At 38.7% G+C, this 63,443-nt stretch overlaps 1 protein-coding gene and 1 long non-coding RNA gene across 8 annotated transcripts; both read right to left on the bottom strand.

Moving 5' to 3' along the window:
* Nucleotides 1-11,837: 11,837 nt before the first annotated feature.
* On the bottom strand, nucleotides 11,838-52,507 carry THUMPD2 (THUMP domain containing 2). 7 transcript variants are annotated; one of them, XM_077959688.1, is made up of 11 exons: nucleotides 52,375-52,507; nucleotides 44,825-44,957; nucleotides 43,033-43,445; nucleotides 41,747-41,827; nucleotides 39,708-39,760; nucleotides 34,959-35,046; nucleotides 28,804-28,875; nucleotides 28,206-28,320; nucleotides 23,829-23,920; nucleotides 17,106-17,214; nucleotides 11,838-12,591 (listed from the first exon to the last, which is right to left on the bottom strand). In XM_077959688.1, exons 1-10 carry the CDS (start codon nucleotides 52,498-52,500, stop codon nucleotides 17,143-17,145), a joined length of 1,245 nt encoding a protein of 414 aa, XP_077815814.1. In that variant the 5' UTR covers nucleotides 52,501-52,507; the 3' UTR covers nucleotides 11,838-12,591; nucleotides 17,106-17,142. The 7 variants fall into 7 exon arrangements, with proteins under 7 accessions (XP_077815814.1, XP_028687563.2, XP_077815816.1 ...); XM_028831730.2 differs by having other exon boundaries at nucleotides 41,750-41,827; XM_077959690.1 differs by having other exon boundaries at nucleotides 41,750-41,827; nucleotides 44,835-44,957.
* On the bottom strand, nucleotides 25,553-26,610 carry LOC144333788 (uncharacterized). The gene is made up of 2 exons (XR_013402842.1): nucleotides 26,483-26,610; nucleotides 25,553-25,740 (listed from the first exon to the last, which is right to left on the bottom strand). It is a non-coding gene; the product is annotated as an uncharacterized LOC144333788 (long non-coding RNA).
* Nucleotides 52,508-63,443: the final 10,936 nt, after the last annotated feature.

Here is a 63,443-nt window from a genome sequence, read left to right as displayed (position 1 = left end):
CAAAACAAGGAAACCTTCCAAGTTTTTTATTATATCTCAAGGAAAGTACAGTACTTCATTTCGTATTTTCCCTTTGAGACACTGGTCACCGTGCAGTGACTCAGAAAACACCCCATAACCAAACCAAAACAAACCTCAAGACAGCCTTGGAGGCATATGGAAACTATGATGGTCATCCCTCTTTGACAGCAGAGGAACGGAGACTCGGAGCACTAACCCGAGATCTCTCAGCCAGTCTCTGGCAGAAAGTTCACCTCCCCAGCAAAAAAGTCAGGTAGATTTTGAGGTCAGCCTGTCCAAGTAAGTATCTGTATTTCTACAAACACGTCGAGGAGCCTCTACTTTACAGGCCTCTGTGGTGACGACGGTAAATCGCTATTATGCCAACATGTCTCTCAAATAAAATGGACTTGGGAATTGAAACTGAACCAACTGTGAAAGGTAATCTGGGGGAGATAATGCATGTGATTAGTGCAGTATTGACTCAAGGGATGAACCAGTTCTTAAAGAATTCTCCAAATAAAGTAACGGTTTAAAGAGTGTTCACAGGAGTAAGGGAATGGTTTTCAAGAGAAGTGAAATGAAGATGAGGAAAGACCGAGGGTGAGCTAGAGGGAGAGCCTTGCTGGAGCCATGCGGGGTGGGATGGGTGAGTGGCCCTCAGAACCCTATCCAACCCCCCCGCCCCGCCAAAACCAGTTCCTTTGAGGAGCCAGATGAGTAAGAATACAATGAGTTAAGAGGAAATTCAGTACAATTTCATTATTTTTTAAAGCAATCAGCCTGTGGGTCTGTAGGCCCTGTGATACGCCTACATAATCAAGAAAGGTGTCAGAAAATGTCAATCTTTTACCTAGTAACGATTGAGGAGCTGCTTCTGTGTTGCACGATTCCATACATTTCCATATCACACAGGAAAAAGAAAATCTTCCCTCAGGGAAAGACAATTTGTTCTTGTTTCCTTTGTGACACTGGAATGCATGGATTTGGCCAATGCGAGGGAAACTTGGTTCAGCATTCTGAACCTTTCTGGCTCTGTTCACTTGGTTGGCAGATGACCACGAAAAGTAACTTGTTTGGGATGTCAGTGGGTGTGGAGGAAATGCCAGTAAATGTGTGCTGAAGGAATGAGGGAATAAATGAATGACACATCACCAAGACGGTGATCCCTGGTCCGTGAAGCCGACTTGCTGCCTCACAGCCTCTATTTCTCAATGTCACTTTTCTTTTGTTGTTCTCAGGCTTTGCTTACTATTGTAGACTCAAACGCTTTGTGGTCTCTTTAGGAGCAGGTCCACAGTGGCAAAATGGTTCTGGGGCCTCAGCGAAAACAGGGACATCTCAATACTGTGGAACAAAGACACATGTGGTCAAATGAATGACCAGTTGTGTTCACTTGCTCATTCACATGTTCTTTCATTTGTCACATCTCTATAGAGGCCCAGTATGTGCCAGACTGATTCAAGGGCAGGGAATACATAGTGAATAAATCAAAGCTGCTGCCTTCAAGAAGCTGCCATTGTAAGGTGACAAAGGAATAAAGAAAAAAACTTCCTTCCAGGAAAGACCGTTTGTTCTTTTTTCCTTTGTGTCTGTCTCAGAGAGACAGACAGTAATAAAACATGGCTTGCGCAGTAGGTGGTGGTGATAGGTGCTATGAATGAAAAATGAGGTGGCTAGGAGAATAGAGTGCTAAGGGTGAGGGGATGGCCAGTTTAGGGAAGCCAGCGTTGGCTTCTCTGATAAGAAAATACTTGTGCAGAGAGCCTGAGCAATGCAGGTGACTTGAGGAATGTCCAGGAAGAGTAGACAGCAGGTACAGAGGCCTGGGATGGGAACAAGCTTTGCATGTGGCAGGGTCAGTGAAAGGTAGAATGAAAGGGAGAGTTGAGATGAAGTAAGAGGGAGACAAGGCTACCCGGCACCCTTTGAACACCTTTCCAATAAAACCCAAGACTTCGGGTTTCATTCTGAGTAAAATGAAAAGTCATTGGAGGATTCCAAACATAAGAGTGGTATAATCTGACGTACAGAAAAACAGGCAAAAAACCTTTGGCCCAGTGAACAAATTGTCCCATGTTAATTGGTTTGCATGTTAATACCCAGAGGCCAGTACTGGGCATTTTGGTCTCTCTGGCAAAATACACGGTTAATGTGTCCACTCGTCCAAGGTGAAGTCAATCTTACATAGTGTAGAGATACCAAGGGCAAGAGTCACAAAAAGGCAGCTAGCAGGGTGACCAAAAAATGGTAGAAATAATGTGTAAGGGTTGGGGGTGGGTACGGAAGGGCCCTGGAGTAATTGCTGTCATTTGTTTCATCTTGAGCAGGCAGTAACTCACTGAAGAAACTTAATGAAAACTGACAATATTAAATGATTGTGGCATTCAGATGGCAAAATTACACTTCAAATCTCCTCTCTGGAACGTAATAAATTCATGGAATTTAAGATAAAAAGCTGAGCTCTTCAAGCACGTTTTAAGTTGTTTCTTTACATTTCCAACAATCCATAAATTTCTCTCAAATGTTTTCCTGGACTCAGCTCATTTTTCTCTCTCTGCGGAGGTGTTCCAGAGAGGGGCTTCATCCCTCCATTTCCAAAGGTCAAGGATATTCCTGTATCTCATAAGCCTGGACTTCCGGCTGGCATCCTCTCGCTCCTGCTCACATCCCTTTCAGGGAGCTGTCACAGCAGCCATTCAGGCAGGGCCAGTTTACCAAGGAGCATTTCTAGAACCTGACATGTAGCGAGTACTCACTGCCTGGTAGCTAAGTAAAGAAAGAAGCAAATGAATAAATGAATAAATAAAAGATTTGAGAAGGCTACAAACACTATGGGAAAATATGAGCATGCATTAAAAAAAACTCACCTGGATTTCTTAATTAACAAGATTTTGCTAAGACTGCATCTCACTAATTTTAGTCCAAGGGCTTTCTTGCATAGCTCTCTGAACAGACATATTTACTTAATATCTAAGTGAGCATTTCTTCTCAAACCTCAGTATATTTTGAATCCCTAATGAGACTTAGCTTTTTGATTTTTTAATGATACTTTAAGTTCCAGAGTACATGTGTACAACGTGCAGGTTTGATACATAGGTATACATGTGCCATGTTGGTGTGCTGCACCCATCAACTCATCATTTACATTAGGTATTTCTCCTAATGCTACCCCTCCCCCAGCCCCCTACCCCTCGACAGGCCCCGGTGTGTGATGTTCCCCGCCCTGTGTCCAAGTGATCTAATTGTTCATTTCCCACCTATGAGTGAGAACATGCGGTGTTTGGTTTTCTGGCCTTGTGATAGTTTGCTGAGAAAGATGGTTTTCAGCTTCCTCCATGTCCCTGCAAAGGACATTAACTCATCCTTTTTTATAGCTGCATAGTATTCCATGGTATATATATGCCACATTTTCTTAATCTAGTCTATCATTGATGGACATGTGGGTTGGTTCTAAGTATTTGCTATTGTGAACAGTGCCGCAATAAACATACATGTGCATGTGCTTTCATACTAGCGTGATTTGTAATCTTTGGGTATACACCCAGTAATGGAATTGCTGGGTAAAATCGTAATTCTAGTTCTAGATCTTCGAGGAATCGCCACACTGTCTTCCACAGTGGTTGAACCAATTTACACTCCCACCAACAGTGTAAAAGCATTCCTATTTCTCCACATCTTCTCCAGCATCTGTCGTTTCCTGACTTTAATGATCGCCATTCTAACTGGCGTGAGATGGTATCTCATTGTGGTTTTGATTTGCATTTCTCTGAGACTTAGCTTTCTAGGTTATATAGGAAGTTGGTGTCTCCCTGGAGAGCTGTCTGCCTCTTGGATGTTTTCCAAGTGTTCCTTTGATTCACTGTTCTCAGATCTACAGGCATTTATTTATTTCCTCCTACCAGGAGCTAGTTCAATTTAGTTCAAAAAATATTAATTGTTCTTGTCTGGGCCACACCCTGTACCCTATTCTGGAGGAGGAAAAAATGCTATAAAATAGTACTGCATTTATTTGATTTCCTCAAATTTTCATAAATTTTCAAAAAGCTTTATAGTTGTGTGCATTTATTAAAGATATTTTAGCAGAAACTAAAATCATGATTTAATTCTGCAGAGTACACCGAGATCATTAATACCACTACCCCTTATGATCTACATCACTGTCACTCCAAATCAAGAAATGAATTTTTTTTAATCCATCATTTGTTGCATTTCAGTCACACAGTCCACGCCTACATGTTTCTTCTTTTCTCCTAAAGATGTATGTAAGGCTTAGGCAGACGATGACAAAGACTGTATTATTCAAAATCTTTGGGAGGCCAAAACATTAAAAATGATTTTGGGGAGGGAGTGCCAAATACTGATAAAATAGACACCTAGAAAATACGGCAAAAGAAAAAATGCAAAACATTTGGAGGGACTCCACTGAGAATGAGATGTGCAGAGCCTGCAGGGCAGGAGAGTGCTTCAGTAACCTTGGTGTGTGGCACAGGGCCCCCAGTTGCAATCAACAGAATAACTCTAGGTTGTTCAGCAGAAAAGGAATTCATTAAAAAAAAAATTAGAATGCTCAAGGGGGCCAGAAAATTAATCTAGGGGACTACACAACCAGGAACACCATCCAAACCATACAACAAGATGGTAGTTTCAAAGATCCACTGCCACCCCTGCCGGGGAGCCACACGATAGCTTGCACCATGGATACTGAACCCTGAATGCTGTCCTCTACCCCAGCTAGCCCCCGAGGCCAGATGCTTCTGCTGTCTGTCCCCCAGAAAGTGGACTCCATGGTGCCTGGTTCCTCTGCATAGCTCACATCTGAATCCAATGATCATATGTCAGTGTCTGGCCTCCATTCTACCTATAACATAGGTTGGAAAAGCTGTTCTGGTTCCTGCCCTGGAGAGGTGGGACTCAAACATTGGAAAATATGATAATTTATCACTTTGATGCACCCTTTGGATGCCCAACATCAATATCTGTTCTTAATTTGATATTTAAACTTCCTCCAAATAACGAATATTTGCATGTAAAATATGCAGTTATACTTGACACAAAAATCTGCTCATCTTCTCGCCTTCTGACAAGGGTAACACATCCATGTCAAGAACATGATTTCTGGGTGGCTTCCATTCCTCCTCTAGTTCCATCTGACATTCTGTAAGTTAGGGTTTACGCTGTGGGATGGAACTCTTAAATTGGGAGGGAGTTGAAAGTCATCTTACTCTTGACCAGTGGGAGACAGGGGCTGGTGGATATTCTCTCCTTTTGCTCCTTAAGCAGACGATTCTGGGTTGCATCCTACGCAGCTCTTCAGAGGGGTCCTACAGGATCAGATCCCAGCTTCTCACAGTGGTGATCTGCTCAACAGTGCATCCTTGGATTACCTTTTTCCTTATTTCTCTTTTACTCCTTCCAGTCGCCAGCTCCCAGAATAAATTATCTCCAAGAAAACCTTTGTCTCATCTCCGGTCTTGGTAAGAACCTAGGTTAACATTGGGCTCTAGACATACCTCTCTCTGATTACTAGGAGCAAACACTTCAGCCCACATAGTTCAACCTGTTTGTGTGTTTCTGTCCAGTGGAATCAATAACCCAAAATAATTGGGTGGCAGTCTTACCTCTTAATTCAATGGCTTCTTGTTGTGTTTGCTGACAGAAGAAATCCTCTCTTGGGAACGATTTTGAAAGGAGTAGGGTTTCCACGAATGACCCTGGGTGCTCAGAGTGGATTAAATGGACAACGAGCAGCTGGGAATTTGGGGGCACCTCTTTTCTCAGAAAAAGGGGCTGACTACATTCAAGCTCAGATTCCCATACAACTGGTGGTTTTCCCCTCACCTCTCCCTGGCAGGGAGATTATAACATCTCATGTGTCCCTAAGATCACTAGGTCCTTCAAGTTTCCCAGGTGCAGGGCAGCTGTCTTTCTAGACAATTCCTGTAAAGAGCTGATAGATCAAATCCAGACTGCCTGGCATCAAGCAGCTGATGCATTCCCCTAGTGAAAGCTCCTTTCTCATGGTTGCCCTGTAAGAAAGGAGACCCACAGGCTGGTGGCAGTAGCGGTGGTGGTGGTGTGGTCATTTGTTCTAATGTAACTGATCTTTCCAAGAGATGGAGAGACCAGTGGATGGTATGGAGTATGTCTTGACTTTTCATGCAATAGGAGACAGCACTGAAGGTTCCCACCTGGAACAAGAGGCATTGAGACCTCTAAGCCAGGGAGCCGAGATGCTCTAGTGATAAGATGCAAACATTTTAATAGGGTAATTAGGAGTGATATAGTAACAGGTAGCACTCTCACTTCCAGCTCTTGGGCTCTTTATTCTGACTACGGGAGAAATAGCACCATCTATTGGCTGTTGGTTCATAGCACACAGAGTATCCTGTATGGAGGCACCTCAGCTTCTTAAGGAGTTATCTTCCTGCTGGCACAATAACTGGGTGTTCAGTAAGCCATTCCATCATGCCATAAGGCCTTGTGCTTCAGGTTATGGAACACATGGTAAGACAAGAAATCCCATGTGCCTCAGTCTCTTGTCTCACTGTCATCCCTGTAAAATGAGCTCTTTAGTGAGAAGCACTGTTACATGGAAATGAATGATAGTGAATAAGGTAATTTGTTAAGTTCATGGGAGGTGTTGTTGGTATTCAAATACAGAGTAAATAGTTATTCCAGTGAGGACTAATTATTGCCCTCTTCACAAGGGGAGGGTCTTCAATATAATTCCCCTCCTGTCTGTAGTTGTTTTAGTTCATTTAGTGTTGCTATAATAGAATACTTGAGACTGAGTAGCTGATAAAGAAAAGTTGTTTATTGAGCCCATGATTCTGCAGGCTGAAAAATTCAAAAGCATAGTGCCACATCTGGTCAGTTTCTGGTGAGGGCCATGTGCTGGCTCAAAATATGGCAGAGAAGCAGAAAAGTCAGTGGGTAGGTGCAAAGAGAGCAAGAGAATGTCTAGGAAGCAGAACTTGCTTTTAACAACAGTCAATCTCTGGTAACTAATCTAGTCCTGGGAGAGTGAGAATGAACTAGCTCCTTCAAGAGGGCATTGATCCATTTGTGAGGGAATCTATCGACATGACCCAAATACCCCTACTAGGTCCAACCTCCCAAAACCATCATGTTGGGGATCAAATTTCAATGTGAGCTTCCAGGAGGACAAACTCAAACCACAGCAGTAGTGTTACATTAAGTCTCAGGGCTGGTCACTGCTGCTGGAAATTAATCAGCAGTGGCAGTAGCCACATCTTGGCGAGAAGTCCTTGTTGGGCCAGTGCATTGTTTCTGTCTGTCTCTGCAACCATTGTCTATGGGGCCACTGAGCAAGCACCAGGATGGCTGCGGAAAAGGTAGGGCACTGGGCAGGCAATCTTCCACCTACATACTTAGAACCTCCTACACATTATGGCCTCTTGAGACCATTCCAATAGGACACATATATTCACCTATATTGGGGTTTAGTATAAGATGTCCATCCACATTCCTCTTCCCAAGACCTTCTTTCATGTCCCTGACCATCCATCTAAACTGACACTCATGAGGATGACATGGTGAGGATCTGCCTCTGAGGCCATCTCTCCTTCCAGGAAAAGTACATAATGTGGACCACTCCAAGTCCTGCTCCCTGGGAGGATCTCCTTTCCCCACTGTCTTTCACTGAGTGGGGCTGCAATTAAATTCCCACAGGTGCCAGCAAAACTTGCAGAGTCATCTGTAAGCCATATTTGACTTTTTTCTCCTTGGTGAACTGCGCACTGGAGATTCCCCATGAGACCATGGCTATGAGGGAAGGGTGAGTGGGGCAGGAGGCACACTGAGAGGAAAAAGCAGTGATTGCCCCTGCAGCTCATGAGTGTAGTCAGCCATGTGGAACTCAGTGCTGATATATACCACTCCCATCTGATGAGGATGTGCTGCTGGGTAGGGTCCATGCGACTTTTGGCTTGGTGTGTCATTACTTCAAGATGGGCAGCTTAGGTCACATGGTCACCTAGTGTCCCATGGTCAAGCCCTCAGAAGCAAGTCCCAATAGCAAGTCAAGAGTTATTTCCAAAAGGAGAATAATTACTTGCATAAAAGAGCTTGGCTTTGCTCCAAAAGCTAAGAGGCTGCAGCTGTGCTTCCTCTACTGGGATTTGCTGCAGGCTCCACACACCCTCCAGGTCGGCCCCAGTTGCTCTGAGCACCATCAGATCTCCTGGGTCTCTAAGGGCATTAGGGAGCTGCTTACAGTAGGGCTGGACCAACTGGAGAGCCGTCTCTTGCCCGCGCCACAATTAATAGTAAAAGAGTCAGAGCAGCAAATCCAAAGCTTATGTAGGCTGCCTTCAGATGCCAGAGAGTTCCATCAACATCTGTGCCTTTCTCAGTGGTGGCACTAACATCTGCAGCTCCTACAAATATATGGTATTGCCTTTGCCTATTTTGGTTGGAAGGGGAACCTAAGGAGTGTGAAGCAGCCCTTCCAAAAATCTATACCCTTACTCCATGGCTCAGAAAGCCATTATGGGTATTCCGCAACTGCTGAGGGTAGCTATTCCAGCTACAGACTCAGACACTGGGTAAGTTACTGGATGGTTTTTCACTGAGAAAGTTGAAGTAGTTGAAAGAGAACTTCCACAGTCTACCACCACCACATCCGCCCACCTTCCAGCATCTGCTCCCACTTATAATCTGTTCTCTTACAACACGTGTTTCTGTAATGGGCATTAAATCGAATATTGCTAAGTAAGGAGATGATGTCACTCTGATGTGGAAACTGGGTTGGTTCATATATGATTTTTTCTCTTTAGCATGTTAAAGCTTTGTGGCACCAGACAGGAGCAGTTGAATGCGAAGGATGCCAATGGAATCAGTTGAACGAACACGGTGCGGAATAAGGCACTTGTTCTGGTTCACAGGCTTTTTCTGGTTCATCTTGGCCGCAGGTTCTGCCTTGGCCAGGCAGACAGTGCCGGTTGTGTAACTCAGCATCTCCTTACCCTTCTTTATGCCTAAGTCTATCAAGGTGACACTGCCCTTTTCTTGAAAAGGTGAAGTTCTTATTTACTTACATATTTCTTAGAAATAAAACGTCTTAACTGTGCCAATATTTTTACTAAGATTGATGTTTCTGTTAGTGTTCAGGTTGCAAAACTGGATGTTTGCAGTGGTTTGCCCTAACCAGAATTTATGTTTTCTTCATAAATTCTGTTATTTTTAGTGCATAAATTTGAGAATGAAAAAATTTTTAGGAGCATATTTATACTATAGCTGAAATGTCTGCATGCTGTCTTCCTACCTGTAATCGTGAACAAATTATCATGTTCCTGTCTAAAGTTAATTCCTCCAATTGTGGTCTGCATTTTATCCTCTTATTCAAGAACACTGCTCTAGCACTTATCCCTTTTTTCCTATTTCATCATCTTTCCATCTTTCCTGGAATTCTCTGTAACATAAAAAAAAGGTACTTCTCCCAACAAATCTTTCTCTTGCTTCCACAATCCTTACCAATCTACTACTCCTATTTCTTTGCTTACCTGTTCTACAAAACTAGTTGTAAGAACTGTCTATGCTCGCTATCTACAGCTCTTTTCCTATTTTCTCTTAGTATAAGATGTCCATCCACATTCCTCTTCCCAAGACGTTCTTTCATGTCCCTGACCATCCAACTAAACTGACACTCATGAGGATGACATGGTGAGGACCTGCCTGGTTTTGCAGTCTGGTTTTGCTCCCCTTCCATTCCACTGAAAGCCCCATAGTCAAGGTCATGAAGGACCCCCTCACTGCTAAAGCCAACGGTCAATTTTCAGTTATCTTACTTGGTCAGTCAGCAGCATTTATAGGGTTAAATACTCCTCCTCTATACCCTTTGTTCATGTTTTCCAGGCAACCACACTAGGTTTTCTATTTCACTGGTTGTTCCATCTCAGTTTTCTTTGGAGATTCCTCTTCTCCTCCCAACCTCTCAGTATTGGAGGAATTCAGGGCTCAGCCCTGGTCTTTTTCTCCTATTTCCAATCCTTTGGTGATCCCATCCAGTTTCATGCCACCTAAATACTGGAAATTCCCATAATGTATCTCCAGAGCAGACCTTTTTTCTTAAACTGCAGACTCACATATTCAATTGCCTAATCAACATCTCTACTTTGTTTAATGCATATTTCAAAATTAGCAAGTCTAAAACTGTCTAGCAAGCAAGTCTAAACAAGATCTGCTAGTTTAGACTGTCTAGACTAGTCTAAATTAGGCTGTCTAGCCTAACAAGTCCAAAACAGAACTCTGATATTTCTCACCAAACCTGCACCCTCTGCAGCCTTTCCTCTCTTAGCCGATGAAAACGCTATTGTTCCAAGTTCTTGGCCAAAAGTCTTCTGTCATTCCTGTCTCCTCTCCACTTATCATACCTCACATCTAACACATCAGCAGATCCTTCTGGTTCTACTTTCAAAATACATCCAGAATCCATGTGCCTCCTACCAACACTACTGTTACCATCCTGGGGCAAGCTACCATTTTCTTTTGCCTGAATTATTGCAAAAAACTCCCAACTGATCTCTTTACTTTCACCCTTCTCTTCCTACAATCAATTTGTAATATGGCAGCTACAGTATCATTTAAACATAGTTAGGTGACATCACCTATTCAAAACTCTTTCAGTGGTTTTGAGTAAAAGCTAAAGCCCTTAAAATAGTCTTCAAGGCCCCATCTGATCTAATACACCACTTCTACTTGCCATCCATTACCTTGTTAACCTAATCTCTCATCCTCTATCTGCTGTATCCACTAGATGCCAGGAGTATCTCTCTTCTCTCTCAAGTTGTGGTAATCAAAAATGTCTGCAGACGTTACAGTATGTGACCAAAAGTCGCCCCTGACTGAGACCCTTGCTTTAACCCAAGGAGTAAGGACTGCAGGAATCTTGCTTTTTCTTTGAGTTGTGAAGTTCTACCAAAAGCAGACAGCCCGCCCCATAGTGCTTGTATTCCTCAGGTTTTTGATGTTTCCCAGAGCGTCAGGTAAGCACAGGCATTATGAACTGTTTCACCATCACATGCCATTCACTTTCTGTAACACTAGCTGTATCCTCACTGCCTTTAACCCAACCAAGCCAGATAACGATAACGAATTCACATTATTGGGGGCCTCTTGCTTGAAACCCCTCAGAGTATCAGTCGCCATTATCAGAATCCCAGCTGTTAACAACACAACCAAATTTACTTAGTTTGAGCACAAATGAAATGCATTCAAGATTAGTAGGTGGCTCTCAGTACTTCCTAGGAAGGCAAGAGAGAGAAGCTGAGTGGTGGCTACCTAGCCAAGGGCAGTGCTGAAACCTCAGGAGAGGAATGTCCTGGTGAAGACCGCTTTGTGCTGCCACTGGGTACAAATGCCATAGCTTGTACATGGGCGCACCTGATACCAGGGGCCCAGGTTGCCACACCCTAGCTGGAAAATGGCTTTTATGACTTCTGCTTTGGAGAGGTGACTCACGGGGTGGAAAATTTCCCAAACATAGGAGAGTTGTTCATATACCACTAAAGCTGCCTATAAGCAGAACAATTGTATCAGACTATTGAAAAAAATTAAACCAGAGCATATATTCTCCTCAACTTACTGTTTCCTTTTCTCAGGTAGTGAACATAAGAAACAAACTGAATTTCTACAAATAAGGGTGAGGTGACAATCTATGAATGCTTTTAGAAAAAAAGCAAATTTCATTTTCCATCATGTTTTGAAGGATACTGGCTTAATTCAGTTATTATTCTCACTGTTGGTTTACAGAATAAACATATAAAATGTATTGCAAATACAAATTATTTTCATTCCAATGGAGAAGAAAATTACAGGCTCAAAAATCAAGTTTAATATCAAAAGAAGTTACATATAAAGGTTTTTACATTTCCGAAAATCTGATAGTTAAATATCCCCAGTCTGGTATTGATTGTGATACACTTAGGTGAACCCCTGAAAACTTTTATTTTGAAATTGAAGTTTTTGCTCAGAAACTGGGCAGAACTTTTCACATTCTGACAGAATATAAAACTTAAGTCTAAAAAATATTCGGTAACTTTTTTTGTCAAAAACATTAGGCACTTTAGAATATAAAGCAGAAACTCTTACCAAGCACGTGTACCCAACAGCCACACCTCCCGTCTTTGGGGGAATTTGGTTACCTGGAGCTCTGTGGGTACTATATGAATCCTAGAGACAGCAAACTTCTGCTGTACAGCTAACTTACAAGGGCCTGAACCCGGCTGATGGCAGCAAGCCTGCTATAGTCCAGAAGAGTGCGACTTCTCATATTTACATATGAACGCATCTGTCTTTCCAAGGCTAACTTTGTAGCATTCCACTGGTACCAAGGAGCCAAATGGTGACATTCTGTCTAAGAACTCGTGGTTCCTGGCTTCGAATGAAGTTGACACTATCTTGGATGCACCAGTTTTTTCTTCAGGATTCAAGCACTTTTTAATTCCAGGTTCATCTGTGTGACTGTCCTTGGAATTCAAAGGGATGCTGCTCTTTTTACAATCTGTAAGGCGCCTGTGGTGATCTTCACTAAGCAACAATACAATGGTTCCGCCAACATGAAGCACTCTGACAAAAAAAAAATGGTAATTGCTATCTTTCTCCCTTTCTAGACAACAAACAATCCCACTGCATTTAAAATATTTCGTGTTTTTAATTTGAAATTTAATTTTATCCATTTAAATACAAGGATTTTTGATAATTAGGTAGTATCTTCTATAATGTATATTCATTATAGTAATTATGAAATCCCTAGTACAAATCTGCTTTAATTATCTATTTTTACTCCACTTAAAAGGCAAGCCTCAAAGTAATTTGTAGTCACAGTCTAATAAATGATTGTACAAAGGAAAAGGCGAATGACAGAATCCTAAAGACTGCATGTATTAAAAGCAGTAGGCTGACAGCAGAAGAAAGTTAACAGGAAAGAGTTAGGACACGAACAAAGAAATGGCAATGCAAAAATCAGAAAAAGAAGGGCAGATCTTGAAATGTCAGCTTTTTGAGGAGAATGCATTTACTCAATTATCAAAGTCTGTGTAGCACTAATGTGGAAAAAGTGATGACAACACTTGCCTGTGTCCCGCACACAGCCCTGGAAGTTGCTAAGAGATCACTGAACATCTCTTTGGAAGAGAGAGGCAAGTAAAGGGAGTGAAATGCTACAATCAAGGCAGGCATGAGGGGCTTGGGAACATGAGGTGGGTCCCAAACCCAGGCATGGGAGAAAGGGGAGCATTTCCCAGAGGAAGATACCTGTGCTGTGAGTTAAAAGATAAGCAGGAATGAGCCAGGCAAAGCGACGGCAAGCGGCTGCAGCAAGGGAGGATGCTGGAAGCAGAAAAAGCAGCAAAGATGGGAGGAAGTAGAGGGGAGGCGGCTCTGAAAGCAGCTCAGTGGGTGGGTGAGTCAGAGCGGGTGGGAGGTGGAGGGAGGAGGGGAGTAAGGAGTTCAGCTTGGAATTTGCTGATGTACCTAAGGAACACGTAAGTGTGGATTCCACCAGACTGCTGGATACACAGCCTGGAGTAATGGAAAAGACCAGGCCTTGAGGTAAAGATATAGTAAATGGTAGCTAAAGCCATAATGGTGGATGGGATCATCTGGGGTGGCAGCACAGGTTGAGAAGAGAAAATGGGACAAGGAGCCAGAGATTTCACGTTTTAAAAGTGACAGAGGAGAAGACCCATGAAATAGACATCCTCAGAGAAAATCTGGACAACAGTGATGTCAAGGAAGCCAAAGAAGTACAGTTTCAAGAAAGAAACAGTTTCAACAGTGTTAAATGCTATAGGGCCAGCATGGTGGCTCATGCCTGTAATCCCAACATTTTGGGAGGCTGAGGCAGGAGGATCACTTGAGCCCAGGAGTTTGAGACCAGTCTGGGCAACATGGCAAAACATGTCTCTACTTAAAAAACACAAAAATCAGCCAGGTGTGGCAGCGTGTGCCTGTAGTCCCAGCTACTTGGGAGGCTGGGATGGGAGGACTGCTTGAGCCCAGGGGGCAGAGGTTGCAGTGAGCTGAGATTGCACCAGTGCACTCTAGTCTGGGCAACAGAGAGAAACTCTGTCTTTAAAATAAAATAAAAAATATATAAATACAATAAAATAACAAATGCTATAGGACTAATAGGTGATCAGGATTATGAGAAATCATCAGTGACCCCAGGGACAGCAATCCTAGCTGAAGGCAGGAGCAGATGCTCGTCTGCCAGGGTGGAGTGGGACTGGAAAGTGAGGAAGCAAAGGTGTCAAGTGTAGACTATTATTTCAAGAAGTTCAGCTGTACAGGCGAAGAAACAGAGTGGCAGCTAAAGGACCAAGAGTTAAGTGGAATCTGCCTCATGCCCAGCAAAAATCTAAGAAGCTTAGGTAGCATTCCCTAGTCTAATCCATCAGCAAAGCTACACAATTCTGTCTCTAAATTGTATCACATATTTGTCTACTTCATTCATAGTTTGCCGGGACCACAGCAACAATCTGGTAGACAGGTCTTGTTTCCATTCTTGTCACCCCTCCCACTCTGTCTTCCATTTCCACACAGAAGACAAATGTAAATTCTCTGCTAACTCCTCAGTTGCTCGCACTGTACTTCAAATACATTCTAACTCCCTTACTCTGGCAACCAAGGTTCCTACACAATCTGACCCTCACCTACCTTTCTGATGTCACAGCCTGCTTTCTTTGCTTACTGACCTCCTTCAGCTGCTCAAACTCACCAAGCTGCTTCTCACCGTAGGACATTTGGACTTGCTGTTCACCCCGCATTTATCACTCACGCTCATCATTCACGTCCCACAGTCAAATACCACTTTCCCAGAGAGGCCTTTCCTGACTACCTAGCTAGGGTAACCACTACTTTTCTCTCACTCTAAAGCAAAACATTTTGTTTTATGTCCATCACAGTACCAGTCATGATCTGATATTATCCAGTTTGTTTACTGATTAACCATCTGTCTTCTCACAATGAATGGGCAGAGACCTTGCCTGTCCTATTCACTGCAGTAATCCCCAGGGCCAAGTACATGGAAGTGCATAGGAGATGCAAAGACTTCCAAACGTGTCTGGGGAAGGGATAAATGAATCTCCTGGAAAGAACCAGCAGATGAGTAGGCAGAAGATAAAAATGAGAAGTGGGCAGAGTGTGATCCTTGAGGAGGAAGGAACTGAGAGGATAAACCCTCACAGGAAGAGGGAAACCTCTTCTACTGAGCAAGGAGGAAGTGGATGGGAAAATGAGTACTCCTGCAGACATCAACTGAAATAACTTTTTGGGGCAACAGTTTAGCAATAATGTATCAAAAATATGAAATGTGCATAACCTTTGACCCAGCAATCTCACTTCTAGGAAATTATCCTAAGAAAACGTAATAGTAGAAGTGGTAGTAGAATAATAGCGATAATAATGGTGATATAGCTAATATTTATTGAGGATTTAATATGTGCCAGTCAGTTGGAAATGCTCTGTATTATATATCATTTAACCTTCAGAATTATCTAAGTATGTTCTATAGCATTGTCATTTTGCAGATGAAGAAACTGGTACTGTGGTGCTTGGTCGTACAGTTAAGTTTGAAAAACCATGCAAGGATGTTCAAAGAATAGTTTTTTATTAAAATAAAAAATTGAGGATTATCTAAATATTAATCCATAAGCACTGGTTGCATAATGGTACATTACATATAATGTGGCAACCCCTGAAAATTATAATGTATATTATAACAACTGATCAGAAAGGAGATTCATGACACTACTGAGTAGAAAAAAAGCAATGTTACAGTATAGTAAGTTAAGGATAATCCCATTTATGTAGAGTAGAAAACATGTATCTTTTTGTACATATATACATGGCAAGATGCCTAGAATTTTCTCTATCTAAAACACACGGCTCATATTTTAAATTGGTGACCCATTATTTACACAGCAGGCTCTTGACATTTATGTTATCAAATGCCAACCTAAACAATTTAATATCAACTGAACTCTTATATTCATGTCCATTCATAACTATATGCATTCTAGGTTCTCTTCTTTACCAATTTAGACGATCAGAAAAATGCATATCCATGCCTCATTGTTTCAACCTCTCAAAGAAATGCTTCCATTGAATTATATTCCCTTACGTCATTAGAAACCATAAGATGAATACTTTCACATTTTCATTTCACAGCTGCTATAGTTTGGATGTTTGTCCCACTATACCTCATGTTGAAATATGATCTCCAGTGTTGGAGATGGGGCCTAATGGGAAGTGTTTGGGTTACGTCGGCAGATATCTCATGAATAGATTAATGCCGTCCCTGTGAGGGGCGATGAGTGAGTTCTCACTCTATTAGTTCTAGGGAAAGCTGGTTGTTAAAAAGAGCCTGGCACCTCCCCCTTCTCCCTCTTGCTTCCTCTCTTGCCATGTGATCTCTGCACACTGGGTTTGCCTTCTGACATGAGTGGAAGCACCCTCGGGCCCTCATCACAAACTGAGCAGATGCTGGCACTGTGCTTCTTTTACAGACTGCGGAATCACGAGCCAAGTAAACCTGTTTTCTTTACAAGTTGTCCAGCCTCCAGTACTCCTTCATAGCAACAGAAAATGGACAAAGACAACAACAAATAATAAAGGTGTTGCTCATTCTATGTTATGGAAGGTTCTTTATGTAACAGAATTTTGTTCTGTTGTTTAGCAGCTGAGTGATCATAAGAAAGTTAATCTTTCCGTGCCCCGGATTCTCATCTGTTACGTGTGGTGGATTAACACACAGAAGGCAGGTTTTTTTTTTTTGTGAGGGATAGAAGCAAATATGTAAAATTTTGCTTCAGACCACTGAAATATAGGTCACTATTTCATACATTCAAATCTCAGTACATAATAGAAAATTAGTATTTTTTCTGAATAAAATTTATAAGATAATATGGATAACATTTATTTCAATTATAAACTTCTGACTTAAAACCCTTAGAAAATTAAGCTACGAAAACTCTGGGAAATTACTATAAGGCAATCAGACCTTAGCTGAAGAGCTATGATGTATTTCGGTTAAATGCCCAGTAGCTAAAAAAATTATGAAAATAAATTCAGCAACTTACCTTTCCATTTCTTGTAGAATGCTTTTGATGTCTTTTCCTAACTTAAACTTTTTCCCAAATGGAATGTCAGAAATAATAATATCAACACTTTCTGAAGGCAATGGCAATTCTGAAATACAGAAATCAGAGAATCCTATTATAGTAAGGTCAAATATTTACAACCTAAATAATGAGAAAACTGAAGTACACAGGATTATTTTTGCATAATAGATAAAATTTAGGGTTGCTAATATTGTTTTAAAGTAATTACAAGATCCCAAAATGCTTTCACAATCACTAATGATAAATGATATAGTTATTGTAGTCTGTTCGTCGAAAATTGGTTTTTCAGATACAATAAAATGTAAGTTAAGCAGAATTTTAAATTAACCAGAAAACTCAATTCTCTAAATATACAGCTTGTATAGAAAGCTGCTAGCTCCACTAAGTTGCCTAGAAAAATCTTCTACAAAATTATATTCTACAACTTTCATTTCCTATTTTAAAACTGTACATTTAGATCTACTTGTTTTTGAGGGAGACGATCCATAGCTATGATTGTATTTTTAAAGGAGAACCTGGAAGGTTAAGAATATCTATTAAGTCCTAAGACTAGAGAAAAGGCTATATAATCAATAATCAACACAATGATTATCACTAAAAATTACAGTGTCTGATTATTCTAAATTGCTTTATTATCTTAATGTTTTCTTCTCAGAAGTTACATTATCAGAAGGTAACAAAGACTCTACCCTAACATCCACATCTTCCGGATGTACTTTCCACTTTTTACCTACTTTACTTCTCATCCATCTCCTAAATTAAGTTAAATACTCATAAGATGGATGTCCCAGTTTTCATTTTGAATAGTACCTAATTTTGCAGAAATGTAATGAAATTTAAATAATCTTCACTAAATATCAAAAGTTTCTGTTGGTAGGAAATTTAATAAAAAATGCTTTGTAATCTGGGAAAGTCTAATGACTACTTGGCTAGATCTCTCCTAGTTCTAACCCTTATGTGGGGTTAACAGAAGAAGAGATTATTCAAAAAAAAAAAAAATAAGAGGATAATATTCTTTTAAGCTGAGACAGGAATTCCTTTTTTCCAAGTTATGTTTTAACCTCATGGTTTTAGGGTGTTGATATAGTACACATCCATTTACAAAATGACTAAAGACAATATATGAACAATGAAGGCAACCATAGTTCTCAAATGTTTTATTTATGAGGAAGCATGTAGTAATTTACTTTTGAATTTAATCCCAAGTCTGTCTTTTGCCTTACACTACACAGAAATACAGTACCTACATATGAGTTAGCTGCCCATTATGTCCAGGTTTAGTAACACTAATTTTTTTTCTTCTGGGTCTCCATTTTTATTGGGAACTTTGCTGCTCTATATTATATAATATGCTAAACTGCTTTAAATAATTTTAGAAGTTGAATACATAAACTTCATATAGATAGAAGAGAATAATTTTTAAAAAAAAATCTCCAGAACTAAGTTGTGTCATCTTCCAATAGAGCATAAAATAAAGCTTTTGTTGATGTGGCTGAGAGCATAAGCTCTGGTGTAAGACAGCTTGCATTTGGCTCTGCTGCTCACGAGCTGTGGGACTTTGGGAAATTACTGCTTCAATTTCTTCATCTGTAAAATGGAATAAGAATATGTACCTCAGAAGTCAATAAAAGAGGTAATATATGGAAGACATGTAACAGGGCCTGGCACAAAGTGAGCACTCAGTAACTGTTAGCTGCTTTGTGGTCATTATTTATAATGTCCCTCTCCGATGTCAATGGGAGATGACAGCCAGGTGGAAACCAGTGTGCCATCCTTCAAAAAAGCTTTGCAGAACACAGTATCCCCTTCTCTCTCATTCTTGGACATCCAAGGTTGAGGTAAGGCAACTACTTCCAGGTGGGCCTCTCTCCTACTCTCCTTTCCTCTATCAGTGGTTCTCAAAGTGTGGTCCCCACAGCAGCAGCATCAGTATCATCTGGAAAGTACAACTTAGTGCGTATTAGAATCAACTGAAAGGTCTTTATAAAACAGATTGTTGTCCCCACCTCCATAGGTTTAGATGCAGATACTCCTAGAACCGTGAGCACCTGACCCATACGACTCAACATACAGTAAAATCTTTTAAATTATTAGATGCTCTGAATACTGCTCGTGAACAAAAAATTTGCTTGTAACTAATGAGCTAAGATTCTGAAATAGAAACATAGCTCAAAACAAGTAAAAATCATCTCTTTTTTATATCTCTGCAGGATGATTCAAGAACATGAAAAAAATTTAGTTTTAAAATACCAGTTGTTTTGAAGAAAGAAAAACTGCCCTATTTTTCCTACTTCCAGGAGAAAAACGGGTAAAAATTTCCTAAACCTCAGGATTATGGCCCCAAGATACTTTCTTCCAAAGGGATTTATGGGCCTTCAAGATGTCTTTTCATGCATATATTTAAACTAAAGACCAGATTCATTGCGCACTTTTATAAAATTGAGCATATCCTTCTTCCTATTTTTGTTCCTTGTTCTTTCTGCTGTTTATTCTTTCTATTGTCCAGGTTTATGATATTCAGATTCTGTCTCCTAACAGTAATTCCCATAATTGTTCAAACTTACTTCTATAGTTAATTTCATCCTTATCACTAATCATTTTGCTTTTATTTTCTCCATTTCTCAGCTGATTAATCTCTCAATCCCTGGAATTAAATAGTTTTCCCCATAAGGGCTTAGTTGTGAAATGTTGTCTGAACTTTTTCATATTTCAAAATGTTTGGCTTTAAGATGATGTTTTGGTTAGGCATAATATTTTTGGGTCACACTTTGCTTCGGTAACTTTGTAAATAACCACTCTTCTATTGTCAAATGCTCTGTAACATTTTCTTTCCATTGTGGCCAAAATATATTTTGAGGTTTATTGCATTAGATTATGACCTTCTCTTGTTTGGTTGCTGAATTTGTTTTTTTGATGATTACTATTCTTTTTCTCATTTCAGTAAATACAAGAAGGGGGTAAAGCTTTCAATGAAATTTCAATCTGCCGTCTTAATCAAGAAGTCCATAAACATTAGTCTTAAACATGCAAAATGTAGTCTGGCATCTGGATTGGGTCACCATACAATTTACAGACCAAATGAACATTTCTGAGAAGCGAATGCTAGAAATAACTATGCTAGTTATTTTATATGAAAATCATATGCTTGAAATATTTGAAATATTTATTATCCAATAAACTGGCTTATTATGGTGGCCCTAAAAACATCTGTGCAAAATGAAATTTTTAAGTTTAACAAATGACTATTTTTTTTTGAGAAAAAATAATTTGCCTACAGTGCTAATATCTGAACAAGTTCTGGTAAATGAAGTATACTTTCAGTTCAATTTTTTCATATGGGAAGGGTAAATATTTCAGCCCTCCAGTTCAGTCCCTCCACTGACAGTGCCTTTGACAAATATGTTCACAATACAAAACGCAAATTACCTCTATCATTCTTTTAATTGTTTTACCAAATTTAGATGATACAAAGTTAAGGCCTTCACAAATTCATTCCATTCCATTCCATTCTAGACTACAAATTTACCCAATTACAATAAGGAAAGTCATCAGGAGATTCTTTCCATACCATATCCAAAGTAAATTTACAGAATTTCATAATTAAGTCTTGTGCATTGTTGAGCTTTCAATAATTTGTTCATTTCTTCCTTCGGGTTTTTAGGAAAAGATGATCAATGTCTTCCTGCTGCCAGCTTTGTTTTTAACAACTGTAATTCACCAAAAAATTCAAACCTCATGTATTTTGACACTTCATTTGTTGAATCCTTTGATTACAGATTTCTAGTATATTCTGAATAAAATGCCATCAAAATTAGGCAACTTTTTTTTGGTAAAGTTTACAGCACTATCCTAGGACACTTTGGCTGATTTACAGAGCAATTCTTTGAAGGCTTACACTTTAAAATCCAACTGATGGACAAGCAGAGAAAGTGTACTGCTATGCGGAAGTATTTTTTTGCATTCAGTCATCTTCATCACAAATAGTTTGCAGTTCAGCTATTCTGTGTATATTTTAAAAAGAAGGACGGGTGCAGTGGTTCACGCCTGTAATCCCAGCACTTTGGGAGGCCAAGGCAGGTGGATCATGAGGTCAAGAGATCAAGACCATCCTGGCCAACATGGTGAAACCCTGTCTCTACTAAAAATACAAAAATTAGTTGGGCGTGATGGCATGCGCCTGTAGTCTCAGCTACTCGGGTGGCTGAGGTGGGAGAACTGCTTGAAGCCAGGAGGCGGAGGTTGCAGTGATCTGAGATCGCGCCACTGTACTCCAGTCTGGCGATAGTGAGAGTCCGTCTCAATGAAAAAAAAAAAAAAAAAAAAGTGGCCAGGTATGGGGTGGCTCACACCTGTAATCCCAGCACTCTGGGAGGCTGAGCTGGGAGGATCAATTAAGACCAACCTGGGCAATACAGTGAGACCCCACCTCTATTTTTTTTAAAAAAGAACATTAGCCAGGCATGGTGGTGAGCGCCTCCTACAATCCCAGCTACTTGGGAAGCTGAGATGGGAGGACTGCCTGAGCCCAAGAGTTCGTTCAAGGCTGCAGTAAGCTATAATCAGACCACTGCACTCTAGTGGGTGAAAGAGCAAGTCCCTGTCTTAAAAAAAAACAAAATTCAATTATTTTGACAAATGTCTATTTCAATGGACACTGCAGCCTGTTGGGAGATAATTATGATTTATACAGGTGTAACAATGAATTTCAAGTGCCTTTCTGCTCCATAGGTTTTAGTAAGAATATTAATTTTTAGCATGATGTTGTGGCCCACCACAGTAATGCATAAGCACACAGATGGGCAATGCCGAACTGAATTTACAGTAGCATTCACAAAGAAGTTACATCTTTGACAAAAAAAAACCCGACGAAATTTCTAAGAATTAGGGTAAAAAGGAAACAAAGCTACTACTGGAATTGACTTAACTGATTATCTTTCTAAATCATGTAATGATAATGATACAAAACTGGCAACACTTAACTGTCTGCAAAGGTCTGCTAATGAAGCGAGCACACTAACAGTACCAGCTTCATTTTGCTTAGGTACGTAACAAAACTCACAATTGAATGTGAGCAAAATAAGTTTAGAAGAATAGCCATTTGATCTAAAAGGAAAGTCATACTTCACAGAGTGATATTTTAAATGTATTTTCTTCAGTTGCATGTGATAAATAGTTGGCTTTGGGCCTAGCATTCTTAGAATTACTAAGTTTTTATTTTTTTCCTTCAACTTTTAAGTTCCAGGGTATATGTGCAGGATGCATGGGTTTGCTACAGATCAACCCATCACCTTGGTAATAAGTCCAGCATCCATTAGCTATTCTTCCTAATGCTCTCCCCTCCCCTCTGGCCTCCCTCGACAGACCCTTGTGTGTGTTGTCCCCCACCCATGTGTCCATGTGTTCTCATCGTTTAGCTCCCACTTATAAGTGAGAATATGCAGTGTTTGGTTTTCTGTTCCTGCGTTAGTTTGCTCAGAATAACAGCTTCAAGCGCCATCCATGTCCCTGCAAAGGACAATATCTTGTTCCTTTTTATGTTTACATAGTATTTTATGGTATATATGTACTACATTTTCTTTATCCAGTCTATCATTGATGGGCATTTGGGTTGATTCCATGTCTTTGCTATCGTGAATAGTGCTCAAGTGAACATACGTGTGCATGTATCTTTGTAATAGAATGATTTATATTCCTTTGGATATATACAATGTAATGGAACTGCTGGGTCAAATGGTATTTCTGCCTCCGGATCTTTGAGGAATCACCACACTGTCTTCCCAACAGTTGAACTCATTTATACTCCCACCAACAGTGTAAAGGCATTCCCTTTTATCCACAACCTCACCACCATCTGTTGTTTCTGGACTTTTTAATAACTGCCATTCTGACTGGCATGAGATGGTATCTCATTGTGGTTTTGATTCGCATTTCTCTAATGATCAGTGATGTTGAGCTTTTCTTTGTATGTTAGTTGGCTGCATGAATGTCTTCTTTTGAGAATTGTCTGCTCATGTCTTTTGCTCACTTTTTAATGGGGTTGCTTTTTTCTTGTAAATTTGTTAGGCCAAGGTGGGTGGACTGCCTGAGCTCAGGAGTTTGAGACCAGCCTGGGTAACAAGGTCAAACACTGTCTTTACTAAAAATACAAAAATTAGCTGGGGGTGATGGCGTGTGCCTGTAATCCCAGCTACTTGGGAGGCTGAGGCAGGAGAATTGCTTGAACCTGGGAGGTGGAGGTTACAGTGAGCCAAGATTGCACACTGCACTCCAGCCTGGGCAACAGGGCAAGACTGTCTCAAAAAACAACAAAAAAAAATTTGTTTAAGAGCTACTGAGTTTTAAGGTAAATGCTTGATGCCTCTATAAACAGACTTGTTTCATTTGGTCAGTGATATCGCCATGGTCTTCACAGTAGGACTGTAAATATCAACAACTATTGACTCAATTATATGTTCATCAGCTGTCTTAAGAAATAGAAACTCAACACTTACTTTTTCATTAAAAATGCATTTTTAAAACCTTATTGCTTCTGAGTTTGTTACAAAATAGAAGTGTTACCAAACAATAAAAAAGGACTTATACCATATAATAAATGATAAAGCTTTTGCAGCAAGAACATGTGAACTACTCTCTATGTTGAACTTATCCCCTATTTTCTACGCATATTTCATATACACCTACCCCATCACTTTCCACATTTCCCTCTGATTTCCCAAATGGGCAGCCTGGCAGCTTCATGAATCTTGCAGTATACGGCATGGGCCATAAGACACCTGCCCAGAACACCAAGGCCAAGCCAGCAGAGGCAGGACAGGCAGCAGAGGAGAAAACACACCAGTATGAGAGAAAATGCAAACACCACATTATGGGGTGCTTATGGGTGTCCTGAAAAAAGCACGCCATCTTATACAAGAATGGAAACACTTGAGAACAAAGCACAACTGTTGCCAATAATCTTGTTATAAATCTACACTTAAGTGATGTGTGATAGGCTACAGAATGCCTAACTGGAAGGAAAGAAAATATTTCCTTTTAGCTATAATTTTGCCATTTTAATTAAACCATAAATGTGTTTCTTTTGCTCAAATATGTTTATGTTATAGTTTCCATCTTATACTGAGAATGTATACATATCTGCAGATTTAAAAAAGCCTAATGACTAATTGCTATTTCCTAAGATAACTTGTAACATAATATTCATTTGATTCCAAATTTTCATAATGATTAAAACTTAGGAATAAATACATATGATTTCTTCATGTTGAAAGAGTGTCTCAAAAAAAAAAAAACAGAGTCTCACCATGTCACCTAGGCTGAAGTGCAGTGGCACAATCTAGGGTCACTGCAACCTTCACCTCTTGGGTTCAAGCGATTCTTCTGCCTCACCCTCCCGAGTAGGTGGGACTACAGCCACCAAGCCTGGCTAATTTTTTTTGTTTCTGTATTTTTAGTAGAGACAGGGTTTCACCATGTTGGCCAGGCTGGTCTCAAACTCCTGAGCTCAACTGATCCACCTGCCTCAGTCTTCCAAAGTGTTGGGATTACAGGCATAAAGCCACTGCACCCGGCTAAGATCATTTCTTTTTATATTAGTTGAGGGTTATAAAACAAAGTGAATGCTTATTAAAAAGGTAGAAAAAATAAAAGTCATTAAAGCACACAGAAGCTGAAGATTGTGATTTTGCAGAAATGTAAGTCATAATGGGAATGAATATTACTAACTTCCTAGATATACCAACATACCAATGCTTACAGATGTCTTACTAATTCATGCTGTGCGTTAGACACTGTACTCTGTGTGTTTATGTAATAAATCCTCATCACAGCTTTATGCAGTGGCATTATAATCTTCACATTATAGATGAGAAAATAAAGAGAGGTCCAGTTTTTCTGCTGAAGGCCACACAGTGGAAAAATGATGGTGGAGCTAGGATTTATACTTGGTGTGACTCTTAAAGTCACTAAGTGTTCTTAATTCCTACAGTAAAAAGGCATGAGATCCCTTAAGGGATTCGTAGATCTCAACACTCTAAATTGTATTTATAATTAGAGCTCTTAAAAACCAAATTAATGAAGAAAATAAATGCTTTTATCTAGCCTGAATGTCTACCTCTAAAGTAGGTGCCATAAAGGGCTAATTATTAGTTAAAATTGGCCCCTGTATTAGCAAGACATATAGTTCCTCCTAGACCGAAACTTAAAGAGGTTGTGATGCTGAAATAACCTGAAACAGATGTTTTATTCTTTCCTTCAGAAAGTTATCCTAAAAACAATTCACAGAAGAATCATCTACAAATGACATTAACATGAAAAAGTTTCTCTCAGTAGTAAAGAAAGGTAAATTTAAGCAAACCTATCAAATGCGTAGAGTTGAAAAAACTGTAATAAACATTATAACATGTGACCTGTTTTAAGGTCCATTCTCCTCCCTCTGCCTTCCCCTGCTCCTAGAAGTGCATGCTCAGCCACTCAGGCACTGGATCCCATCCTTTCTTAGGGCCTGGATACAGCAGACAAGCGGTTCTCCTCTCTCCTCCGTCATGCCAAATTCCTCCTTTTCATTTGATTTTTCTTGTTAGTGAGATCAAACATTCTAGATACAAAAAAATTCTAATTTCTATCTTAAAAAAATTCCTTGCTTGATCCCCGATATCCTTTCTTTCAGTTACCGCCCCATTTCTATGCTCTCCTTATTAGCCAAACTGCTCGACAGAATGCTCTCAACTAGTTGTTTTCAAGTTATCTCCTCCCATTCTCTCAAGAGCCCCTCCAGGGAAGCTGCTGTTGACTTCTGCAGTCACCAGGCCTCATCGTACTTCACCAATGAGAAGCAGCTGACACGGCTGATCTATCTATCTTCCCTGGATTCTTACACTCTTACATCACTGGCTGTTCCTTTACCAGATGCTCACCTTCCCGAAGTCCAAGCATCTGAGTATTCTAAGGTTCAGTCCCCTTTCCCCTCTCTACTTAAACTCACTCCCTAGGAGATTTCATGAAACTAAATGTTCTCTATACCAGTGATGCTCAACCTCTCCCCTAAACTCCAGATTTGGATACTGAGGTACTAACTTGATATCTTCACTTAGAGTCTAATAATCGTGTGAAATTTAACAGGTCCTAAACTCTAACTTGATCCACCATCCATCTTCCCCACCTCAGTAATGACAACTCCATCCTCTAGCTGCTTAAGCCAGAAAGCCTAGAATGTTCTCTCATACTCCACATCCAATCCGACAACAAATCCTGTTGGCTCTGTCTGCCAAATATACATCTGACCTTCTCTCAACACCTCCTTGAATACCACCTTGGACCAGGCCACTGTCATTTCTTACCTGGATTATAACTGGAGTTGCCACAGTATCCTAATTAGTCTCTTTGTTTCCATCCTGCCCTCACTAAAATCTAAGAGGAATCCTTTCAAAAACGAAGATTTATGCAGTTACCTGGTGCCACAGAGAACCTTTAAAACACACACACAAACAGTGGAGCACTTCCATTTTTTAAATGAAATCTTATAGAAAATGCCCTCTAAAGTGAAAATACATAAAAGTGGAGCTGAGAGTGCAACAGCGGTCCAATGGCCAACTCAGTACTCCCTCCCTCATGCCTACAAGGTGCTTTGGAGAATGTAAAGGGATTGAAAACTCACTGCTCTAGAACAACTTACGAAGCAATTTCAGTTTTCTTAAAGGTTTCAAAGAAATAGCATTCTTAAAGAAATTAGGGATTATGAAAGCCTGCAGTCTAGTCATCCCTTAGTTTGCTCTAGAAACTTGTGTCTCCCGCACAGAGTCCTATTAAAAACCTTGGCAGAACCGCAAACAACTATGAGATCTCAATCAACAAAACAATTTCTTCTTTGGGGATGCTTTACTATGCTTTTATGCAAGTTATCCTAGTATTTTCTTCTGTTGATACTCATCTTTACTACTTTTCCACTACAACAAAATTTTAAAAATAATATTATGTTCCTCCTGATTATAGGTTTGATATTGGGAACTATCTACTATCTATCACTGTCAACAGAATACAATGTTCTTAACTGGGAATTAAATGCACTCATGATTTAAGGGAGAGATATATATTTGGGGAACAGGGAATAAAACAAGGAATAGTTTTTAAAAATAGTCTAAATACCATGGACCTCAGGAAGATATTATTATTATTATTATTATTTTTTGAGATGGAGTCTTGCTCTGTTGCCCAGGCTGGAATATGGTGGCACGATCTCAGCTCACTGCAAGCTCTGCCTCCCGGGTTCACGTCATTCTCCTGCCTCAGCCTCCCGAGTAGCTGGGACTACAGGCGCCCGCCACCACGCCCAGCTAATTTTTTGTATTTTTAGTACAGACAGGGTTTCACCATGTTAGCCAGGATGGTCTAGATTTCCTGACCTTGTGATTCGCCCGCCTTGGCCTCCCAAAGTGCTGGGATTACAGGTGTGAGCCACTGCACCTGGCTGAAAATACTATTTTGATTGGTCTCAGTAGACTTGATTCCTAGTCACGTGTGTCACTGCTGACTCCCCTTCATTAAACAGGGGTTAATACTTTCCCTCTACCTCACAGGGTGACCAACTGTCTTGGTTTACTCCAGATTTGCTGATTTTAGCACTGCAAGTCCTGGTTTAGCAAATTGGGATGGACAGTTAGCTTACTCCTATGTATCTCAGGGATACTATCTAATGTGAGGCAATAATATTTCATATAGTTTATTAAAAAGAAATTCAAAGAATTATTACACTGCTTATTTTATGGCTATATTAATTGATCACTGGTTCTGACATGAGAAATGGTTCAGATGCAACAAATACTTTTTTTTTCTCTTTTTAACACACACATTTTAAGTCATGCTTTACATGCTTATTGTTTCACTTCCCAATTATGAACCCTTTGAAAATAAAACGGTTACACTATCAGAAGTAAACTCAGTATTAGTCCCACAGATATATTACAGGGTAAAACCAACCTTTACATACTGAGTCTTGTTTTGTATGATTCTAAATATATTTACATTGTTCATTTCCTCAATTGTTTTGCATTTTTAGTAGCTTACCTATAACAGAGACTTTAAGTAATTCGATTTTATCCTCAAGGCCTGCAGCTTTCAGATTGTCCCAAGTACCTAGTAACTGTGAGTCGCTGACATCAGCACCTACATAATACACATCCTATGGGCAAAGAAAGAATATTTTAAGCATAAATAAAATTATTACACATTTTATGTAGCTAAGAAAATCAACCTGCATTTTCTCAAATGATGGAAGTGAAATTAGTAGATTTTAAATTAAGGCCAAAACACATTTAGGGTATTCTTTTAAAATGATAATATCAAAAAATGTAAAGTTTATGTTAAAATTTTAAAAATCTGTGAATATTTTACAATGACAAATGTGTAAAGAATTTGAGGATTAGTATAATCTAGGTCATGACTAATGATTAGAATTCTGTCATATTTTCCTAAATTCATAGTATTTAAATAAATAACATAGCAATTTAATCCTTCACAATCTATTTTGAGTATAGTGAATAACTCACATAATTAAAAAGAATAATCCCAAAATAGACACTCTACTTGTAAATAATTGGTGATTATACTATATATACTGATTAAAGTAGATAAATTGCTTGCTTTACCAAACTTCAGAACTTACTGGCCATTCTTTAGCAGCTTCCAAAAGTATTGTTCCAAGTCCGCACATTGGATCTAAAACAAATGCACCAGCCTGCAGACAGAAATATTAATTTGGTATTATTAAGACTACTATAGTAGGTATTATAAAAGAAACCTAAACTTGAGGAATCAATATTTCAAGAGAAAAGGTTACTTTTTACACTTTATTAAGAATTTCAGGTACTTAAAGCCCTAATGCAGGAGTGTGTTTGGCAGGTTTATAAATTAGGAAGAAGGCCATTCTGGGCAAAGCCCAGGAAAAGGTAGTGAAAGCCCCAGAGAGGGAACAAGGGGATTCTGTGAAGATGGGCTGGGTTATGCTGCATGTTGTAACAACCCCCAAGTCCTAGAGGTTTAAAACAAGTAGCTCACACTGTATGCCCACATTAGGGCACCTGGGGCCTCTGCTCCTCACTCTGGAACCGACGAGCAATCATCATCTTGAGTGCTGCCATCACTGTGGCAGAGGGAAAGAAAGCATGACAAATTGTCCACTGGCTCAGAAAGGTGCCACCTGAAAGCGATGCATATCACTTCCACCAGTATTAACTGTTAGTCACATGGCACACAGTGTCAAGGGGCCAGGAAAGTATAATCCTATCTGTACCTGGGAGAAAAACAGGAAATTGGGAGAAAAAACGACTTACTCCCCCTCTGAAAATCACAGCATGCCAGATCTCATAGGTGGTGTAAGGATTCTGGTTCTATTCTGAAGGATGGGAAACTATTGGAGGGTTTGAGGACAGGAGTCCTATGACATTACATTTCAAAGGGATCATTTTGGCTATTCTGCAGAGGACAGACCATAGAAGGGTAAGAGCGCTAGAGAGTCCAGTCAAGAGATGATGGTGCCTTGAGTTAAGAGTGGAATTGGTGGATGTGCTAAGAAATGGTTGGATTCTAGACATATTTTAAAAGGTGGAGCCAAAAATGGATGGGATGTGGAATGTTAATGAAAGACAACAGTCTGGAATGCCTAAAATTTTTGAGCTGAGCAACTGGAAGAACAGAGTTGCCTGTTACTGACATGGGAAGAGTTGGGGAGAAGACACTTTGGGGGAGACAAGAGTATAGTTCTGGCCTTGTTAATTTTGAGATACCTCTTAGACCTCTAAGTGTGAATGTCAAGTGAGTCACTGGACATGAGTCTACAGTTCAAGGGAGAGGTTCAGGCTACAGATAGGAATTTGGGAACAGTCAGTGCCAGTCAGCTTATAAATGATATTTAAAGCATCAGAACTGGAATGTGATCATCTAGAAAGCAAGAGAAGTTTAACAAGAGAAGTCTATGAATTGGCCCCTGGTGATCTCTCAAGTTCAGATGTTTGGAAGAGGAAGATCAGCCACACACACTGAGAAGCAGCTCATTCTGATAATAGGAGCAGAACCTAGAGTAGTGGTCCTGAAACAAAGTGAAGAAACTGCTTCAAGAAGGAGAGTGATCAGTGTCGAAGTGACAGGCGGGTAAGTGAGACGAGCAGTTTCAGTGGAGTGTTGGTGATGAATGCCCCATGGAGGCTGCTATATGAGAGAATGGGAAGAAAGGAGGTAGAGACAGCCAATGTAGATAATTATTTTAAAGACTTTTTCTGTAAATGGAAGCAGAAAAGGGGGTGGTGGCTGAAGGGATGTATGGCTTCAGCGGGGGGGTTTTCATTTTTTTAAGTTGAAAGATATTCGGCAGGTGTACATGCTGATGGGGATGACCCAGTAGAAGGAAAAATTCCTAAGTCTATAAGAGGGAATGGAATCCGGCACACAAGCATCAGCATGGAACAAGGACAGTTCCCTTATTGTAACAACAATAAGGCAGAGTATGCAGGCATAGATTCTGGTATGTTGGTAGACTTGGTGAGGAGAACATGTAGAAGTTCTCTTCTGATTCTATTATTTAAGTCAAATAAGAAGGAAGGGAGCTTGAGACTGGCATGAACCTGGGAGGCGGAGCTTGCAGTGAGCAGAGATCGCACCACTGCAGTCCAGCTTGGGCGACAGAGCAAGACTCCGTCTGAAAAAAAAAAAAAAAGGGAAAAAAAGGGATAAAAAGAAGGAAGAGAGTTAAAAGTATGGGCAAGGAAATGACTATTTTTAAAATCCAAGCTGTGAAGGAGGGATGAGCACAGGTGGTAAGAACAGGGGTTGGGTCAAATGACTAGAGGGCCCTGTGGGGTTAAAGATTTGTGTTCGGGTAGCAGAGGAAGTAAATAGGAAAGAGGAGGTGGTTAAGAACAAGATTCCTGAAACTGAGATTTCTGGAAGAGATACCCTTCTGGGTATGACAAGGTCTAGGATGTGACTATAACAGATGAATAGGGAAGCCAAGAAATGAAGAGTAAGACTACTGAATGGTTACAGAGACCAAAGAATCATGATGCAATAATGGCCTGTACTCTTACAGGAATGAGAGGGAGAGAGCTCTGATTGGGGTGATCTGATGGCATGTGCTTCAAAGGCACTGTGAGGTTCTGGGCAGAAGGAAGAAAATAATTCTCTAGAAGGGGCAAGAAGGAGCAAGCAGGAACGTACCCCACTGTCAGGCCCAGTGGTGCTTGAGATAGGGGAGAAAAAACATCCACCACTTGATATGTCTACAGAGGAAGCAGAGTCCTCAGGGGACAGCCAGGTTTCAGCCACAGCCATATGGTACCTAATGGAAAGAAACAAAATGTTCTTCAGGAGACAGAAGCCTTCCCTGGTACTAAATTTTAAAGAGAGTATCATACAAATCCCCCATGAAGGGGCAGTAAGGAGCAGAAGGAAAAATTTAAATGGAAATTTTGTTGTTAAATTGTTAACAGTATGAGAACCCATTTTTATTAGGATCTCAAATGTGCCATACACTGTGCTCCTTCTCTCCCATGATCTGTGTTCAATGATATAATCTGACCTAAAGTATTTTTAAACGGCTTTATTTTACCTTAGGACCTTTTCTTGCCATGACACTTGTAGACACAGACTGAGGTAGAGAAGTATTTCTGCATACTTATAACAACATTTAAGATTTATAGAACTTGATTTCCCTTGTTATGATATGCAGGAAGGAGAACAGTTTATAGTACACATGATAAATAATGAACATCCCATTTTTAAATTTCATTTTTCGTGGCACTGGCCTACCCAAGACTGAGCTGTCTGTGTACTGCTCTGGGTACTAAGCTCCAAAGAGGGAAATGGATCAGGTTGGATACTGGGGTCACTCAGACTGTGGGTCACTACCACATTCCCTCCAAAAGAACTCTACCATGCCATTTCCCAGGTTCTTTAACAGACCTCCTTGGCCTGTGGTCACATTGAGAGACACATTTCTTACTTTTTGTAGTCTCAGGGAAAATTCACAGTAAGGAAAAGTTTTATCAAGCACTATCTTTGGATATTTTTGATCATTTACTTTTGACTTTTCTGAAAAACATGTTTATATTAAAACAAAGGTAACATTTCAAATGTGTAGGTGATTATGTAAATTTATACTTAAATACAAACTGGTGAAACCACTGGCAGTTTGGGAAAAAATTAACCATACCTCTTTCTTTATACTAAAAAAATCTGAACTAAAGATTTAAACCAAACAAACAAATAAAATCATGGGTTCTGGGTACCTGGTAATCTGAAAGAGGCTCCCTCCTCCACTCTCAACTCTAAGCTTTCTGCTTCTGCTGAGCCAAGTGATGCTCAGACCTAGAGGCAACTGGTGCTAAGAGAAGCCCAAGGCTCCGTCACAGTCCCAGAAAAAGGAACGTGTGTGATGGGACCTCCCTGCTGTGGGTTGGGTAGTGATTAGAGAACAGCAGTGGAACCCAGAGGGGAGAATCAATGGAACTAGGGAAGAGCTTGGTTTTCAGAGATCTATGGACCCAAAGAGAGGTCAGTGACTAGAGAAGTTTCCTCCAGGTATCTCAGCAGGACTGACAGATTCTCCTTACACTGCTGAGCCTGGGGTGCCAGAGATCCATTTGCCTTTTACCATTTATAGGATTCTGGCTGTTTAAAATACTTAACAGTCACATTTTAGCCCCAGCAAGCTAAAACAAAACACACGAACAAACAAAAACCAACGGCACATCTGAAAAAAAAGGAAGAGGTCCCTCAGTAGTTTTAGAGTAAATACGCAGAATAATCAGAAGACACACCTAGTAAAATAGAATTACTAATTACTGGAGGACACGGATCAATATTTGAATAAAAGAAGAGCTTTCAGAGATATTCAAATATGACACACATACCTTTATGAAGCTAAAAAGCCATATTTTTAATCTAAAAATATAAATAAAATACAGCATGTCTCTGTGACTCTTGTTGTAATTTGGAAGATAATGTTCAAGAATAACTCAAAATGCAAATATAAAGAGATGGAAATCATGTCAAAAGGGTAGGAGACTTGGAGGATAGAACCAGGAAGCTTAACACGTTCCTAATAGGAATTTCAGAAGTAGGAAAGAGAGACTAGTTCTAAAGTTAAATTCGTTAAATAGTCGAGGCAATAATTAAATAATGGAAGAAAAAGTGCTCAGGCTGGAGAAGTAAAAATAAATAATAATTTTTATAATTATTATATATTCCAAATAGTAATTATAGTTCTAGTTATTAACTATAATTTTGGTATTAATAATTATAGTTATATTTATTATTATTACCAAAATGGCAGCTAATACTTAGGAACTTTCTGAATGTTAGGCACTGTTCTAATCACTTTATTAATGCTAATTCATTTAATCTTATCATGATCCCATGAGATATTACTACTCTTTTCATCTTGCAAATGAGAAACGGAGGCACAAAGATGTTAAGTATCCTGCCCAAAGCTTCCCAGCCAGTAAGTGGTGGCCAGAATCTAAGACTCACCAAGGTCTGGGCTAAATAGAAAAGACATATACATAAGCATGTTCTGGTGACATTCCTGGGCTTTAAGATTAAAGACAAACACCTTACAAGTTTCCAAAAACAAGGAATCACGTAGTTATAAATGAAAATAAAAGAAAAATCCAACTGGCATGGCCTGCTCATCTGTGCCACCAGAAGCTAAATGACAATGGAATAGCATCTACAGACCTTTGAGAGAAAAGAACTGCAATTCAGGAATCCTATACCCAGCCAAGATAGGTATACCTAGATAACAGGAAGAAATTTGAAGATACAAAGAAATTCCGACAGTATATCATTAAATACCACATTTGAGAAAAATACCTAAGATAAGACTTTACCCAAGCAACAAGTAAACCAGAGCAGAAGCCTCAAACAGGGCAAGACAAATGATTAGCAAGTAACTTGATCAAACTAGCAAAAATAAGAGAAGGAAACAAAGTGTGAGAAGTTAGGAATAGAATAAAAATAGGAAGAATATAATCAAGTCTATCTGTCACAACATTTACTGAATTCTCTCACTGAAAGACCATCAGAGTGGGGTAAAAATAGCTGTGTGTTTGTAAGAAAATATGTAAAGTTGAAAAAAAAAAGCAGTGGCAAAGAAATATTAGGCTGATGCAAACAAAAAGGAGTGAAAATATTAGTAAGACAGTGAGACTTAAATTTAAACTTAACCAAGATAAACAGGACTTAAGTAACAAAAGGCACACTTCACAATGATGTATTGACAGTCACGAACATGTATATACCAAGTCACATGGCAGCTGAATAATTCAACAACTCATAAAAATGCAAAAACTTAAAAAAATACAATATAATGAGATTTCAAAAACTTCTTTGAAAATGGAGCAGAGAAACACACGGTAAGTAAAAATAATGGAGAACATTTCTTCACTAGAAGATAAAATCATCTTACGTCCATAGAACATTTACAAAAATTGACCAAGATCTTGGTCACAGAAAAAAACTTAAAATTTAAGAATCAGAGGTTTTACAGGCCACATTTTCTAACTGTGACACAAAACATTAGAAATAATGAAATGTAGCTAACTTCTGACTCAGCCTTTTCACAGCCAAAATACTCTCAGAAGTTCAACAATATATAAAAGCATTACTGCAGCAGTTTGTAAGTATAATGGCAAAAAGAAAAGAAGTTAAATAAAAAGCGTTAAGAAAAGAAAAAGCAAGTAATACAAATATCCATCAGTAAGAGACCGTATAAGTTAATTATGAAAATAACTTTGCTATTAACAGGAAGGAAAACATTTTTCTTACCTTAATGTCAGCGAGAGATGCCATTGCCCACGCTATGGTAGATCGCAGTCCAGCTGTCTTGATGTAAGCTCTGCTGGCTAAAGGAACCCTACAAAGAAAAGAATCTGATTATATATTATTACACATTGAACAACAAGATATAAAAATGATTTATCTGTCCAAATCTGAGAATCATTTAAACATATTCATCCAACATACACTAAAGTATTCCCTAAGTTAGAGAATGTTTCAATCTTATTACAAAAATTCCTTCTCTAATGGGCACCTTGTCTACCCAGCCAGTGTGGAATTTCAGAAAGTTAAATTTTTAGACAACTGAAATTTACACTCTCATGTATTTAATGTATAAAAATGTAATTACACATGAGGAAAATCTTTCTTATACTTCCCTGTCTTCCCAGAGTAGACCTTTTTTTGCTGTCTGAAGTCATGAAGGGGAATATACTATTTTGTGATATAAATGTAGTATGGGAAGTAGAACTGAAGGGATGCTAACCCTTAAAATCTATTTTCTATAAAAAAGTCCCTTTTGTAGGTCTGTTTTTTGGTTATTTGCATCTTCCCCAAAAGATGAAATGAAACATGACATTGCACTGTCTAAAATAATTTACTGGATGATGGGCCAAACCAGACATCTCCCAAATCAGTTCACTGGTCTCCAACAAGCATCGCTTCACACTTTATCCTCCACCTCATCAATGCCACCATCACATCAATGTTTCCAGATTTGATAGAAATTTTCAAAATGTCATCTATCATTTATATCTTTCCAATGCAATGAACAAGCAGAATCTCCTTGGAAATTTCAACTTTCCAGGCTTTTCTAGTTCACTTCTACAATTTGTTGGTAAGGTATGAAGACGTGATGTCAAGAATGTGTGCTGGTTTGTTTTGCGGTAGGCTTGTTCCAAAACCACCAAGAGGTCTTCTACAAACTTTACGGAAAGCCACGATGTTCTTCAAACCCTCCTTCAAGTTGTTCAACAGAATTCTAGGTATATGAATGTTAAACATTTATTTCTTTCAGAATTTTGTCTCTCATTTTTCTTTGACTTTAACTTATCCTGTTTTTGTATTTGTTGCAAGCCTCTTAAAATCTGAGAACTAAATGACATATCCCTTTAAAATAAAAGTGTAATTGTATACTTACTATTATAATGAGGAAGTTCTACATGGCAAACCCATGGGAGTTTGGCTTTTTAATAAGGTTTTTTCAAGAAATAATTCACATTGTAAACAGTACTGTATACATACATTTGGAATCAGGGATGTAAACTGGCAGGTAGAAACACTATAAAATATTTTGGCCAGTGAATTTTGCTTCTGCAGGGTAAGCTTAGCAATTATCTTGCTATAAAACACAGTTTGCATTCTAGATACCAAAGCTATAATACACAGTTTACATTCTAGATGCCAAAACTATAAAACAGAGTTGCATTCTAGATACCAAAAAGGGAGATGCAGTATGGAAAACCAGCTTTGTCCATATATATGAAAAAAATGCTCTTCTAAGCAGCAGGAATTTATATGGAACCTTTCAAAGTTTCAACAACTATGTATATATTTTTGTTAATAGAAGTTTTTATGGGACATAATTCTGTCAATATTTGACAAAAGTGAATGTTCACATTTTGCTTAAACCTGGGCAAAATTATCTCATTACTTCAACAAAAGGGCCCCATTATATCAGCATAATACAATTATTCAGAAGAAGGCATGTTCAGAAATAAACTCCTAGAAAATAAAAATAATGCTCTACTTTCACAGAATCTAGCTAACGTACACGGTTCAAAAATAAATGTGGTTTTTGATCTTCTTCTCTGCATGTGTGCATTTCTTTTTTATTCTCTTGTACACCTTGTACCACCAAGACAAAGATGTCCTAATCTATATCTATAGCCTAGACTTGTTACCTGAACCCCCCAGATCTTTATCTTCAAATATGTACTTCAACATTTTTATGTGGAAGGTAAGTAGTACAAAGTCAACAGGTATAAACTGAATACACTCTCCTGGATTTCACATATTGATATGTTTCTTCATTTTCTTGTGCCACCTTACTACCCATATATTGGGTACCATAATCTAACTCTTCAGTCTAGACTTGTCACCTGAACTCTAGATCTGTAACTTCAAATATCTACTGGGACATTTTTCACTGAATACACTGTTTTCTTTTGCTACATTTTGTATCTCAGTGACTAATACCAGTATTTACTAATTGTTCAAATCAGAAATCTGAAATTATTCTAGACCCCTTAACTACTTTTTGATTTCATGGCCTTTTTGCTACCTCCAAGAGTTTAAATCCTCTCATTCTCTCTTATTTCTCTTTCATTTAAAAATATTTTTTTCTTGGTAATTTTTTTGAAATCAGAAATCTGATCACTTCACTCTTCTGCTTCAAATTCTTATTGCTTTTAGGATAAAATCCAAGCTGTTTAACATACTTACAAGGCACTTCATGGCTTATTTCTAATTTTCTACCACTTTATGTCCCATCTACACTGAAACTACCTGCCATGCCCCATGTAAATCCAGCTTCCTTATACCTTGTGCCTTTGCACAGAGATTCCTTGCCGTAATATCCTTTCCTTCTCTTGTCCGCATGACATACCCTTTCTTATTGCTGTCAAGTCTCCTCTTAGGGACAATCTTTTATCTTTTTGCTCACAGGTCCTCAATTAGAGTTAGGTTCTCTTTCCTAACTCTAGTCAAGCATTTATCACAGATCTGTGCTACCACTGGATTGAATTCCTTGAAATTAATACTCATCTTTTTTGTCTTTGAACTTTGGGCGTCTAGCATAATTTTTTTGCATACAGTAAGTGTACAACTGATGCTTCAACTAAAATTAATTGAACTCATCTTACTCCAGTAAATGTCTCTGCCCTCCCCTCCTACTTGCTGAACTGTTTCAAAAATAAAGTTGAAATTTATTCAATGATTACTGTATTCTAGAAACAGTAGCAAAGATTTTCATGTGGGTTATCTCATTTAATTCCAAGGATGAAGCTATAAAGTAGGTACTATTATTTTCTTGATTTCATAGCAGAGAAATATGATAATTTGTCTAAACTTGCAGAGTTATAAGAATTTGTGAAGACAGAATTCAAGTCCACAGTTCTTATCTGCTATGCTATACTGTAGTAGGTGATGCGTATAGTGTGGCGCCAGCTATAAAACAGTTAATGCTTCATGGGGCTATTGATATCCAAATGTTTTTTTTCTTTAAAGAAAGTAAAGCTCAAAATATGAACAATGTCTTTAGGAACTTGGGACAAATTTTTATGTGATCCTCTAACTTCATGGCTGCTCTCTACTTTGTTTCATCATTTCTGACTTTCTTCTGTTGTTAGGTCACCAGGTTGCAGTTTCTGATATCCACTGTCACTTCTCTTCTCCAGTGCTATGTGTTGTGCAAGTCTTCATGTCTCCCCTTTTCATGTCCCAGCAAATTGTTCTTTTTAGTCAACTCATCACTGAGACTGCTTCCTTCCTACACTGAGGTAGTCAAACTGACTAAACACAGAGCATCTATTGTAACCTCATTTTCAACCAGTGCTCACTCAAGGTCTGAGTCTGAATTTTCAGATACATTATCTTTTATTTGTAAACTTTAAGGTACATTATCAATTATTATTTGAAATGCCATGGCAAGACTCTTGAATGTTTCTAGCAAGCATTAAAATAATTTTAAATAATCAAATACCTTTTAAAAACATTAAGGTTATACTAGTTAAAGAGCACAAAATTTAGCATTTTTATATATAATAATTTAAAAATGAGTTATTTTATTTGGTGGTAAGAATCTAATTAATACCACCTCAGCACTGCTAGGGGTAAGATACTCTTCCTAAATTTTTTTGTTTTCTGGAGATGGAGTCTTGCTGTCACCTAGGCTGGAGTACAGTGGTGCAATTTTGGCTCATGGCCACCTCCGCCTCCCAGGTTCAAGTGATTCTCCTGCCTCAGCCTCCTGAGTAACTGGGATTATAGGCACCCACCACCACACCCAGCTAATTTTTGTATTTTTAGTAGAGACAGGATTTCACCATGTTGGTCAGGCTGGTCTCGAACTTCTGACCTCGTGATCTGCTTGCCTCAGCCTCCCAAAGAGCTGGGATTACAGGCATGAGCCACTGCGCCTGGTATCTAAGTAAATTTTTTAGATGCTTAGGCTCACTTTTTGGGGGTCAAAATATTTTTAAAAATTACTTTATAAATTTAAAAATGCATATATTTTATATTTTGCTTGTTTTGCTAGTGTTTCCTACTTTTGTCTTGGTGACCATCAATAATTATACTTATTATTATAATTGCTGAAATATGTCCATCTTTTAGTTTTCCCCACCCTGTCTGTCTTTAAAATTGTCATAGAATTTTAAAAAGACAGATAGGCAAAATTGTTCAATTAAAGGCACTGGAGTAGGGCAGCCTAGAAGCATTTTAGGTGTAGTTATAGGGCTGTGAAAATCATTTAATAATAGAACTAGATATAATTTTCAGTATTAATCATGTAATCAGTAGATTACCATGACCAAATATTTCCCAGCTCTAACTGGTCAGTTCAAATTACATCCACTAAGTTCCATGAAAATATTTTATTGTCTTAAGCAAAGAATTCAAATGCTTTGCCTTTAGCCTTCTCTGTTATATCAATGCTTCATTCATGCTATAAATAAAAAACATAAATTCTGAATTTAACAATCCGTCCTATGGGACAAACTTGAAGCTTAGAATATATACCTGAACACAGGAATCCCCACCACAGAGTAAACGTCATTTAGATGTATAAAGATCTGAAAGAATAAACACAGAAGTTAGAATGGAACAAGAAACATCATTACCAAAGTACCGACAATTTGAAATTTCCATTTTAAACTTACATGACCTATGTTTTAAAAAGAAACTCCAAGGCCTTATTCATCATATCTAGAAAAAAAAAGTTCTATAAATCTTTTTTTTTCTTAAGCAGAAGGAAACTAAATTTTAAGTACATTTCATAGAAAAATGCTGAGGTCAATTTGTTATACAGGAGAGTCATGTTACAAAGAACTCAAAACCGACTTTCTTCCTAGAGATTCTCAGAATTATCATAACTGGACCAGACTTCAGTATTTTGCGTTAGAGAAGATTTTCTAAATCCACCCTAATTCTAACCTCAAATAGGATGCGAGGCCACACAGGGCTATCAGAGGCTGCAAATACTTTCAGGGTAACAGAAAACTTTGTTTAGGTCAAATATATGGCAGCAAGGGTCCTCTTTTCTCTATAGGTAAGTTTCTGTCTCTCTTTTTCTTTCTTCTGTTATGTCAAGAAGAGTATTTAGGTGCCCCACATTATAATTAGTAGCCAACACAAATTTTAAAAGCTAGAATCTTTCTTTTGTAGCCTGATAAGGTTTACAGAATATTTTAAATGCTGTTTTGAATCTCAAGAATATCTGGTCCCTGACAATTTCATTCCAAGATAACTTTAAATATTAGCAGCTTAATCAGAATTATTCCAAAATTGATTACTTTCATCAAGAAAAGACTTACCTGGAGTGATTCCATTTGGTCAATTTAATTACTTAACTGATACATCACAGCTAAACTTCCCAATTTTATACATTATGCATTTTAGCAAAATTATTAGAATTATTTTCTATTGACAATTTATTCTAAAGATATGACATGTTTACATATTGAATGTTATTAAGAAGAGCCTCTCCCACTATAAATGTTTTCTTATCAATTTTGCAGAAGGAAATTTGTTGAGATTTCATTCTTCTGTCAATTTTTTAGTCATAAATTTTACTACGTGTGATTTTTGTGTTTCCAATTTTGTGTTAATTATTTCTATCCATAATAGCTATTAATTGCATTAAATGGCTGATAGGAATTGAATTTGCTATATTTATTCATGAGATAATCTATGAGAAAAACAATTCTGAGACAACGAGAGACTCAGGGAGATGGGGACGAGAAAGCCACAGAGAAGAGATGATTAAGAATTGGAAAGGGGCAGGTAAGAGAAAGATACTTGTATGTCAAAACATTCTTGGGATCAAAATATTTAGTATGACAAACAATAAAAAATATACACCAGGCATTTTTTTTAAAGTGAAAAATGGCAGACAAAAGCAAATCTAAAAATAAAACAACACACAATGTTCTGATTTGTCCAGTTATTACTCCATTTAAACCTACATAACAAGTGATAAATAAATGTATGAATTAATCATGAAAATTATTGGTTATATGTCAACTTTATAAGATGGCTTTCAAAAAATAGCAAAGAATATTTTTTGTTTCCCCATACAAATAGTTGTTCCAATTAAAAATAGTGTAACCTTATTAAATTAATTTTGGAAAATAAAAACATAATCCCATATCCATAACAAAGCCACTATTAACACATACTATTGAATTTTGTGCAGGACTTTTGTTGTTATCCATTTTTTAACATTAGCTAAAGTTTTTTAAATCATAGATTGTGTGTATTATAGAGACTAGAGAGAACATCGCTGTAACCTCATAATAATAAATGTTTTTTCTTCAACTGTGACCAGATAACTTCATTCCAAAAAATCTTTTCTTGGAGTTTGGATAAGATATTTTCACAGTGAAAACTGCTGGCAAAACTATCTGTACTATTGTAATACTAAAGATAAAATGGACTGCTGGATCCCTGTCGATATACTTTTTACAACTGTAAAATAAAACGGAAAGGTATGATAAGAATACAGGACACGGTCTTTAAAGAATTAGGTTACAAGTATATAAAATAAAATAAATACTCATTACCTCTAATTTTGGATTCCTCAAATCTGCTTTCCATCCAAAGTGTTTAATAATAGCAATTCCAATTACTCTTCCTACCTCCTGGAAAAGTAGCAAGTTAAAGAAAAGAATACTAAAAATGAAAATTTTAAGTTTAAATGTAAGCAAAACTAACAGAGAAGCCTATAAGAAAATCAAGTCAGGCTATCCGACAGTAATTTAGAGTTCTGATATTAAAATCGTACATGAAAGCATTTTCTATTTCAGGCAGTAAGGCTGTATTTTATCTGCCCTAGCCCCCAATACACTCCATGGCATTAACGTCTACTCATGCATAATCTCTATTCTTGTAATTTTAGGCATATGAAATAACTAGATTATGACCTGATAAATATGATCATTCTGGGTTTCAGGAAACAGATGCAAGCTGAAAGATAACTATTTCAGCTACTATAAGCCTATGTGTTTAAAAATTACCAGATTAGTATCATTAGACTCACCCTTTAGGGTCTGACTGATTTTAAGGTTGATAAAGTATTCAGACCAATGGCCTTTAACATCACTGAACTTTGTAAGGGCCAACTGATGAGGTTTGGTGATGGCCAATTTGTGGTGTTCACTCTTCTCTATATTGCTGAGACTTCACATGCATTTGCAGTCTAGGTCCTGGTGACAATCCCATGTACAGGACCTGTGCAGAGTAGCCACTGAATAAGCACAAAGCTGAACTGAAGAGAAACCCCAAAAGCTGAGGACTATGGTATCAGGATTTCCAAATACAAAGGACATCTGTAGATTTAAGGAAATTTTTAGGCACAAAGTGTAAGAAAGGAATTACTTGGAATGGCATACCATTCCTCTTAAACATCTGAGGGAAAATTAAAAGGAAAATGTAGTTTTAAAGATATTTAATTCCATAAGAACTAATTGTCTGGGCCTAGTTATTCATTCTGTGAGAGGTTTGCATCTCATTTTCAATCTAAAGAGTAAGTAAGTCTTTTTAAAAAAATGGGACCCACAGGCCAGGTGCAGTGGCTCCTGCCTGTAATCCCAGCACTTTGGGAGGCTGAGGTGGGTGGATCACTTGAGTTCAGGAGTTCAAGACCAGCCTGACCAATGTGAAACCCTGTCTCTACTAAAAATACAAAAATTAGCTGGGTGTGGTGGCGCACACCTGTGATCCCAGCTACTCAGGAGGCTGAGGCAAGGGAATCACCTGAACCTGGGAGGCGGAGGTTGCAGTGAGCCAGATCGTGCCACTGTATTCCAGCCTGGGCGACAGACTCCACTTTGGGATGCAAGCATACCTGTGCAGTGAAGGCCTTTCCAATAGTTCCACTGCAGCGACAAGATACTCTGAAAGTCAAGTCCTTCTGATTATGAGTATCAATTGCTTTCTCTATGTCATTCCGAAATTCTTCTTCTTGAAAGTTTTCACTTTTAGTGGTAAAATCTCTTTGCTCCAGAGTTTCTTCTTCTATTTGTTTTTCCAGCTGGCAGTCCCTATTCTCTTCTATCTTTTGCATTTGTTCTATTTTTAATTTCTTTGCAATGATGATTTCATTTTCTCCCACTTTTCTTTTTAGTTGGTTATCATCTCTCTGAGAAAGTTTTTCCTTTTTTGCATCAAGTTCAAGAAGATTTTTCCAGATTGAAATGGCATTCAACCAACTTCCTGGATCTTCATTTATAAGTCTTTGCATTTCGTTAAGTAGTTTTCCTAAATAGGAAAAATCTTGTTGATCCTATATTGAAGCTTTAAAGACTATCTATTACAATCATCACCCCCAAATTCCATTACCTTTATTTCTTTGAATTTTTATTAAATTGCTACATGAATAACTTCACTTCCATTTGGAGTTTATATTCCATTTACTGTAAGAATATTGTGCAGAATAAAGTTCATTCTTATATTGCATATACAGCATCCACACTGTGTTAAAATTTCTATAGAATTACCATATAATAACCTAGAAAGATTATTTGTGCTATGGTAATATATGTATCTCTTCAACATATACATAGACCTAGAGTGTATATCAACCCTTAAATAATGGTGATCTTGCCTATAAAAATTAAGTTTTTATAAGAAAAGAATAAATTGAAAAACTCAGCTCAGAAACAGAGGAGCTGAATCTTGGGCCTGTTACATTTTAGCCCACACCATATTAATAAGTATATTATAGTGCGTTTCCATAAAGTAACTCACAAGCCATTCATAGCTTAGCATACTGCCAGTATGCTCAGCAAAGTTTAATCTTCTCTTGATGAACCAGGGTCATCAAGATGATCCAAAAATTACTGTAGTTCCTTAAAGATGAATGTGTGTAGAGTACTGGGAGGAATTATATTTACCCCACAGTATAATACTTTGGGATTTGCTTTAAAACAATTTTTTCTGCTTGGTCTTGATTTCTTGCCATTTGCATCTTTCTTAAAATAGTTTATTATAGGCTATAAATACATGATCTCTTATGTAATTCAAATTGAAGTTTAAGGCAGCGTTTAAACCTGCAGTGTCTGACCATGTTTTGTTGTTTTTATCAAGATCCATATGTTGTTTTAGTAGCATATTTATAAAATTTAGAGAGTGGACAAGAAATCTCTTATGCCCCCTTTACCTCTAATGCTTGATAAGCGGGCATAAGTTTATCAAAAACATTTAAGGTCCCAGAAATAAAAATATTTACTATGCAGTATTTTTCCAATTATATCACACAGTTAAAATGTACAATATGACGATTTTCACTGATTTACTATTAAAATAACGCATTTTGGATTACTGCATGTTTCTAAATCCAAATGCAACTGACCATATATATCTCTAAAGAAGGTACCTGATCATAATTCTCGAAGAAATGTGGCTTAAGACATTAAACTCTCATAAAAAAGGCAGCACACAGTTTGCAAAGAGAAGAAATATTCTACTACAATCAGGTGATAATATTCAGGAAATACAGAAAAATACACAATTAATGATCCCACACATGTCAATGAATATTAAAGTGTAAAATGGCTACATATTAATTATCAAGCAGAAAATGTTGGAGTACAATGTGTCATGTGGGTAAAAGCAACACACATATGGATATGCCATACCTTTACTTACAGAAGAAATAAGTGGAAACTGCTTTTTAATCAGCAAAAATAATCTTTCGGCAGATTTTAATTTCTTCAACATATTCAAATCAGAACAGGTGGTGAAAAAAACCTTTCCTGAAATATATTCAACCTAGAAATAAAAAAAACAGCTTTCAATGTAGTCCAGTGTCAGTGTAAAAATGGTATTTTTTCCCTCTTAAGGTATAGCATTTAAATTAAAAATAAAAATAACCATTTCTGAAGTATCTACTATTTGTCAGGCTCTGTACTAGGAACTCTGAATAAGTACTTTCCTCCCCACCCTTATAACAACCCTCTAAGGTAGATCCTATCACCACCAAAAGTAGACAAAGGTATAATGTACTAGACAATTAGGTGTCTAGCCCAAGGTGGATATTTACTGAAGACTTACCTGTAGGCTACCAGGAAGCATAAAACATATATTCTGAATAATAGACACACACTGACATACACATTAAAACATAAGATTTATAAGACAATAACTTGAATTAAACCCAGAAGAAAACTAAAAGTTTTAACATTATAATGCATTGACAAGCTGTAAGTACACTAAGTAGAAATGAATATGAAAGCCGACATTACAAAGAGTCTTCGGAAGGAATCCTGTAAGGTTTGGGAAGAAGGATTCTAATAAAAGAACAAGGGGCAGATGCAGAAGTGGGAATGAAAACCTGGCTGAAGTAAACTGTAAGCAACATTTGCTGTATTATGCTGATTGATAGTGTCAGGTGGATGGATGATGTAGTTTAGGCCAGCCTGACAAATGGTCATGAAATTTTGAGTACCACGAATGGTAATGGTCAACCATTATAGACTTTTGATGAAAACTGTGACAGCACTGAATTAGCTGACAGAAAAAATTACTTTACAAGAGGCATAAAGGACTGAGTGTAGAATGTGATGCTAGAGGGAGAAGGAGGTTACTGAGGTAGAAATGACGAGATACTTGGCTGCAGAAACTGGATAACGAGTAGAAGCAAGACATATGCATCAAACAGAAACAGGTTTTGGAGAAAGGATGGATACGTGGCAAGAGAAGGAAAATGAAAAGAGCACTGACTCACAGGAAGCCTAATATGCTGTGACAAAGGGTGCTCAATACCAACGGAATCTTAACTCTTTTAGGGTCAACCCAACCCTTTTAAGTCCAGGATGGATGTGGGCTCTCTTGGAGCTCTCTTTTTAGCAGTGGCCAACAATTGAACAGGATGGTTCTAAATAATCTCCTAGAACTCGGACACCAGGGACTGTGGGGTTTCTTGTGTTACGGCAGCTACCATCCATGGGTACTTGAACTCCAAGGGTTTTTGCTTGTTTTGGATCTGACAAGATCTAATTAAACCCTTGGAATGGTAATTTCTGGGGTTGCTACTCCAGGCTGATGAAAGAGAATCTCTCCTGAAGAAGCCCTAGATTGGCACCAATTAAAACTCAAATAGCTTACAGCAATGCAGCTGACCAAAATAGATGGAGGAACAGACAATGACACTATGGGAGGAAGCAGGGAATGAAAAGAACATTTAGGAATCAATATATAAGGGGATAGTGAAGTAACCAAAACCAGAACTTCTGGTTTCTAGAATTTACTTCTTTCTTATTACATAGGTGACATTTCCCCAAAACTAAAGTATATACTTCAAAATGCTAAGAAACTTGAAAACAAAGTTTTAAAAAGTAAATTATCAAAAATTCATAAGTTAGCTGACGTAAGAATACAGTTGATACTAAAGCCATCGCAGAACAATTTAACTGACGAAATACTTTGCCAAGATTCTGGGGGAACAGGACTAAATACTTTACTGAAAATGTTTGGTTTTAAGTTTCAAATTCTGTAAACAAGTAAAATGATGCGCAAAGATCTAGACCAGTGACTTTAACCTAGGCAGTCAGTGATCTAGATATTATAGTTACTTAATTGTACGAAGATCTTCTTTTCTTATTCAAATATCAAGGGAAGCATTTTATCTGATCAGCTTTCTCTAACATATATATACATAAAATATATTTATATTTTAAAAATGTATATTTACATTTAAATATATATATATTTCCCCCCGGGGCCAGTGGTTTCCAAAAAGAATATGACTATCAAGTTAATTAAGAGGACCCAAAAAGTTTATTTAGAACATCAGATCATAAGAATAGTATGTTAGTGCAGTAAAATGCCAAATACATTCTCGAAACCCAAAACTGCAACATTATTCTAAGAATTATACATTCTTAAAACCAAAAGCAGCAACATTATTCTATGAATTATCATAAGGCCTACATTTCTTTTAGAATAAGCATGTTATCAGAAGTAGAGCAGGTCCTTGAATAACACTGTTTTGTTCAACATTGTTTCATCATGATATTGATAAGAAAAAATACCAATTCCCAGCCAGGGCTACTGTCCAGGTGAACCATGTCTGCATGGGTTTTCCCTGAGTACCCCAGTTTCCTCTGACATCTCAGAGTGTGCCTGTTATGTCACTGGTATGTTTACATGGTCCCAGTGCAAGTAAATGTGTGGGCGTGTGAGTGCGCTGGGGAATGGGATGGCATCCTATGCAGGGCTGGTTCCCACCTTGTCCCCTGAGCTGCCAGGATAGGCCCTGGCCAGTGACAACCATGGAATAACTGAACTGGAATAGATGGATAAATAATTATCCTACTTGTTTTTATCAATCTTTCTTAAATGTATGTATAGCTTACATTTATTTCAATGTTTAATATTAGAAGAGTTATTTCAGCATTTACTATTAGAAGTGTTCTAAATAACCTCTTTATTTAGAAGTCTGTGAAATTTTTGCGACTAGAAATATACTGTAGGAACTCTTGTTTATTTCAATTAGCCTATGGTAAAAATGATTTAATTATACATCCTTTTGCTTGAAGTCAAAGTTTCCAGGAACCTACTGATGACATTAAATGAAGACTTACTGTAGTTTAATAAATTGTAAAATAGTACTAACTGTGAGAATCAAATAATCCTATCTGTGAATGCACTTAAACAGTTCACTCTTTGTGAAGATAGGTATTATATCTTAAAACAGTAGGGAGAATTAATTTTAGTGCTTATGATTTCAAGAACTGCTGAAGCTACTAATTCTCTTTTTCTTTAGTTTATTTCTTGTAACTATTCATATTTAATTACAACACTCAGGGAGAAATAAGGCATTTGGAATATTTTGTTCTCAAGTTTCTCACCTGAAAATTTATTTATATATACAATCTAGTTTTTTCTATCTAGAATTAAATCATAACCAAGTGTCTAAAAACACCTGGTTTTATGTATAACACTTCCGAAGATGAAATAACAGCCTTTATTAAGTAATAACAGCTCTATTTTCTACTAGATTATCTAAACATTATTTTTCCTTTCTTTTAAAATTCATGGATTCAAATTTAACACCAAGATTAAAAGTTTAAATCTAGGGTGAAAGTGGTAGCTCACGCCTATAATTCCAGTGCTTTGGGAGGCCCAAGTGGGAGGACTGCTTGAGCCCAGGAGTTTGAGACCAGCCTGGACAACACAGTGAGACCCTGTCTATACAAAAAGTAAATGAGTTGGGCATGGTGGCATGTGCTTGTAGTCCAAGAGGCTACTTGGAAGGGTAAGGTGGGAGGATTGCTTGAGCTGGGGAAATAAGGTTGCAGTGATCTGTGATCACGCCACTGTTCTTTAGCCTGAGTGATAGAGCCTGATCCTGTGATAATTTTTTTAAAAAAGTCTAAATCTACGCAAAAACATATCATGATATAGGGAGGTACCAAAGGTCTCCTAATTCTAAAGAGGCCAGTTTCAGAACTAATTTGAAAGTGCTAAGTGATGGGTTAATGTGGTGTTTGAGTTTGTTTTGGTTTATTTTAGAAGAAGGAATTCAAAAATATGTTTCACTTAATTTGTAAAAAGGACATTCAGCTGGGCATGGTAGCTAATGCCTGTAATCCCAGCACTTTCGGAGGCCAAGGTGGGCGGATCACTTGAAGTCCAGAGTTCAAGACCAGCCTGGCCAATATGTTTAGTAGAAACCCTGTCTCTACTAAAGATACAAAAATTAGCTAGGCACCTGTAATCCCAGCTACTTGGGAGGCTGAGGCAGGAGAATTGCTTGAATCTGGGAGGTGGAGGTTGCAGTGAGCCAAGATCACGCCACTGCACTCCAGCCTGGGTGACAGAGTAAGACTCTGTCAAAAAAAAAAGAGGCATTCAATTTAAAGTGAATGCAGAGAATCTTTAAGGCAACCTTATGCAATTATTCCATTAAATGAAAATAACTATGAAATAATCTGACTTTCTGCTTAACTCGACCCCACTACCCTCGACTGTGATGACACCATTAAAAAAAACAAAAATTTACGTGGCCTATTCAGGACCTGTGTTAATAGTGTTTGATATGTGAGTTTACAAAGACCAATGAATCAACTCACAGGACTTTTCTGGTGAACTGACATTAGAGACATCTCTACAACATTCAATTTTATCTTAAAATAACTGTTCCTACTATTAGTCTTACAATAAATAGCAGTACTTAATACATTAAACATCATTATAAAGTAAAGCTTAATTTTTCTCAATATATTAATTTCGTCAAAGTAGTCTAAGTGATCCGTGTTTGTAGATACGTAAATTAAATTTTAACATCATCCAGGGACTTATGAAGAAATTTGCCATACAACCAGAAGGGAGAAAAAACATCAAACTTGAATCTGACCAAGTTCTAGATACAACTTACAGGATTTCAACTTGTAGGAAATACAGAGGATAGAGGAACATGTTAAACTATACCATGCAGACTCAGCATACTATTTTTTTTCTTTTTTTTTTTTTTTTTTGAGATGGAGTCTTGCTCTGTTGCCCAGGCTGGACTGCAGTGGCGTGATCTTGGCTCACTGCAACCTCCGCCTCCAGGGTTCAAGCAATTCTCCTGCCTCAGCCTCTTGAATAGCCGGGACTACAGGTGTGCACCACCACACCTGGCTAACTTTTTGTATTTTTAGTAGAGACGGGGTTTCACCATGTTGGCCAGGCTGGTCTTGAACTCCTGACCTCAGGTAATCCGCCCACCTTGGCCTCCCAAAGTGCTGGGATTACAGGCGTGAGTCACCGCACCAGGCTAGATTCAGCATAGTATTTTGTTTACTTTTGTGTATTTCTGAAATTCTCCATGATAGAAAGCTAAAAAGAATACACAGGAAATTTTCCACTGCAAGCTGTGTGTTGGAGTTACCTGGGAGGGCAGCATGTTTTCATGTTAAAATGGTATCACCTGGGCTTACCAGCCGCCCTGTTAAAAGAAAACCTTTTGGGGCTGGCACCCAGAAATACTCATTTTCAACTAGCTTCCCCAGTGATTCTTATGTTCATCAAAATTGGAAAAACACTGATTAAAATGAGGTGATTACTTTCTTAAACAATCATTCTTGAATTAATCTGTTTTGTAAATTTAGATTTTAGAATATTAACTTCCTTGATGTGATCCAAAGTTTCTAACATTCTCTTGTCACTAAAAGAATGTTTTAAGTATTACTATACAACTCATGTATGGGAACTAAAATTTATTGAGCACCAACTATTTGCTAGGCATCATGCTACCTGTGCTATCTTTGTTTCAGTGATTACATTAATCCTTTAAAGTAGCTATCATCTCTATTTTACATTCAAGACAATTGAGGCTCAGAAATTTGAGTAATTTGCCCAAAGTTACATATCTACTACAGAAATATATAAGATCTGCACACAGGTCTTTTGATTCTAAAGCCCATACATACTCTACCACGGTGTTACAGAAATAAACTACATCCAATGTTCCAGGGCAGATTCCCACGGTAACTTAGCCTAGTGGTAAAGCACACAGGCTTTAAAACTAGAAAGGCTCCAGATACAAGTCCCAATCTTCTCTTTTTTTGTAAAATATGGAGGTAAAAGTCTATTACATAGGAGTCTTTTGAGGATTAAATCATAACATGCACATAACTTGTCTAACATTTTAAGTGCTTAATAAATGTTAGTTGTCATCACTGTTATTTCAGGATTGCCTTAACTTTGAGAGTTCACTTTGTATCAGAGCAACTGAGGTGGAATTTCAGAGATTATTTGTTCAGATCCCATTTCCGGACCTATCTGTCCTTCAAACATACAAGAGCAGAATATGGAAATTCCCAAATCTACTGGCATTTAATTACTCTCACTGTCACAAAGTTTTCCCTATAGGTAATTGAATTTTCTTCCTGGTAATAAAGTTTTCCCAATTTCATTTGTCTTTAGAGAAGATGGAGAACAAGCAGAGTGTCTTTCTTTTTTCTAATAAACCTACATATTCAACTGGGCCAAGCCATCTCTCTTTCACACCAAGCACTCTAAGTCAGCGTTTGAAAAAACAAACCAGCGCAGCCCTATGTCATGGGCCTGGTTTGAACGTGATTATATACTCATGCTTGATTTCCCAGCTCAGGTTTGAATCCCATCTTTGCGATTTTCTAGCTGCATGATTTGAATAAATTATTGGACTTACCTGTGCTTCATTTTTCTCATCTGTTAAATGTGGAACACCTACCTTATAGGGCTGTTGTGAAAAGTATGCAAATAAATGTAGGGTAAAGATCTAAGAACACATGCCTGACACATATTAAATGTTCAATAAATGTCAGTAGTTACTATATATTGTTGCTTTTTTAGATTAGCTACATTCAATACTCTATTAAATTCTGTGACCCAAAACACCGGTGGCAGGCAGTCTAATAAAACTGACATAATTCTTCATGACTCCAACTCTTCACTGCAGAAACTCCTTTTGTGGGCTTCCCACACTGTAGAAGCTGCCAGGGTGGAGGGGTTAATTTCATTTAGCAAGCTCTCCTTTTCTAAGAGCACACCACTCACACTGTCCCATGTACCCCCCCCATCAAGATACCTTTTCTATTATACCTTCATCCTCTACTTTCAAGAAACCAGTTTTCAACGTTCTAAAACCTAAACCAATGCTTAAAAACTTTGTTCATTTCACGGAAATCAACAACAGATAACCATGAGGCCCGCAAGAGTATATTGTTTTTCTGGCTGCTATTTACTGCGCGTTTAAAGTGTACTTTGCATACGCTATGTCATTTAATCCTCACAACAATCCTGTGAAGTAAAATACTATCACTGTCAAGAAACTAACAAAAAGTCAGGTAACTGAACTTGGAGATCATCTTTGCATTTAAAGAACGAAGGGTTCTAACTCTGACAAGCCAGATTCTAATTACAGGCACTACTAAGTACTTTAAAGAATGCAGGAAATAACTTGCCTCAACACCTCTCTTAAAAACTTGAGCCCTGAGAAATGAGGAACTGGATTTGCTATGCAAGGAAAGAAAGGAATGGTGGCTTCCCTCGGCCATAGCGGAAGCGCCTGCCAGTCAACCTCGGGGGGCGGCGACCGTCGGGTGGAACAGAGAGGGGCGCCGGCGTCGCTTTCCCGCGTGCACGACTGGCCTCGGGTGGGCAACGGGGCAGGGGCAGGGCCGCCCACCTTCCCAGGCGCGCAGCGAGGCCCACTCACCTCCGTGGCCGCCAGCCGCGCCCGCACCTCGCGCATCAGGAACGGCTCCAGGCCGCGACCCGCGGTGCAGAAGAATCGGGCGCCGGCCTCAGTTCCGGACCCCGGCTCTCCACGAACCTCCGACATGGCGGCTGGGGCGCGCCCCCGCGGCTTCAGGTCACGTGGCCTCGGGCGCGCGCGGCTCGCTTCCGGAGGCGGCGCGCAGGGGCGGGTGGTGCCAAAGGCGGGGTGGGGAGGGAGAGCCCGGGAGGGTCATATCAGCCCGCCGTGGCCCCTATGGGTCTTCCTGGTTGACCATATGTCCCCTCCTTCATTAGGCGCACCGAAATGGGTTAGAATCATAGGTGGAAGGGCTAGAATGGATAATTCAGTCCTGTTGCCTTATTTTGTAGATTGAGGAAATTAATGCCCAGAGAGGTCAAGAGACAGCGAGTTAGCAGCACAGCTGAGGCTGGAGCCTAGATTTCTCCCTATGTAACATAATGCCTTTTCTGTTCCTCCCAACTCCGTCCTCTTCCTGTCCTTCATTCCTCTCTTCCACTCTTCTCATAGAAGGAGCCCTGGTCTGTTTTCACAAAGAATTGGGCCAAACCTGTGAATCTCCAGGACGGAGAGCAGAAGTTCCTGTTCTCTAACAAATGTCTGCGTTCTGAAACAGCTCATTTCTTGCACTGCTTATTAACCATCCAACCATAGATGAATGAATGTGCCATCTAGTTTTGGGCACCTGATTTGAATGGTTCTCCTAACAGTATTTGAGGGCCTTTTTCTAAACTCTGAATTTTAAAATGGAAATGAAAATATTACTTGGGAAGCATAGATAAAATCCATGTTACAAGATAAACAGCGTGAAATTAGCTCCATAGCTGTGCATTGAGTCAGTTATACAGAAATGATAAATGCATGTCTGTCTCTGACAAGGGGCTCTCTTGTGCTTCAGAATGGGATGCTAAGGTGAAGAACTGATACTCCCTCACCTCCCCCGACACTCCCACCCCCCGCACCCACCCCCAACTCATGCTCTACTGGGCCCTACAGTAAAAATTCTTCATGGAGTCACATCACATGAGCTTTTCCAAGGTTCAATCTTAGGACTTCTCAGATGCTTCTTTTTAGTTTTTATTTTTTGAGACAGGTCTCCCTCTGTCGCCCAGGCTGGAGTGCAGTGACGTGATCTTGGCTCATTGCAACCTCCACCTCCTGAGCTCAAGCGATCCTCCCACCTCAGCCTCTCCAGTAGGTGGGACCACAGGCGAGCCCCATCACACCGGGCTAATTTTTGTGTTTTTTGTAGAGACGGGGTTTCACCATGTTGGCCAGGCTGGTCTCGAACTCCTGAGCTTAAGCGATCCACCTGCCTCGGCCTCCCAAAGTCCTGGGATTACAAGCACCTGGCCCTCACACACTACCGTTTTGATGAATTCTTTTCTTGCCTTCAGACGTATGTTCTCCTTTTCTGGGCTACTGCCGTAGCTCATTCCAACTTCTGTATACTTTGGGGTTCTGTCAAGTCTGTCTGGGGAGGACAGGAACCCACTTTAGTTCTCTCTACATTCTGTGCCCAAGATGTTAAGTATGCAGATAGGATGCATTCCATTCAGTTCAACAAATACTGAACACCTACTCTCTGCCAGTTACCACCCTGTCTTGAGGATTCAAAGATGGGTAAGCAAGGGTTTGGACTTCAAGGGCTTAGAGGATGGTGAAGTTGAATGACTTACTGAGGACATACCCAGGAAGATATGACGGCACTGACAAAGAGGAGGCAGAGAGGGCTTCCTGGACAAAATCGTTCTTGAGTCCAGCATTGAACGATATGTAAGAGGGAGAAGCAGCAGATGAAAATGTCTGAGACAGTGTGTGGGGGGTGGGGAACAGGAAGGCCACGATAGCGGTTAGGTGTTATTAGAGCATAAAGTATATGAGTAGAGTTGATAGAGATGTGGTAGAGCCGTGGGTGGGGGCCCAGTTATGTCAGTACAACCAAAGGCAGTTGAAAAAATAAAATGACCTATTTAGCCCAGCTCCAACCAGCAGTGTGCTCACCTGGGTGAAACCACAGCTGAGCTGAGGCTGCAGTCTTGCAGAGCCAATCAATCTTCCCCTTACATTCCGCTCTTTCTTCTGATGACTTTTCCCCTCCAGGAGCCTTTGGTTAGCAAGGTCAGGGGCTACTCTTGTTTCAGATGTGGGGGTCATGTGCATTTGTTCCTTTTGAACTGTGCTGCAGCACGTCAGCTGTACCAATGCCCTTCACAAAATGCTTGCGATGTGATGGAATAGGGGAGTTCTGCCTCTTTAGGAAGAAATTAATTCACTTTCTGCTAAGAGAGTTGCCTGGAATTCTCTCCCCCATTACTCAGATACTCTTTTCTCCATCATCTCTTATCATTTAAAAAAGTATCTTCTGAAAACTATGGATCCCTGTAGACAAATTTAGCATATCCAGCTGCAATTTGCTGTTTGAATATTACATATTTCAACATGTAGGAAATTGGAAGTCGGCAGGAACAATTTTAGAATGGACAGACTTTTAAGTGGAGGTGTTTTAAGAATTTAGGACAAGACTATTTGCTTCGAGATAGCTCCCTATTTTGGTGCCATTGACAATTCTTTTTTTTTTTTTTTTTTTTTTTTTTTTTTGAGACGGAGTCTGGCTCTGTCACCCAGGCTGGAGTGCAGTGGCGCGATCTCGGCTCACTGCAAGCTCCGCCTCCCGGGTTTACGCCATTCTCCTGCCTCAGCCTCCCGAGTAGCTGGGACTACAGGCGACAATTCTTTTATTCTTAAAGGTGTATGATGTATATTCTTATATATTAAAATGAAAGTGCTATAGATTGTGAAATCCTTGAGGGTGGGGTGACTTTATCTGGGCATCTGTAGCGAGAACACTGGCTTGCCAGTGGTGGCCTCTCAAATGTATGCCAATAAAAACTAACTACATGGAAGGGCAACTAAGGAGTTCCCTCTCAGGAGAATTGCAGTAACTGCCCTATCAGCAGGGGCCTTTGCAAGCAGGATACTGGAATAAAGGCAAGGTAGTGAGGCCAATGAAGTAGAGAAGTGAGGGCATGAAGGGGATAGGAGGACCCGCAAAATAAACTTCTTCACAACTTTGCTTGCTACTTCCTCTCTTCCTCATTATCTCCTCTTCCTCCCTCTACACTTTATAAATAATGTTTCTTATCCAGGAATACTCCTCAGAATTACCTGAGAAGTCATCAGTGTCAAGCTTGCCACCTCGCTCTCCTGTATTCTGGTACAGTTGAGTAGGGTTGGTGACAAGCCTTGGCCTCTTCTCTCCATGAGATAAAGAACTGTTGCTAGATGCCAAGCAATTCAAGTGCTGACTTCTTCAAAATGCCCACTACTTCCCTTCTCCCAGGCCATTGCTTACACAGTTCCCTTTGGCTAGAGCGCTCTTCTCTTCCTTTCTTTATTTTTCTTTGAGGATAGGCTAGAATGCCACATCTTCTATGGTGCGCTTTCCTGCCTTTCTTGTATGCTTTCACTTATGCAATATTTTATACTTTTATCATTTGTTTATCCATTCATAAATACTTGTTGAGTTTGTGACAAATGTGCTAGTTAAATGTTCCAGCCTTTGAGAAACTTTCAAATCAATGGGAGGTAATGGTGACAGGGCTGAATTGCTGAGAGGGGCACAAAAAGGATGACAACACGGTGTCATATATAGGAATAAAAGGAAAGCAACTGGCCTCAGCAATGGTAGCCACTTAGTGAGGTTGAATAAATGAGCTTATTCTGAAACTGAGTAAGCCTTTGTCATGTATTTGGGTTCTTATCTCCCTTTGAACACCATATTAGTCCATTCTTGTACTGCTATAAAGAAACGCCTGAGACTGGGTACTTTATAAAGAAAAGAGTTTTAATTGGCCCACTGTTCTGCAGGCTCAACAGGAAGCATGGCTGGGGAGGCCTCAGGAAACTTACATTCATGGGGGCAGAGGAAGCAGGATTCTCTTAGATGGCTGGAGCAGGAGGAAGAGAGAGGATAGGGAAGTGCTCCACACTTTTAAATAACCAGATCTCGTGGGAGCAGGAGGAAGAGAGAGGATAGGGAAGTGCTCCACACTTTTAAATAACCAGATCTCGTGAGGTGTCACTCACTGTCATGACAACAGCAAGGGGTAACTCCGCCCCCATGATCCAGTCACCTCCCACCAGGCCCCTCCTCCAACATTGGGGATTACAATTCGACATGAGATTTGGGTGGGGACACAAATCCAAACCATATCTCTGCCAAGTCTGGGGCATCATCCTTCTGATGAGCCCCACCCAATTCCTGCTGGTGGAGCCTCTTTGCTAACCAGGGCATAGTCATGTGATCTAGATATTACCGATCAACCTCACATGACTCAGAAATGAGCCATGTAGGGGAAAAGGCTCTTTCCACAATTCCTTTTACTTTCCTGGGATACTGTTGGGGTGTCTGACCTTCAGCAACAGCCTCATGAATAGGATTGAGTTCCCGAGGCAGAAGAGGAACTGCTGGGGTGGTGGTAGTAGTGGCAGCAGTTAGTTTTCTGGTTAGGCTAGTTTCTGAAAGCTTAGCTTCCAGATTGGTTTTCCAGACTGCCCAGCAAATGAGTCACAGACACACACACACACGTACGCACGCACACACGCACGCACGCACGCACGCACACACGCTTTACTTTGCTTAATCAGTTAAAGTTAGCATCCATTTCTTGCAACAAGGAATCTTGATTGATACGGGCACCCACTCTTCCTAGGTAGGAGCAGCTAACTTGGTTTGCTTCTCTCCCTGTGATTTGTATTAGCCTAGTCTCTTCCCCCATTCATTTGTGAGCATTGCACTGTGACGGTATGATGAACTTCTGCCACACAGCCTCATAGAGTAACTTGGAAAGAGTAGGATTTTATACATTTTATGGAATTCAATTGTATTATGGCATTGTGGTAAAACCACAGATACAGACACACGAATCTGTCAGACAGACACATTCCAACCGAGTCAGTATAGGTTGTGAAAAAGAGAATCTGGGATTACAGGCTTGAGCCACCGGCCTGGGCGACAGAGCGAGACTCCGTCTCAAAAAAAAAAAAAAAAAAAAAAGAAAAAAGAAAAAGAGAATCTACATATTTTTATGGCAAATGCAAACCATTTAGGAAAAAACTATTGGTCACATACTGATCCTTTAAACCACTTAAGTACACAAAATAATCATCTTGAATGGTGCTTCTTTGAACATACAATCAAAAAGGAGAAAATTCAGCAGAACATTGCATGGTATATGTAAATACTGTCCTTAAAACAGTATTTGCTAATTAGTGTTTACAGCACTAGTTTTAATGTAGAATCAAAATTCAAAAGATACAATCTTTACACTCTGATCTAGAGAGATAATTCTTTTTTTATATGTTATCTTTGCTTTAGATCTATAGTGCATGAAATTACTTTGATATACAAATACAGTTGACTATTTCCAATGTCTTTTCTGAAAAGTGTGGCATGTATTTAATGCATATTTCAAGACATGAGGCTGTTTGATGTGATTTTGTTTAAACATATTTTGAGCTCATAAAATTCAAAATATAGACCTTATGATACCCCAGTTGGAAGAGAGTATAGACATTATTTCTTGGATATATATGTTGAATGAATGAATGACTAAATCTGCAATTTTCTTCAGTTTACTTGAATCAGCTCTAGTGACTAAATAAAGCCATTTTCTTTTTGCAGTTATGTTCACCTCCCTCAGACTATTGTTTTAATATTCCTTTTCTCTTGCTGCATTTATGACAATATTGACTATGAATTATTTTCCTTAGAGGTTTGCTATTACCTAACTTTTTCTATTTCTTAGTGCAAAGAAAGCCCCAGAAATGTCCAACACTAGCTAGGATACCTATGTTTTGATATTTATCCTTTTCATTTTCCTCTGTGTCTTATTCCATTTTAGTAGATGGTCATTTATTTTGTGTGTTTTCTTAGTGGTAATGGAAAAAAATAATTACCTCAAAACTCAAGCAGATGTGATCTGCAAATAAAAACAACCGAGGGTTAGCTTTTATTTTCTCAAAAACACAAATAGAGAACCTTACTTTATTATGACCATTATTTGGCAGAATAGAATCTGAAGAGTTTATTAGAACATTAGCTTTATTCAGTCAACATTGCTACTGTCATTGGCATGAAGGGAAAGTAGACTATGGAACAAGCAGACTTACTTATTACGTATTTGTTTGTTTTTTTATCTTTTTGTTGAAGAGTGATAATTACTTGCTGCCCATGGATATCTTGCACTATTTTGAAAAATGGATTTTAGCACCATTGAAAAAGTGTTCTCTTTCGTATCCACACATAATCAGGCTTATCCTCTAATGATTTTCTTTTAAAAAGTCTGAAATCTAGAAATTAAAAATTACTATTTATATTCATATTTAATGTTACAATTTTTGTATTAGGTATGAACTACTTGGCTAAACAGAAAAATAATATAGATACAAAAAAAGCATACAACCTGAAGCACTGACTTAGGCAATCATTTCATTCTCTCGTAAAACATCTTTGAAATAAGACATAATGCCTGAAATTATTTGTTGCCAGTTGAGCTTTCAGATCACAGACAGGTAACAATATTTGCACCTTCAATCACTATGTATGGCTTTGGGGCTGCTCTGTCTCTCTGATAGATTTAGATGATATGGAACTTCTGTCTCATAAACTTCGAAATCAAAATGTAGCCAGGTTAAGAAAAATAATTTTAAAATCTGGTCCTGGAATTCATCTTAGGTACACAATAGTCTGTTTAAGAAATTTTTTTGATGGAGTTTAGTGAGGCTCTGAAGTCATAAACAGAGAAATGTAGATATAATTAAACTGTTCTGCATAAGAAGTCAAAAAGAGGTAGGAAATACCCTACCTGGGAGAAAGATCAGATAATGGGGAACGTGTGGAACAGCATTGTGCAAAGCTGAGACCAGTGAGGATGAGCTGGCAGTAGGAGATTCCCTGTGGGGTGTTGGCTGAGAACTTCTAAGAAGGATGTTCAATGCTCACATTTGTTTCTGGCACTGCCAGGTTAAACCATCTTTAGTGGTCCAAACTTTCAGTAAAATAAACAAACAAAACACAGCCATTTGCCTCAAATACTAGGAGTGAAAGTACCAGGGTGATGCACTCAAAGTAAGGTGCTGTGATGAGGAAAAGGAGTTGCATCCTCCACATGGGTTGTGGAGGTCTTTCAATGCAGTACATTCAGCAGAAGCAGGAAGTCAGTGTACAGGCTGGTAAGGGGCACCTAAGCATGTGGTCTGTCATCAGGGAATGCACAGAGAGGGGTGCTGGGTCATCATTGCCATAGGATGGGGGTGCAAGCCAATTTCAAATCAAGAGAATCCAGCTGACATTCGAGTTTGGCTGAATTTATTCCTCGCGGACAATAGATTTTCTATAAATCAAACGTCTAATGCTTAAGTGCTTACTACTTATTGTTGATAGGTGTGGACAATGCAGTCTTGGGCCAACTCGGGGCAGGTTAATTAATGGGGATTATAATCAGCGGTTGGGCCTTATATTCTCAATTTTATATTTTATAATTTCCTATAGGTTTTCCAGCACTTTGGGAGGCCAAGGCAGGTGGATCATGTGAGGTCAGGAGTTTGAGACTAGCCTGGCCAACATGGTGAAACCCCATCTCTACTAAAAATATAAAAATTAGTGGGGCGTGGTAGTGCATGCCTGTAATCCCAGATACTAGGGAGGCTGAGACAGGAGAATTGCTTGAACCCGGGAGGTGGAGGTTGCAGTGAGCCGAGATCTCTCCATGCACTCCAGCCTGGGCAACAGACCAAGACTTCATCTAAAAAAAAAAAAAAAAAAAAAAGTACTAACTTTGTACCAGCACATTGATTCATCATGTTAATCAGAATTGATTGAATCTGTTTTCTGGACATTGTAAGTAGATTGCATCGAATGATGTATTGGCTGTCTACATTAGATGCCGATTATAGTGTAGATTTTCCAGAGTTTTGGGGCTGGGCACACACACTCCAAGTTGGCAGCTTTCTTTTTAACAGTGGTGGTGAGCTTCTTTAAATAACGACTTCCTAAAGTTGTGAAAGAGTGTGTGGACGGGGAGGAGAGAAGTGCTGTTACAAAACCGCAAGGCTTCTTGTCTGTGGGCTGAGCACACCCGCTACAGTTTTGGAAAGATGGATTTCCTGGAAGACGACTTTGGTACTGAGCATTATCTAGTAAATAGAGTCCTAAGACATACAAGTCTATAACAAATATTGGAAATTATTGTTAATCCAAACAATCTCAGATATATTTGACATCCGTATGTTTTAAATGTATAGCCCAGTTATGTCGAGTCATGTACTGCATAAAGACATTTTGGTCAACGATCAACTGCATATATGATGGTGGTACTGTGAGATCATTATGGAGCTGAAAAATCCCTATTGCCTAATGCCATCATAGCTGTCATAACTTCATAGCACAACACATTACTCATATGTTTGCAGCATGTTGTAACAAACATATGAGTAACATGTTGTGCTATGATATTATGATGCAGGTATAAACAAATCTACACAGACTGCATTGTCAGTCATAAAGAAGTATAGCCCATACAATTATGTACAGTGCATAATATTTGATAATGATAATAAATGACTATGTTACTGGTTTATGTCTTTATTATGCTGTATTTTTAAATCATTATTTTAGACTATACTGCTTCTACTTATAAAGAAAAAGTTAACTGTAAAATAGCCTCAGATGGGTCCTTTAGCAGGTATTCTAGAAGAAGAGATTATCATAGAAGATGACTGCTCCGTGTGTGTTATTGCCCCTGAAGACCTCCCAGTAGGATGAGGTAAGGAGATGAAAGACAGTGACGTTGATGATCCTGACTCTCTGTAGGTCTAGGCTGATGTGTGTGATTGTGTCTTAGATTTTAACAAAAAAGTTTAAAAACTAAAATAAATAATTTTTAAAATGGAAAAAACTTATAGATTATAGGATACAATGATATAAATAAAATATTTTTGTAGAGCTGTATAATGTGTTTGTGTTCAAGCTCAGTGTTATCACAAAAGGGTTGAAAAGTAAGACAAATTTAAAAAGTTGATAAAGTAAAAAAGTTATGCTAAGATTACTTTATTACTGAAAACATTTTTTATATAAATTTAGGGTATCCTAAGTGTACAATGTTTATAAAATCTATAGCAGTGTACAGTAATATCCTAGGCCTTCACACTTACTCACCACTCACTCACTGACTCACCCAGAACAACTTCCAGTTTTGCAAGCACCATTCATGATAAGTACCCTATACAGGTACCATTTTTCATTTTTAATACAGTACTTTTACTGTACTTTTTTCATGTTCAGATACATAAATAGTCACTATCGTGTTACAACTGCTTAAAGGATTCAGCATAATAACATGCCACACAGGTTTGTAGCCTAGAAGCAATAGGATATACCATATAGCCTAAGTCTGTAGTAGGTTATACTATTTAGGTTTGTGTTAGTATACTCTATGATGTTTGCACAACTATGAAATAGCCTAATGACACATTTATCAGAGCGTATTCTCTTCATTAAGTGATGCTTGAATGTATTTGCTATTTCAAGCTGGGAATACATCTTATTTTAAAATTTTATGTACATTATTGAAAACTGTGCTAGATGATAACTTGATTTGGAAATCTCTTACTCTTCTTCTTCAAGTTATAGTTGGCCTTCTACCCAAATACCATCAAAGTGATATTCAAAAACTTGAGAAAAAAATGATCAATAATAAGATAAATCTGATGGGGCGAGTGCAAGGGAAAGACTGGTTAGGTGCAAGATTAATCCCAATTTAGCTGTTATAACCCTAAACACTAAGAGTGGACCATGAACTGATCACAAATTGCACATTCGTTAGCTGTTATTTAACATAATATTTTTTTCTGACATGTATTATAATGATTTTATTTATTTATTTATTTATTTTTTGAGATGGAGTTTTGCTCTTGTTGCCTAGGCTGGAGTGCAATGGCACAATTTCTGCTCACCGCAATCTCCCCCTCCTGGGTTCAAGTGATTCTCCTGCCTCAGCCTCCTGAGTAGCTGGGATTACAGTCATGCACCACTACATCCAGCTAATTTTATATTTTTAGTAGAGACAGGGTTTCTCCATGTTGGTCAGGCTGGTCTTGAACCCCTGACCTCAGGTGATCCGCCTGCCTTGGCCTCCCAAAGTGCTGGGATTACAGGCATGAGCCACCGCACCCAGCCAATAATTTCATTTTTAACATGAATATGAAATTAGAGAAGTTCAAGGAAAACAATAACTAAAGAAAATAAATCTTACATGAAAGGTTAAAGGAGGTGAGATTGTTTAGCTTGCTGAAATGAAGGCTAAGAAAAGCCTTAAATATATTCAATTTTAAGAATAGGTTTGTTAGCCTGTTTACAAAGAGGATGGGAAGAAAGGCTCGGGTTCAATCCCTCAAAGCTTTTTTAAACCTTCTAAGTTCCAAGGTCTCTTTCTGGCTGTCTGGTCTACTGATTTCATTCCCATGAAGGTGTCATCTGGGTGTTCCAGAGTGAAGCAACTGCTTGTTTACCATTTGTTTATCACAGTCTAAGCAAGGTAAGTGTCCCCAGATTAGGTCGTAAAGGGTTAAATTAAAGAACAAAGACAGATAGTTACTGACAAGCTGGGCAATTATCTGCTTCCAAAATTTCAATAAATGAAAACTATCCTCTGTTCTCCCATAGGCTCTTTAGTCTTAGTCCTTGATTAGGACCTAGCATATTAGTTTTTTGTTTTGTTTTATAAATTAGGTAAAAAATACATTACATGAAATTTATCTTAATCTTTTTTTTGTTTTGTTTTGTTTTTTTTTAGAGATAGAGTCTTGCTCTTTGCCCAGGCTGAAGTGCGGTGGCGTGATATTGGCTTGTGCAACCTCTCCCTCCTGGGTTCAAGCGATTCTCCTGCCTCAGCCTCCTGAGTAGCTGGCATTACAGGCGCCCACCACCACACCAGGCTAATTTTTGAATTTTTTTTAGTAGAGGT

This window comes from Macaca mulatta, chromosome 13 (genome assembly GCF_049350105.2).
Source record: "Macaca mulatta isolate MMU2019108-1 chromosome 13, T2T-MMU8v2.0, whole genome shotgun sequence".
NCBI classification, from domain to species: domain Eukaryota; kingdom Metazoa; phylum Chordata; class Mammalia; order Primates; family Cercopithecidae; genus Macaca; species Macaca mulatta.
The sequence above is the reverse complement of the archived record's forward strand: the minus strand, read 5'-3'. Positions and strand labels throughout refer to the sequence as shown.

Coding starts and splice junctions, on each gene's coding strand:
- THUMPD2 (XM_077959687.1), bottom strand. CDS start 52,500: ATGTCGGAGGTTCGTGGAGAGCCGGGGTCCGGAACTGAGGCCGGCGCC. Junction 44,958..52,374: donor CGCGGCTGGCGGCCACGGAG/GTGAGTGGGCCT, acceptor TTTTATTTCTAG/GTTGAATATATTTCAGGAAA. Junction 12,592..17,105: donor ATTCTACAAGAAATGGAAAG/GTAAGTTGCTGA, acceptor TTTTTTTGTCAG/AGTGCTTCATGTTGGCGGAA.